Source organism: Fistularia commersonii, chromosome 20 (genome assembly GCF_037954325.1).
Source record: "Fistularia commersonii isolate RoL2024-O1a breed Wild chromosome 20, RoL_Fcom_v1.0, whole genome shotgun sequence".
Lineage (NCBI taxonomy): Eukaryota > Metazoa > Chordata > Actinopteri > Syngnathiformes > Fistulariidae > Fistularia > Fistularia commersonii.
The window spans coordinates 3554363-3625394 of record NC_141303.1 but is presented as its reverse complement, the minus strand read 5'-3'; the positions used below and the strand labels follow the sequence as shown (position 1 = coordinate 3625394).

The following is a 71032-nucleotide window of genomic DNA, read 5'->3' as shown; positions in this document are numbered from 1 at the left end:
GAGGATGGATTTGTGCGTTGATATTCCAACGGGGGGCCTTTCTGTGTTTGCCCAAATGGTTTTTTCTCCAAAAACTTGCAGAAGGTTAACTAAAAACTAACTTTTGATGTAAATGAAAGGACGGCCGGTTCAATGTCACTATATGTGGCCCTGCATCTGACTGACAGTTGATCAAGGCCGTGCATCTCGGACAGAATCAGCTAGTATTGGCTCCAGCCTCCCTGCGGCCCAGTGTTCAGAATATGAATGAACAAATTATATGAGCTTGCAAAAGCACCCAAAGGCGTATTTGTAATATCACCATATATGAATAAAACAGTCATTTCATGTCCTCTGGCATCGTGATTACAATGGGTACGGTCATGCTGCATTCCTTTATTTGAATCAGCTCATTCACAACTCCTGAAAGATTTCTGGTTTTAGTGGCGTGTTTTTTAAGTTCACAAGCGTGATCGCTACAAGGTTTATTGTCCCCGATTGTGACCTTGATGCCTCTTGTTTTTTTGTTTTTTTTTTTTTTTTTTTGGTTTTGTCTTGTTTTAACATTGCATTTGTGTCTGCTAAGCTGCTGGACCATTAGTGACAATTCAAAGAATTTTTGATGTCAAAATCTTGCCGTTTTGGGAGATTATTTATGTCTTGGCTAATATGATAGCACATGATATGATAGATCTCTTAACTTCCTCTTTTTAACATACTGTATGATCGCGTGACAATTCTAAAAGAAGCATTTGTTCAACGTAGACGTTAAAACCAAGTGCGCTATCCAGAAGTGAGAAAAAATGATGCTCCTTATCAAAAGATTATTTAATTGTGCTATTCTTATATTTCTTTTACATGCTCTAAATTTAGCTTTTTATGCTTGTTTTGTCGGACTGGAGGGATGAGAAAAAAAAAAACAGCCAAATTTATTTTACTACATATTGGCTACAAATTATTCTATTTACAGACTTCCAGTATTAGCTTCACAGACGCTAAATCGGTGTTATTTGTTCAAACAAAAATATTAGTAAACCGAAACAGTAAATGGGTTTATTTGTCTTGCCATCTTTGGTCTTGGAAGCTTTTGTAATTGTTCCATAATTTTTTTACATCAACAGGTGTAACTTGAATTTACTTCCACAAGAGGGCACTAAAAGTATCTTCACATGGGAACAAGCCAGTTAGGCAGAAAGAAGTATGAAGGAAAGAAGGCCCAAAATTCAATAACCTCATATTTGTTATAGATATATTTACCAGTCATAAAAAACAGATATAAAACCAGTCATGCTGGTTCATGAAGGTTTGAAAGGTTGATTTTTGTTTTCATGAATTTGGCCATTTGCAGTTTTCTTGATACCCCAGTTAAATCATCCACCAGTTCCCATGTAGCAATGGTCTTGGTGACTATAATTAACCAGTAAAACTGTAAAAAATATAAATACATGGTCAGCATCCCCAAAGGTTTTTTGTATTGAATGATTTTCTTAAACATTTATTACAAATAAAACAGTGCAACAGTAAATATAAGCGTAAATAAATATTATTTTTTTATAATAATCAGTGGTAGTGGTAGTGTAGTGATAATCCAGCTACATCCTCCGTCATGGATTCCATATATGCGATCAATAACCCAATAAGTGGGGGTCATCAGATAACTAGTCTGGTTTCGAAGGTTTGCATTTTACTAATGTGATCAAGGCAAGAAAAAAACATTTTAATGGAATAGCCTGGAATCATTAACATTCATCCCTGAGTACAAAGCAAAATGAGAAATTGCAAAAAAAAAAAAAAAATCAAATATATCAGATGGAACTGAGTTTGCACATTTAATAATGGAATACAAGGCAAACAATGTGGGTTTCTCTTATTTAACATAATGGGATAATACCGAAGTCGATGAAGGAAACCAGGCTGCGAATTTAAGGTAATCTCTTAAATTAGCTATTATCACCATGAATATGACAATGAGTTCATTAATGTGCATGTAAGCGCTCTTATTGTTATGAAACCATGACTACAGTCACACACATCTGTATAATTGTTGAAAAACCACCGGGTTATTTTCGGGCAATGTTCTGTATTTGTATATAACTGATGTTACCGAGTGTTTCAAAGAAGTGTCATCGCTATTTGACGTTTCTTTACTCGCCATTGAAATTCCCCTTGTGTTTATTGTCCTCTGTCTTTTCATAAAGCTACGGTGAGCATGGATGCGCTATCAGCACCACGTCTGTCCGTATTAGCTTCTATTACAACCATTGCAAATTGTCAAAGGGTTGCAAGAGGACTTGATGAAACAAGGATTGTTTAATATTAGCATTGGCATGATGTAAAATTGAAGATAACTGATTTAATCGATACTTGTTTCATCTGCTTCCTACCCGGCAGAGTCCATCATCGCAGCGATATCGCTACGATCGAGGTTCGGGGGGGAAAAGCCCATTTCTGCAACCACTGATCCAAGTCACTTTTCTCCCTTTTCTTGGTGAATTATTGCAAATAGTGAAGTATAGGGACGAGTTCTACCTCTAAGACAGAGACACCGTAGTGCCAGTTTAAACTCTATGTCACTGTATCTCTATATGTTGTCTATATTATTAGTAGTTCTACCTATTTACCTATCTACCAAAAGCAACCAGCTGCTGATCAACATCTCCAAATCCAGTCGACGCTCTGGATGAGTGCATTTAACAGATTAGTTACTGGGGGCTCAACAATTTCCATCAATTTAAAATGTTTTTTTTAGCAAGAACAGTAAGGTGAGGTTTCTATTAGAGTGAGAACAGATATTTTTTAACCCTCATATTACGTTAAGGGTCAATTTGACCCATTTCACCCATTGACCCAATGGGTCAAATTGACCCTTAACGTAATATGAGGGTTAAAGTGATGCTTTGAGCAATGTGGTTCTTTTGGAATCTAAGAATATAAATAAAGAATAGAAAAAAAAAAAAAATCGATCACTAAAAAGAAATTTCTTGTGTTAAGCGGACAGTGTACCAACATCTGTCTTAAAGTATGTAATGTTTGTCAATGTCTGAGGGGACTTCAGGACAAATACATCAAGAAAAGTTTGAAAACGGTCACTTCAGCTTTGATGAGGTACGAAAAAGAAGAATAAAACATATTGTGTGTGTTTATTTATTATTGATGGATCACCTTGAAAATGAACATGTTGTTCAGGTGTCATTCGGCTATTGTTCGCTGTAGTAGTTTCTTTCCTTTTGTAGCGTCATTGGAAAAAGTTTCCACCGCTCAAACTTCCAAAGCCCAATTTAACATCTGAAAATCCAGGGCAATCTGTACCCGAGTGATTAGTGATTAGGGCGCCGACCACACGAGCCAAGTGCTTTGAGCCGTGTTTTCACAGTCCGACCGCAGCCAGACCTTTCCTGCTGGACGTTCCCTCCAAAATTCTTGTTTCTCTGCCACTGTATTCCCCCCCCCCCCTTCTTTAATTTAATGACGCAATTATTCCCTTGGATAATTGAGTGTGAACACTTGAAAATTTCCATCACAGGACTGTCTCAGAAAATAAGAATATTGTGATAAAGTTCTTTATCTTCTGTAATGCAATTACAAAAACAACATCTTAAGAAAACTCAAAAATCCATCTCAAAATATTAGAATATCATGAAAAAGTCATTTTTGTTTTTTTAATTGCATTACAGAAGATAAAGAACTTTATCACAATATTCAAATTTTCTGAGACAGTCCTGTATATATATTTATGATTGCACAGATTCGCACAATAAAAATTGGATTGTGATCGATATTATATCCAGACAAAAACCCAATGTGCTTTCCAGTCAACACCTATCTTAATAATCTTAATAATTTTTTCAAACGCAAAAATCTCGCAAACAATACATAATTTTCAATATTCTAATTTTCTGAGACAGTCCTGTTTATCATCAAAAAAAAAAAAAAAAAAAAAACGTTGATTCATGTGGAAATTTTTCTGTCAAAAACCACAGAGATGCATGGGAAGCATTTTTGGAAGCGACGTCATGACGGTACGAGGATTTTTCAGGAGGTAGAAATTTCTATTTTATTTTATTTCTCCTTTATTTAACCAGGAAAGTCCCATTGAGATTAAAAAATTAAAATGCCATACAAATAATAAAATGTCACCAAAATGTGTAAATTATTGACTAGAAAACTCCATTAAGTCTCCTGAAAATTAAACTGACCTTTATGATGTCAAGTTGAAATGGCAATTGAACAGCAGCGGAGCGGATCCCCCGTGAATGAGTGGGTTATTGTGTCGTCCGAGTCGGCACAACACATGTGCAGACGGGAAGCACATGATCAAACTGCACGCGAGGAAACAATCCAAAGGACTGTTACCGAGTATCGACACACGACTGGGATTTCTTCCGAGAAATCAAAAAAAGCGTCTTTACAAGAGGGCGATGAACTGAGAATCGCTGCATCGGCCTGCCCTCGTTTGACTCCCGTAGAAGTTTTCAGTCAGATCCGGCGGAGGAGGCCGCCGCTGACTTTCCGACGGCGCGTCGATGTAATTTATTTTTGAAAAATATCGCATGTGACTGGGCGGCGTGACTTGAATGCTCTGAACTGTATCTACGGAGAATCCCATTAACAGCACAACCATATGTGTTCCTATTTATAGTGTGTATGTCCACAAGAATTTACGATAAACTAATTTGTTGTCTTTCCTGAAATCATTGGAATGACATGCTTGAGAGGAGCAAGCAGGTAAAACCACCAATCAAAATGATCAAAATAAATATTAGCCTAGGGATTAAGATAAGATAAGATAAGATAAGATAAGATAAGATAAGATAAGAACAACTTTATTAATCCCGAAGGAAATTGTTGTGCCAGAGTTACAGAAAATATAACAGTAATAAATAATAAAAAGAAAAAGGCAGAATTAGAAATAAAAATAAACTATAAACTATAAAGTGTCTCAGTGAAACTATAAAGTGTCTTAGTAAACAAGTGATAAAACTATAAGTGTCTTAGTAACAAGTGAGGTAAGGAGTGCACAATAGTATGATAAAAGGAAAAATTGTAGTGTAGCTGTTATGAAATGAAATATTGCACAGTTCTGAATATTGCACAGTTTTTTTTTTGTTTTGTTTTTTTTTAAAAGGTTGTGACTTAATTTTATACAAAAGAAAGATTGACCCTTGCAGGTTTCTACTGTTGACAAGGCTGTTCTCAAAAGAAATCTGTACCACCAGGATAAACAATGTAAATCTTCTTTTACGAAGGAGATGTTTACGGTTTTAACTTTACCAATTTGGAACTGTTGTCCTGTTAAAAGCGAGGTCTCCACGAACTAGATAACCCGTTCGAAAATCGAACTTTAAGGTGCAAAGGTGCGAGAGGAGAGCGTGCAAATCAAACAAATGGTCCATCCATCCATCCATCCATCCATCCATCATCTGCTGCTTGAGGAGACGGACAACCTGCTGCATGTTTTTGGATCGTGGGAGAGGAAACCCACGGAGGAGAACACGCAAACTCAGAAAGGAGTCCTTCGTGATGTGAAGCCGAAGCGCGAACCACTGCAGCACCCGGACCAACGCTCAAAAAAAGCCTGTTCGGACACCATTTTGGAAAACAAATAATGGACTCTGCATTACTCACCTTTACAGCTTGATGAGGGTAAAGGCGTTCTTCCATATTTTCCCCTCGGAAATTGTCGAATTCCTCGCGGGTTTGTAGGACTGCGGTTTTCTGGTGTTTATCCCGGCGAGGTCGGCGGTTTTCTCTGCAGAAATGGTTCAGGACAGGTATCCTCCGTTCCTACTCCAAGATTTTCCTGCTCAGGCGGCTGTTGTCGCATCCACTAAGTGAGATGAGAAGAAGCTGGATTTATAAGTCTGGTGGCGTTAAGCAGAGAGAGACAAGCACAGCAGGCCTTGACAAGGTCAATAGCGGTTTTATTTCGTAAAGTAAGTCCACAGACTTGTTGTCATGCATGGATGTGACCTCTGGCAAGCTTGTTAAATTGAAGCATGGCTAGTTTTCTCACTTTTCGGTGATTCTAGTGTTGTAATCGCCGGTTACAAAAACAAACAAGCAACACAAAAGCTAATACCATTAGTTTCTGATTGTTTCTGAATGCCCCAAACTTCAGAACAACCTTTCAAGATTTCCATTTTTTGAAAACGTTAGATAAATGAGAATGAATAATGCAGCACGTGAGACTGAAAATCTAGATCTTTTTACACAAAGTCACAATGCTGTCGGTGAAAATAGTTTCCCTTAAATTAGTCATTCAAGCAATTAAAAGCAAGTTATAAGTCAATAAATCCCAAAATTAGCTGGGAGGCTTCAAATGCTAAAAGGTCAAATCGAGGTGATGCTAAATGTTCAAATCATATATATATATCCTACTTTTTAAAACAGTTCACCTTCTCTTTCTGACTCAAATTAAATTGATAATTGCATACATTTAGGGGGAAGTACAACAAATAAGCAAATTTTTTATGTAGATTTCTTTCTTCGTATCAAGTCGCACTGCTTCAAATACCAAACTTGCACATTTCCCTCCGGCAAAATATCTCTCAGCTCAGGGTTTTATTCAGAAATATATCAGGAAGGTCATTCCCTTAAGTGTTTCGTGAAAACGAAAAACATTTTGCGAAGGAAACCAAAATGGTTCCTGTAAAGTTTAGCGATGACGCCGTAAAGTAAGCGTTGATGAAATGATAAAATATGACAAACGCATGAGAATGACGGCCCGTAAGAATCTCGCCAAACATCAAAAGTTGCACTCGTAAGCAACAGAATAACTTTAACAGAAAGACAAAGTTTTTGGAGGACACAATACAATGTTCCTATTTGTTGTACAGTTTATGTTGTTCTTTTTATCTAATAAGTAAATTACATTAAATACGAAAATTATGGCTATGTTCCGGCAAAGATGCGAGTGAAAGAAGACATTTGTTCTACAAAATAAAAAAAAAAACTTCTTAGACTTAGATGTTGAGCCCTTGAGCGTTGATGCAACCCAAGGTCAAATCTCAGAGTTTATAGAGAATATAATTTGGACAAAATTTAATGGGTTTCCAAATGAGTTTTTTTTTTTTTGTTTTTTGCATTATTGTGTTAAAATATGAACAAACAGTTAAAAAAAAAAACATCACATTCTCAGCAGACGTGAAATATGTATGAACCAATTATTGATCTCAGTCCTCTGATAAAATTGGGCTCTTTTGGCTCTAAATGGGGCCGAAGGGCAAATTGTAATTTCAACCCAAACAGGGTACTTATTGTATCGAGACAAAAAAAAAACGCGACTTTTTGCAAATAAACAAATGCACATCAACGCTAAAGAAACCATCTGCCCATTCTGTGAAGAATCTCATCCGAACATCCCTCCTGTGGAAGGTTCCCTCCGTTCTGTGCACATTTATCTCACGCAGCAAAGAAAAAGGAAGGGGTGTGAAGCAACTCCATCTTCTTCGTCTCATTTACAGATTTTTGCCGTCTCTCTGGCTCTCGCTGTTTTTCCTGCATTTGATGTACCTCCAGTGTGTTCTGAGAGCGACGCGGCTCCAGACAGTCAGGCAAGGATGCCATGTCTAAAGCTTTCTGCTTCGTCTGCCCCACATTTATTGCAATTTCCTGCGCGTTCCTTGATGCTTCTGTGTCTGCTTGGCTTTAACAGACAATGACTTTGTCCCCAGGTGGTCCACATACTGTGAGACAATGTGTGTGTTTTGGTGTGTGTGTGTGTGTTTCAAGACAGTCAGAGTGCACTGGCACAGCTCTGTTACACCTCAGACTGACAGTCAGAAGGATTATTGCTGAAGGAGAATGTTTTCAAATACTCAAACGTAATTTCGGGGTGTCAAACCAAATCCAACAGATGATTTTTGAATGCATTACCAACACACACCTACAGCTCTTGGACCATTTGACCATTTTGCGCAATGCAAAATGGTCAAATTGATCTTTGAAGGCAGTCCCATGGTCTCTCTCCTGCTCAGGACATTGGACTGTGACAGCTTTGTGTTTAACTTTTGATCATGAAATCGGATAAGAAAATATGGAAATCCCAAAATAAAAATGAGCCTCACATTACAAAGATCGATATCTTTTTTTTTTTTTTCCCTGACATGCCATATTTTATCCAATGAACATTCCCACAGAGGTTATTATTACAGAAATAACTGAATATTATGAATATCAAAATTCCAGCCATTTTGGTAAAATAAAGTTTGGATTAACCAATTCTCTTTGACATGTGAGCCATCATCATGTTTAATGGTTTCTGAAGATGTATCACTTAATCATAGCAATTGCTGATAACAGATGAACTGATTAAACATCTAATTCACATGTACTTATTTTATTGATTGACAAAGTATTTTGAATTTTGGATGTAGATCAATATTTTCTCAAACTTCCCAAGAGGTCTGCATCTGGCAATCATCGAGTCCTTGATTAAGTATATAAATTGTAGAATAATTCATGTGCACGCTTACCGTTCATATACTTACTCAAAGACAAACGTGGGAAATCTGGCAAAATATCCAGTACAATGATAAAATATAAAAATATATCATAGCATGAATAACGTTTGTAGAGATTTCAGTTTCACAAATATTCAAAATTATCCATTCATTGACAGTTAATTTTTCATTAATTGTTAAAAATTAACTTGACCAGTTAACTTGAATTGGTGCTGTATCCATTCAGTCAGACTATTCAAGTAAAGTAAGACGGTCACTATAATTTAATTTTTTTATTTTTATTTTTTTTTACTTTCTATGGATTGACACGGTTCTTCCTTCACCCTGATGCCCACTGAGGTTGACAGTATCTCCTCAAAGACGGACATATAGAGGAACTTGATTTGCACCAAGATCACCCAAATGGAAAAGATAGATCGGTTCCTTTGACAGTTTCCGTCAACTGCTTGACGCCTCAAACTAAAGGCCATGTCAGGTTTTTTTTTTTTTAAATACTCTTCTATATTTTCACCAGACCAAAGCAGAAACATTGTGATAGGGTGACAAAGCCTCCCCAAAGTGTGAGCAACAACATATAATATTTGACATAACAAAAACCAATCCCTGCAATTGTTGTGATTGTTGTCCCCTTTCAGCTTTCTGTATTGAATATTTGAATATTTTATCTTGAATATTTTAATAAGTATCATCAATCAATATTGAATTTAGAAACTCCTCATTTTTTCCCCTTTTGTTTAATTTTGTATGGATGATTACATACAAAATAATGTCAATACATTTATAGGATCATTAATGATTTTAAAGTTGAAATAAAATGATAAAAAGTGTAAATATTTAAATTGTAATTTTCATTTTATTCAATTTACATGATATCTAGTTGGCCCGCGCATAAAAATTAAATAAGAAATGTGACCCGCCAGCCAAATTAATTTGCCCATGCCTGTGCTTTACAATTGTTTACGAAACTGGTGGAAAATTCAATCACCTCAAAACCTAACGATAAAGAGATTCAGTTAGCCATCCCTGCAAAACTCCAAGTGACAGACTCCTTTAAAATATAGATTATACCCCTTGGTGTCATGTAAAGCTCCTTTTTAATATCTCCTATTGGTTGCCTGTTGTCCTAAACTCTTTCTATGACATTGTTTGCGCCTCCACCCCATTCAAACCCTATTTCGCACAAGCGGTTTCTTTCTATATCCCCCTAAAGCAAACAGATTTCTGCAAAGCACACCTACCACGCAAGTGCAGACGTGCCTCCTTAAACTTTGTTTAGGTCGGTATGCAGGTCTGTGCTTCACGTGCCTCGAGATTTTTAGGGGCTACATTTATGATCGATCTCATCCACGTGCAACCACGTGCTCACGTCTACAAGCCAAAAGAGAATTAAGGGTGTCAGGCGCCGCACCAGACCACAGAGGGAAGTATTTCAAGTCCAAACCACACCAGAGATCCACGGAGCCGCTGTGAGATTTGGAAACGCTGACACCTGAGAGTGAGGATCGCCTGGTCGACACACCTGGGCAACCTCTCGGCACAATTAAACAATTCTACGCAAAAACTCTTTCCCGATAATAGACTTTCCTTGACACGATCAGCTGAACAAAATTTTTCAAAGTTATCTAACTGCACTCTAATGATCTAAACGGCCGAAAATACATTTATTTAATGACTTACATCTCATAGGCGTGTTGTTTTATCAAGGGCTGCTGGTTGGGATTGAGTTGCTGGGAGAGGAGTTTCACACATAAACTTCCAGCAACTTTAGCTTGGATTCAACACATTTTAAGTGAATGATTCATATATAAATCAGTGTTGGATGTTGCAGACGTCAGGCAACACAAGGTGTTGTTAATATGCTTTACTATTAACAGCAGCAGCCTGTTGCGGGTGGTGCCTGCTGGGCGCGGCTGTCAGACTCAGGGCCGGGGTTACGTACATGGATTTGCAGATGACGTAGCTTCGGGTGCAGAATGTGATTTGAATCTGTGTGTTCTCAGTTCCCTGCTTGCGCCTCTTTTTGAGTTTGCAACACATGAGACTGAATTTGAAAAAGTCTTTTTTTATATTTATTCAGGGGGTAACAAATTAGTGTCTTCTTCATGTTCTTTCGGTATCCATGTTTGTCACAGAGAAATTAATTGTTTGTGTGATTTTGCGTTCGAAAAAAATGATCAAGATAAGTGTTGATTGGAAAGCACATTGGGTTTTTGTCTGGGTATAATATCAATCACAATCCAATTTTTACTGTGTGAATCTGTGCAATTATAAATATATATACAGGACTGTCTCAGAACATTGGAATATTGTGATAAAGTTCTTTATCTTCTGTAATGCAATTACAAAAACAAAATGTCATACATTCTGGATTCATTACAAATCAACTGAAATATTGCAAGCCTTTTATCATTTTAATATTGCTGATTATGGCTTACATCTTAAGAAAACTCAAAAATCCTATCTCAAAATATTAGAATATCATGAAAAAGTAATTTTTTTTAATTGCATTACAGAAGATAAAGAACTTTATCACAATATTTTAATTTTCTGAGACAGTCCTGTAATGTTGATTATATTAGAAAGGTGTGGAAATAGTAAACATAGTAGCAAATATATATATATATATATATGTAACAGAGATAATATAAAATGTTTTTATCTATAATTTTGTAAGTTAGTCAGGAATCAAGGGAAATGATTGGAATTCCCGTTTTTATTTGTTTTTTGTTTGCAGTTTTACTCTGGAATTTTACACATCCTTTCCTTCCCGTTAGCTTCATGCAAAAAAATAGCCACAGTAAGAAATTTCAAGGATTACAATATATGTGAAATTGTGGAAACAAGACTAGAAGCTATCCATGTAGTTTACAGAGGATTGTAACATTTACTCTGGTTAACAAACCTCACGCTGTCTAATTGTTTCGTTCGAGTTCCAGAAAATACCTAGAAAAATACTCGATTGCATGGTGAGTGCCTAATAATAAGAATTCCTGCACAGCTGGAGGGAGTTTTAAGGGGGAACTTTACCTTTTATCATTTATCTTCTACCTTATAATAAGGAAGGCATTGATGAGGAAAAGACGCAACCTCCTCCATCAGCCGCCTGTCAATCCTTTTCAGTGGTTGGACTCCTCCGCCGGCGAGTGTTACGTCTGAGCGAGAAGCTTTCAGGTCTCCACCTTGTGTTCTGTTCTTATTTGTGCATGACTCATCTGCATGGTTTTTGTAGCAAAGCGTTTGGAAAGCATGGTATTTGCTATTTCCATCACTTTCTATAACTCCGCTTCACATTTTGCTTCTTTTTTTTTTTTTTTTTTTTGAAGACATTATATTTCATTTGCATTTGTATCGCATTGCTCCCATCTATACCTCCATTATTCCGTCTGATTATTTCCACCGCATTTTTTTGTATAATTAAAAAAGGCACGCAAAGTGTTTTATACATCAAAACCAATAAAAGTAATCATTTTACGCTCTTTTGCCATCCCATCCCACAAGCACACAGATTCAAAGAGGTAACTCGATAATTAAAGCATGAAATTAGGAAATGCTATCATTAGTGCGCCAAAAAACAGAGGCGGGATTAATTGCTGTTAAAACTTAAAATGAATAAATTAGACTCAAACATATCTAAATAGTAGATGGAAGAAAATAAAACATGAGGATGATGCCAGAGAACGGTAAAAGACAAGAAGAGAGGATATGAACGAATACAAGCCAAAATAGAAATACAAAGTATGCGCTTTGATTGAGATGTGATTTATATTTGAGGAAGGGACGAACGGGCACAGTTGTTATTGTTGGGTCATGTGGAATTTAGTGATGGTTTTTGGGCAAAAGCTGTTTGAATGTTGGGGTACCTTCTTCCAGAAGAGAGGAAGGAGACCATGTGATGGGTCGGACCTGTTCCTGTAGTTTTTTCCGTAGTTCTTCAGTTTCCGATCCTGTTTGGAAGACGATCCAAACCAGGTGATGACAGAGGTGGTTTAATATCCTGAACCGATGCTGAAAGAACATCCTTTCCTGATCACTCCGTCCATTTCAGATGATCATTTCAGATGATGGATCCTAGTAGCCATCAAGTTTCCGCAGTAGCCACAGTGCTGTTGGGTCTGGTGATGGGGGGGCATCTTAAGTCCACTGCCATCTCTGAGTGGGTTGAGCTCCAGGTTGTTCCGGTGGTCGCCTTCTCCGACCACCATGTCCCTCCAAGTGCCAGTCATCGGCGTAGAGAGGGAACAACGCTGGGCGCCAACGCTGATGGTCCATGTGTTGGATGTGAAGAACAACCTCACCTCACCTGCTGCCTTCCTTCTGTCTGTGAGGATGTTAGTGATGGACTGATGGGTGGAGGCTTGGACCGTGAGCAGAGACGGAGGACTTCTGGGATGATGGCGTTCCTTTTGGTTCCCCGGTGAGTCAACGTGTTGGAGGATGTGGTGCAGATCCATGTCGGCTCCATCCTCCGCCGGTGACCCCTGCAGGATCACCCTCTGGTGATGTCCCGTGGCGATGCGATCTCTCGCTGAGCTCCCCGCAGGGACGCGGGGGCGTCGGATGACGACCCGTTTTTCAGTTTTCGGCACGGCGCGTACTTGCTTCTTTGAACTCTGACGGTTTAATCAGTTGATTTCTTTCAACATCTGCCATGGACTGATATTGCACATTCTTGCAACATTGTCATTAAAATATTAAACATGGATATGTGCGCATCAATAAACAACGGTAAACATCGTCTTTTTTTTTTCCCCGCCGTTTGTTCCATTCCTCTGTTATCAAGTGAGTCTGAAAATCATGCTTTAATAACACAAAGTAGATCAATTTGCTGTGCGTTCACTCCCACGCTGAGTAGCTCGGTCTCTTAAGTAATTGGTTTTAATAGAACTTCCAAACTCCCAAAAGGACACACACTGCGAACCTCTCGCTGTCAAACTTTTACAGATTAATTCACACTTATCAACAACAATGATATTTTATTGTAATGTTTGCAGGCAAATTAAAGAAAATAACAATAACAAAACAACCGGGACACAAATCCCGTGTCCTGGTTCAACCGACTGAAACTAAAACGCCAACTATTAATTTTTGCAGGTTATCACAGTAAGAAATTTAAACCCGAACAGCCCCAGTTTTATATTTTATAAAAGTAAAGATTACATTATCCAATCATTTGGTCATATACCAGTGATGTAATACCTTCAGCTTCCCCCCTGACAACCCCCTGGCCACACACTGGTTACAATTGAACGTAGGATCTGTGCCGTCTCATTGGTTGCTGTGGCAACTGCATGAGAGAAAGGACAAAGAAAAGGAATATTTCTCATTACCTTGCCCGTAAAAATGATTGGTGCTAGAGCTCAGAAAAAAAAAAAAACTAATGAAGAAGATTCAAAGATTCAAGATTCACAGTGTTTATTGTCTTATGCACGGTCTATAAACGTGTTTCCCTGAACAATGAAATTAGTGCTTTGCTGTCTGCAGTGCAGCCGGATAAGCTTGAAGAAGAAAGAGCACACTTGTGTTCATTTACAGTCTGTTTTGTCCAATTTTAATCCGCATCCTCTGGTATTCTTAGAGCTGCAGTTTCCCCGAAATATTATTTAACTTTGTCTACATCTGTAAGGAAGTCCAAGTCACCCCCCCCCCCCCCCAGAGGGAGTCTCTATCTCCTTTCTCGTGGAGGAAAGATATTGACTAGTTTTTTTGGCCTGGTTTTGATGCTGACCAACAGAGCCAGGGATTATAGAAGCATGACTGAGCTGCACCCAGATGGCCGAAGCACAAGGCAAGTCCCGCATGAGTCTCACTTTACTCAAGGAAACCCAACGGAAAGAACGGGAAATAGATATGGGATCACGAAGTTGGATCGCTGCAGCTCTGCATCTCAGACCCCCGGGAAAGAGTGATGAGTCATATTCTAGTTCCCCCCCCCAACCTTTTCGCACTACATAGATACCATCACACACACACACACACACACACACACACACACACACACACACACAGACGTGCACGATCATATCCACAAAGATGTGCCCACTCCACACTTCACAGCAGAGTGATGCAACAGAAAAGTGTTTCCTAAAATCTGATTGGACGCAGTCAGAATGGGGTTCAATGCTCAAAACTTTTGAGCACTGTTTCCATGGCAATAGGTTCTGACATCTGATTTTGTGACATTTTTTATTTATTTATTTGGCTGGTTTGTTTTTTGTTTTTTGTATTTTTTAGGGGGGCTTGCAAGGACTGGAGAGAGAGAGAGGGCTAGAGGATTCTCATCAAAACTGAAATAAAGCAATTTGCTATATTTCAAGTATTTCAAGTAAAACATTAACCCAAGTGAGCTAATGCTTGAGCACAGAGATAAACAATTCAAAATCATGAAAAAAAGCAGTGACGTATTTTGATGTCGGATGATGCATCCAGCCTAGAGGACGAGTCCCTCTTGGGATAATTGTGGTATGATGTTTTTTTTTTTTGTTTGTATTTTTGTGGACCACTCAGATCCTCATTCAGGTGTTGACCAAAAGACGCAGGTCATTGTTTTACATTGAAATTCACAGAGAAAGAGAATGTATGATCCGTGAACTCTGCATGGAGTAAATGCAAAAATATAAAAAAACATAATCTGTAATCATATATTTGATACATATACTATAATATACATAATATATATCTATAATATACTTTCTGGTGTGTCATCATCAAAATGAGAAGAGTCCAGCATATGCATGTGTGAGATGTACAAATGTCCGTTAAGGTTTGCTCTCTAAATTTCAAAGGTTCATTTGAGTTCAGCACAGCTCCCAGCAGGGGTGCGATACACAAAAGGGTGGGCGGATCCCCAGCCTCACTGTTGCCTTCAAATTAACAGGGGAACACAAAACGCCAAATATATAGCAGTCTGTCAGACAGCTGATAATGATTGGTGAATGCAGCAAGTCTATTCTTGAAGAGGAGAAAAAAAAAACACCCCTTGAAAGGAAGATAACTTGCAACTACCACAATCTAAGACCTGAAAAAACATATACCGGTCATTGTGTGAATTTTTTAATTAGGAATGTGTCACTATTTCATCCACGACAAAAAGAAAAAGTAAATGGCTCGGTGCGCTGCCGCCTTGGTTTGAGTTCGATGGCTTCATTATATCCTGAGATGGTATAATATAGCAAAAATAGGATAAGCACTTTAAGTGGTCTAATGCAGTCATTAAACATAATAGTGCAGCTGAATATTGCATGGATGAAGTTTTAAATGCCTTTTTAAATGATGTTATTCAAGTACGCTTCAAACCGTGAGCATGGATCTGATCCCTGCAGCAGGTGGCAGCAAATGACTGTGTTTCAATTTAGTTTAATCAAAGAATTTTTATTCTGATTTGGTTCCCGTCAAATGCCTATGTTTATTTAGTTGCTTATATATAAGAGCTTGAAAGTCCTATCTCTGAATTAGCAACATAATTTAGAATGACATTCTGATTTTATAACATGGTGCTGGATTTGTGGTTTGAGTAAGACAAGAGTAAATATCAAACCCAAGCCGCTAACATACATTAAACATTCTCAAACTTATAAACATATAAAACATCTGTCGCATGTGACGGTGATGCTTTGAACAAATGATCTCTGAAATGTGAAGTTTGGAAGTTTTTGGTATTTAAAAATAAATGAAATAAACATTCTAGATTGTCAGCCAATTGTACTGTTCCCCTTTTCACAGCATTAGTCCATTTTCACTTTTCTCATCAGTGATTTATATTTTAAGTCTTCTATATGGGATTCAAGAAATGTCATAAATTCAAAGTGGTAAGTGACTTGCATACAGACAATTATCAACAACTTCTTGAAAGAAATAAACCTTATTGGAACGTTTTTGGGGACGTGATGTGAGCCGATCGTGTTAGCAAAGCAATGACGACAGAGTTGGTTGCTTTTGTTTTTTTAGGATGAAAATATAAAACTCAAGTGTTTTCTTTATTTGCTGTATATAGATAGATGTACATCACTGGAGAGTCTCATAAAAGCACACAAAAAAAGCTCATGTATGTAGGATTTCAACACGTCTTGAGATGGAAACAAATGATGTTTGATTACAAACCGATTAAAAAACGATTCAAATTCTCAACTGCTTCTAAATATGAATGGTCACGTGTTGAAGTCTGTGCCACATACCAATTGTCTTCAGTTGCCAATAACCTCTGTAATCTGTACACGGGGCATTTTTGTACAAAATTGAAATCTACTATTTAATAATAGTCATAACATACAAGTACAGTATATGTACAACATTTCATCAGCCATTTAGTATGGGAGGAATACTAAAGGACACTTGAAATACTCATCCTTTTCAAAGAAAAACAAAGCTTATGTAAAATGAAGAGAGCTCCAAAGAAGCCAATATTAAAGCCATTTCAAGGTGAACAGTCACTGATCAGACTCTCTGCTCTAACTAACAAGATTCAAATTTCGATTCACTCTTTCACGGTGTCGTTCTTCAAGACAAACATGGAGAACAGATCAATGTGACTGCTGTTTTATTTACAATTTGCACATTCAGTTGAATCACTGATACGAGGTTCGGCAGGCAAAGGGGGGGGGGGGGGGCAAAAAACGAATAACTTAAAAATAATAACCATTGTGCATGTCAGGGTAGAGGGAGCTCAAACAATGATGGAAGTCAAAAGTTGAATAGGACAGCGGGACATGATATGGAAAGTAACATTGGGCTAGTTCTTATCGACAGGCACCTGGGAAAGGTGACCTCGCACACCAAGACAGACAGCATTGTGGATCTCAATTCTTAACTAGTTTGTTTGGTTTTTTTTTTTTTCAGTTGTGTTTCTATTTTCTTTCAAGTTTTATCAGGAAGTGCTTCACTGCTAAAGTGGCTATGGCAACCACTCTGCTTTTCCTTGTCAGCGTTCAACTACAAACCGACACTGTAGCTTCAGAAAGGCATGCGCTGGAGTTTACAATATATTTTTTTTTTCTCCTTTTAATGTGATATCACAATTCTAAATAGTCTGACATTGCAAATGTTGCTACTACTCGATTCTCATTGGAGCAAATATCCCCTTAGACTATAAAAGGCACTGTGAAAACAAAGGCTCATGTTTGACCTCTTGAAATCAAACACACCTTCATGAAGCTGTCTTATCTCTAACAAGTGTTTTATAAATAAAAGGGTCTTGCTTGAGAAGAGTAGGGGGGGGAAATAATAACAATCAGCACAGTTCTTGTTTTCTAAACATGCAGAAAAGCTGAGTTAATCCAAGAAACTCATCACTGACCTCATGGAAACCTCACGAGTGAAAAATGACTTGTACCGAATGCTATTGTTCAGCAATCTTCGACAACGGCTGGATGTGCACAGGCAACGGAAAACAGATATTGCATTCCCCCGACGATGAAACAATGCGGTATGAAGCAAGTCTCGTCCGAAAGAGCAAATAGCCACCGCCTGTGCTGTTTCCTACTAAATTAAAATCAAGTTATTGAGAATCGGAGAAATTGGCACCGACTAAGCTTCCAAAGAACAGCAGAACTATTAAATGAAGAATGGGGAGGGGTTGGGGGGGCAACTAAAACCTGCGTTTAATGCAGTTAGGACTGTGATTAATACTGTGCTCTAATATTTTTGATCCCAATCCATCCCAGCTGACCCTGCCTTGATTTCATTTAAAAAAAAAAAAAGTTACTTCAAAATGAACTGAAAAGAACAGCAAGCTCCAAGTAGAACAAATATACAGATAGAAGTCGTTATTTTACTCAAGAGGAGCTCATTATACACTATGTAGGGAACAAAAATATAAACAGCTGTCTTGTTTAAATGTTATCAGAAAAATAGTTAATATTAAATACATAGAATCAATGGCATCTCACACGAGGACAGCTGACAGAACAGAACACCTGAGAGAAAATACCAGGAGGGGGCAGCACAGCACCCCAAAACAAAACTTTTAACAGTTGGGAAAAGAGAGGGTAGAAACATATAACGCAACAGTTTCTTAGGTGCAGCTCAGGACTGTCACCTCTGACATCTATCTCTGCTGGAAAATGGCTAGTTGACGAAGGGAACTGGGGGGGGTCCAATAAGCACCCACCACCACATGTCCAGACAGAATGAAAGCCACGCCAGGTTATAGATGTGAGGCTTTTGACATTTTCCGTGTCAGGTGGAGGTTAGACTCTTTAGCTCTGTTTTGTGCTGGATCGAGACACCGAGGCTCTCTTCATGTGCTGGCAAGCTTGGGCCTTGTGTGGTTCCTCTGTGGATGCTGCTGATGCTGGTTTGAGGTGGCTCTGGAAGTTGTCTCTTAGTGGCCGTCGTGCGTTGTCAGCATTTCCTCGGCTCGGCGGTGCAACTCCAAGGCTGTGACAGTAGAGATGTCCTTGGGCAGCTCAGATTTCCTCCTCATCAGTGGACGCTCTTTTCGCGCATCTTTTGGGAGCTAAGGAGAACAGATAATATTCAGCAATGTAGACGTTCCAAAACTCGATTACACTTTTTTTTTTAAAATACGTTTGCATTTAAATGTAATGGATCTGATCTTGGCCCAAACTGCTGTAATCTATCAAAATAGTTAATTATCGGTCGTTTTTTTGTTTGTTGTTTTGTTAAACAAGACCAACAGATCCGCAAGAAATCGTGAAGATTATTTTAGGAAAAGGACTATGGAGTGACATAACGATGGGATCACTTATACACACACCTATATAACACACACAAATTGGTGTACTTGTTATACTACTTGACTACATTTGCACATTGTATCGTGTACGTCGTCCTATTGTCAAGTCATTGCTGTCCTTCACCTCAGTGCAAAGTGTGACCAAAAATCTGAGCCAACTCCTTGTATGTGCAAACATGCTTGGCCGATGAAGCAAATTCTAATAGAAATAGGTATCAATCTAGATGGATATATATCTACCGAGTAGATCATTTGTTTGTTCTTATTGAGACTGAGGTTAGCAAATTGTCAACCCTTTTTTTTTTGTTGTTTTTTTTTTATTGGAGAATTCGTCACTCGCTACAACAGCAAGGCAGGCATTTGTTACAGTGTGCTTGCTGCCTGGGTGTTTCGTTGTGTTTTCTATCCTGCTCACCATTTTACAAATTAGAAATCTTGGCCACTATTGACTATCACTTCCACTGGGCAGTGACAGCTTCTGACAACACTATTATGTCATCAGTCTAATGGACTCAGCACTGTAGGGTTCGGTGAGAGTTTGGACTTTTCTCCTTTATTGAGCCTATTTTACCTTTTAACTGAGGCAATATTTGTCAAAAAAGAGAAAATGCACAAATGGTGACCTTTATCTGGAGGCTTTGGATTATCAGTTTTTGCCTCCGATAATTAAATCTAATCAATATACAACAAGGTATACATAAATGGTTCATAAACCTTGACTATCCAATGCCCACCTGTGTGGCTTCTTCTTCTACCGTTTTCTTGAGTAAGTTGAGATCTCCGGGCAGCGGCCCATCTGTCTCCATATCCATCGGACTGCAAGAACCCACTGAGTCAGCGTAAATCAGAAACTGAAATAAAAGAGGAGACGAGAACATGTTTCTATCTTCACATAATCATTGAAACATTTCTGCTGGCTGAATATTCTGAAAAAAAAAAAAAAATCCTTCCATGGTGAGACTATTTAAGAATTCAGGGGGGAAAAGTAAACGGCTTACCTCTGGGTTTGACTTTGCTAGATTCTCAATCTTGAGCCATGCTTCTTCTCTTTCTTTACATTTGGCTTTCTCTCTGAAAACAACAAACAGGAAAAATAATTACAACCTAGCTGTTGTCAACCTCCAGCAAACAGCCATATTCAGGCATGTCTCTGTAGAAAAGATTTTAAATGAATTCTGCAGAAGGTTGTTTTTCTGTGAGTTGGAATACAGTTATAATTAATTAGAATTGATTCAGATGGATACGATCAAGCACAATATAACATCACCGTTGACCTTGTATTATTTGGGTATATATCATCATCACTTCATAATTTGACATACACATTAGTGTGGAATTTGGTTAATTTAAGTCTGAATAAGTCATTCATTCGGAAGTTCTTCTCTAAGGTTTGCGCAGCCATTAACTTTGACAACCCAACGCTCATCACATTGTCCTTGGATCGAAGTGAACATCTGCACCAAATTTGAAGAAATTCCCTCAAGGTCTTACGACAGCACAGCATTAATGAGAAAGGAATGGGCATGCATGAAAATCAGATGCAAGGAGAAGAAGTGAAAAATGACTTAAAGATAAAATGACATCATAAACCTGTTACACACAAGCCACTTTCAATGTTTATGCATGTGTTTACTTTGTTTGCATAAACAATTTTTACATAGAATATTTTGTGATGCAGCTTTGTCCTTGACTTGTCATTGGGATCAGTGTATTGCCATATTTGAGAAGAAGAAACACATTTGCTCCAAGCGAACATAAAGAAATAAAAAAAGGGATACGAAACAAATGCTGACATGCCAATACGTAGCAACAGTTGTCTTACTTGCTTTTCTCCACTTTGAACTGTAGAGTGCAATCGTCAAACAGCTTCTGATTCATCTCCATGAAGAGCTTCAGAGCATTGTATATCAACCCCTGGATCGTCCTGGAGAGACGCAGTGATTATTTCGAGCAATTTGATTTCCGAACACAAAGGAGACCAATGAGCCAGTGAGGTGACTCACTTGTTCCAGTGGGTCTTTGAGTTGCGGTATAGGGCAGGGAACATGATGGGCAGGATCTTGGCAGCATTGTCACTGATCAGGCTCATTATGTACTCATTATTCCAATAATACAGAGCTCGCTCAGCCACCTAGTATGACAGTTACACATTGGAATCACCTTCAAAAAAGTCATTTCAGAAAAGTGTCTGAGTGGCTTAATGTCCGACCTGGAAGTGTGGGCTGGACACACATTTGGCCAGCTGCCTGAAAAGGGGCTCCATAACTTTGACAAACTCCGAGGGCTCACTGACATCCAGAATCTCCTCCAGTTCATTCAGGAACATCACCTCCTTTGGACTGTGAGTCTTTGGCCAGTACTTTAACAAAGCCATCACTGTCTGTACACACAGGGGAAAAGGCTGATTAAAGAAGAGGAAGGATGGGACTGCCAAACTGTCCAACTAGAAAGCCCATTAATTAAAAAGACCAAACTTTTAAAAAGGCTTCAATAGAATAAAGACAAGGCAAACAAAAGGACAAAATGCTCATGTCAATTGTCCACTTTTTGAGCAATTCTGCATGATATGATCCTTTATCACGCTTTACATTTTATCTCAGAATCATTTCGATTCCCTCTGGCTTTAATTAAGATCGCAAGACAAAAGGGAAAGGTCATCATCAGGACGAAGCACACTGTGTGTGGCGCACAGGAAGCTGAGGCGTCACATTATAACTAAGCATACGAGTACAATGTCAATGTGAAGCATCAGCAAACTGATCTAGGCCAGATAGGACATTGCAGAGTAATTAATATTGTTGACACATCAATAAGAAAACAAAAACTTACAGGTTCTGTGAGTGTGCTGTCCTTCTCTAAGAACTGTACCACACAGTAGGCCAGCTATTTGGGACAAAGATGATAACATTTTACGTTACATCTTTTGCAGCAATATGAAAACAGATGTGATAGAATGATTCGTGGAGAGAATGTTTCAAACCAGACATGCAGATTACCTGTGGGTGATAAACACTTAGTGATTTAACTTTGTGCAGGGGCAGTAGAACTTTCAGCAGGAAAATCTTGTGCTCCTCTTTTAAAGGCAATGCAAACCCATTGATTATGCTGTAATGAGATATAGGAAATTAGGGACAGCATTTCTCCAGTCTTATTAAGAAACTTGACAAAACAGGTCCTAACAGAGAAAGAAATAAAGGCAAGTATCATGCCCATAAACATTAAGAAAAGTGCCAATATAATCTTTCTTCAAGTCCAAAAAGTATCATAAATCAAAATTAGAACTGCCTTTTGAAGGAGGAGGCTGATCATGTCTCTTACCTGCCTAATATTTCCAGTAATTCTGCTATTCCATTATGATGTTCAGTTTCATAAATGAATCTAAAACACAGGAACCAGAAAAGGTGGGACATCAAACTGAGGAAAACAATATCAAAAACAAACTTCAAAATGTACTCATAGAGATCATAACTATACACTTACCTATAAAAAATGTTATTAATCTGTTTCCTAATGTATGCTCTTAGGCCTAGGAATTTGCCATAGATGCGGTGCAGAGTAGTCTTTAAAAAGTCTCTTTCCCTGGGGTCTTCACTGTCAAACAGTTCTAAAAGCTGTAAATATGAAAAGATACTGAGAAATTTACAGGACATTAAACTCAACAGCAAACAGAGAGTAGGGCTTGGTAGTATTGGAGAAATTAATATCATGGTATTCAGGAGTCACTTTTCTAAACATAATACACTTTCAGAAAAATCATAGGAACAAATGGAACTGAACAAAAAGAAATTGAGTTAGTATCCTGCATTCTGAGATGCAGTTTAATACTTTTCTACTAATATTCAAGTTGAATATTAGCTTGAAATAGCTTAGTGTCAATGTATTGTTTTGTTTACCCGTTTCTAGGAATTTTTTTTTCTGCTTGATGATTTTTAGACAATCTCATTTAATCTTTCTTCTTTTTAGCAAACTGGCTGATTGTCAGGTATTTTTGATGATTACTTTACATGAATCCTTTTGTGTTTTTAAGGTGACTTGTTGCAAATTTATTCATGTGCCTTCTCAATGTTTGAAAATTATTTCAATTAAATAACTGAGGAAAGGTTATCTGGGCCCTGAGAGTAATATTTATCGTATAAAAACAAGGGGAAAAAAATGAGAATATCACAGATAATATCAAAGTCTTAATTCATCCAGGGATATTTGGGAGGAAATAAGATATGTATTTAGATGGAGAAAGTTGACTCGCTGTGGCGACCCCTAACGGGAAAAGCCAAAAGAAGAAGAAGAAGAAGAAGATTTGAGATATGTACAACATAACACAAACTTTAAGTCTTGAGTGCTTACCTGCATTACAAACTTCTGGTCAATATACTTTTTAGCTACGTTAGGTTGAAAGTCAGTTGACTCTAGGAACCGAAGGAAGAATTCATAAACAAGCTGTAAAAGGACAAACAGCATCTTAAGAATCACAGCTGAATCATTCTCATTAGGCAGTAAATAAAAAAAAATAAAAGTTTTTGGGGGAATGTGTTGTGAGTTTCAGTGTTCTGGGCACCTGTAAATGTGGCCATGCAGCCTCAAGGGTTGGCTCATCTTCCTCTGGGTCAAACTCAGCACCAGTGGGATTGGATGAAGGTGGTAATGTTCTAAACATATTAACAGCAAACTGGGAACAGACAAAGAGAAACATTTCACTGTTAAATGTCCGCTTAGAGCATATAAAACCCAAATGCTTTATATAATATTTGACTATTGAATCTTAATTGTAGAACATTGAAAAACCACTTCGGACCAGTCCAGTAACCACTGCTTGAACCCATTTCGGTCTATAGGTTTTGTCGATTAGTGCCTGAGCATCCCAAATGTACATTTTGGTTAAACTTATCGCACGATGAATAGAGCTGCCCGCACATTGTTATGTTGTACTTTGCATAGAAACAGTTACTGCAGTAAACAGTAAACTTTAGCTACCGGCCATCTTCATTCGACATTAATAGTTTTTCAAAACTATCAACAAGAGTTGTTGACAAGCAGGCATGGTTGTTTGCTATCAGTCATATTACCCCTTATCGATATATTTTTGGGGCAACTGGACTTGACTTTCTTTCCTTGATGACATTTCACCTCTCATCCAAGAGGCTTCTTCAGTTCAAATGGAATGTGGGTATCTCAGAGACTTAGACTTTATTGCCATTCTGTACGCAGAACATGTGGACAGAATTAAATTTCATTTGCAATTCATTTGCATGGGCGTCATTTTACAGTATCTGGATATATAAAACAGTAACTTGGAAGTAGGTAAGGTGCAAATTGTAGATGTAATGTACATATTCACAACAGCGAATAGCAGCAGTTATAAGGCGGTGCAGCAGTTACTGTATGTGGCAGATCATTCAAAAGGTAGCATTGGTCGCGGGTACGGTAGAAAAATGTCACAGCAATGAAATATGCATTTTAAGGTATATAAATAATCAGATAACCAATTAGGCAACTGTGCAAAAAGTGCAGCTGATCAGTGAGTTAGGATGTAGTTTGGTTTGGAGGTCGTGCAGTTATATGGCAGTTTAGTTTAACAGCAACAGTGGGTTGTGACTACAAAGTGGAAAAGACAAATGTCACAGCAGTGAAATATGCATTTACGAATAAATAAATATATGGCTATCTGAATTTACAAATATGCATAAAAACATATGTGGCTAAATAGTGAGTATGTTGGACAATAAGGGCAGTGAATATTTACAGCAGGTATTTTGTGTTTTTTTTTTTTGGTTTGTTTTCTTGACTGCAGTATTGCTTTTTGTGTCCCGATGCAGTGAGTACTACCTGTAATACAATCCTTCTGGTAGCAACCAGCTTCATCAGGCATCAGGTTTTCTGTATAGTGATACTGTATACAGTATACTGTACAACTGCCAGGGTTGGGGGCTGATCTTAGTTGCGATGGCTTTTCATGTTAATGAGAGAGTTGTTGGGCAGAAACCAGGCTGAATGGGGTTGCTGTGTTAACAGGGGTGTCGTCATGGGGAACAAAGGTTCAACTTCTGGGGACTTACCAGGGTTAAAATTTGAATCGGTGCAGCTAAAATTCAGATCAGATCATGTGAGGTGAAATAATGCAGCCTCAGGGCGGCACTGGCCCGAGGTGAAATGTCTTCGAGGGAAGAAATTCAAGTTCAGCTGCCACCAAAAGATTTACACAACTATTAACCATGACCTAGATGACTGACAACCTCCACAGACATACTTATTCAATATAATTTTGGCCTACGGAAACTCAATTATTAAAGTAGCCTATTTTTGCTCCTGGGGACGTCACTAGAAATATTTTTACTCCAATCAAGGGATACATCGTCAAATTAATTTAAGAAAGGGACGGATTACAAAGTTGGACCTTGTTTCGTTGCGACAGCCTAGTTTCCTTAACAACTGCTCTTACTTGAAAGAGTCTATTCAAAGGCCTCCAATGTTGTTGACCAGAGATCAAAACACATTCAGCACCATGCGTAGATTATTAGTCGACACCTCCTCTCACCAACCCCACCTCCAAATGGATTGACTGAGTGACTGCGGATGTGTCATCTGAAGGTTGCCAAAATATTGTCGTAAAGCTTCAATACTGAGGTATGCCTCATGCATCAAACATTAGCAGGAAAAGCGAGTGCTTATAAGAGACAATACCACATTGGGCCTTAACATAAGAATACACTCTTGATGGCTATAAAAGGAGTTTGTCATGTCAATCTCCACACTTTGAAGATAAAAGCTTTCGGTGGACTTCAAAGACTCCTTGTTTTAAGAGGGCAGAGGAAAGAAGCTGGCGGGAAGAGGAGTATATTTACATGGTGATTTGGTAGCTGTATTACATTCTCTACTGCACTGATCAAATAAAGGATCAGTGGATGCGGATAAATTTGCACCTTGATCATCTGCAGTTTACCTTTTGATTTTCATCAAAGCCTGTTTCATTTAGCCCGGAAAAGCAAACCTGGCAACACGAGCAACTCCAGGCCACAGACTCACGGACAGCCGTGATAGATGTAGGCACTCAATGGGAACCAGACTGGCGAAAACCCCGACTGTATTAAAGGCATTTTGATATCCAGAGGAAGACGCAACAATTTTCTAGATTTAAATAGCTTCTGACCAATACCACATATTGACAAATTATGGAAGCACACATTGTGACCAACTTCAAACCAATGTGGTTTTTCCTGAACGTCAGGACACCAGTTTCCTAATACTCAATTTCCTTTGGGTTGAATAAAGTGGTTCTGATTCCGACTGTGATTGTATGGTGGTAATGATATTTCTTTTTTTTTTTTTAAACATTTTTATAGACTTCCATTTTGGTGACTTTAGCAAGTCCAGTCTACACTTGTACATCTGTGCTGCAACCAAGCTATAAAGTACACACATTGTGTTTATATGGTGCTCGGTGAAGTGTACCACTCTGCTGACGTAATAACTCCAGAGATTAGTGTATATTAATCGTATATATATTCATATGTTGGACTTAGAACTTTAAGAGAACTTCAGTGGCTCCCAAAATTGTAACTCCTGCTTATTTTTCCTCCTAAACTAACATAGCAAAGAATCCTGAGGCAATACTCCAAAGTACAACAAAACCCTGGTGTCTTTAGTCTGCCCTCAGGCCGAAGTACCTGCATATTACAGACACAGTATTACTATAACTGCAGTACGGCAGGTGTTTTTTTTTTTTCACTGACCATGTGAACCACCTCTGGGTAGATGGGTTCTGTGATGACATTCCTGTTGTGGGTGATGAACTCCACCATCTCGCTCAGGGCGGCTCGTTTCACCTCTTTCCATTTCAGGTCACTCAGTGGGTCCGAGACAAAATCAAAAAGGACACAGCACTGCCTCAGCTTCTGGATGAACAGCTTCTCCTGCTCAGCTGGGGGAACATCTGTGTGACAGAATGAGAAGGAATATGATAGTGAGATCAGCCACGGGAAAAAAAATTTTATGTCTCATTCAGACAAAATAAAATAAAGAACATTTCTAAAGATCCTTCCAAACATTCAAATAAGAAGCAGTATTGCTCATGATTTCATGACAGACTTTTAACAAAGCATGCACTTTTGCCATTGTGATATTTGCAGGTTGCAAACCTGCAGCTAAAAAAAGAATCCCTCCCATTGAACATTTTCCACTCATCAACACTACTTCTACAAAAACGGAAAAAGAGAATCTCGACAGTCAAGGGTTTTTCACGTTATCCAAGCACTGTTTAATGTGTTAGTAATAATCATACTACCAGTAGTAATAACAAGCCAACTGTCTTACAAAAGAAGTGTTTGTATTTATGTGCAGATTTGAAAAATTGCAAAATTTATATTGTTGAAACCAATCCAATGGTTTTACAAAATTGTGTAATAACATTGATTTGCCAGCAGAGTGAGCTCTAACTTGATGGTTTATACTGATTACTGCCTGCAGCGAGGGGAGAGAGGCGGGAGAGATGTGCAACACGGCACATCAGACTTCTTTTAATGGCTTTTTTGTTAATACTGAGAGGGTTTTCAAGATACTAACCCATCATTTTCTTTTAATCAAATCAAGTTAAAATATAACACTGTGACATAAAATCTTTAGATTCATTTAGTCATTAAAGGAAACACTTGAAAGAGCGAGGCGAGGAAATTCCCGTGTAACAGCAGCAAGATAAATAACAAAAAAACAAAAAAAATATATAAATTATAAACATTGAATGTAAATATGTAAGAAATCATCCCTGTAAATGGGAGTGAAATGGCAAATCAAATAGAAATTGAGATGAAATGTCATTTAGCCAATCTATTTACATCAAAGCATACTTTAGCTTTTCAACAGCTAATGTTAGATATTCTTTATTGACTACATATGTTTAAGAAAAAAGTACACAAAGTACTTCTGCATCATCACATGCTTGCAGAATTTGCCTAGCTATTACTATGAGTCTACATTCAAAAAGGTGGTGCTAGATCGGCAACCAAAGTATTTTTTTCCCCATCTCTGAAAGCTTTATTGGCCTCAGTGTCTGGTTCCCATACTGAGAAACCTATGTATAGGGCAACAAAAAATTTGTGCCACACAGTGAATGATTTATGAGTCAAACTTGACGCCACATTAACAATTGACATCTGCCCATCACCATGGCGACCAAAGGCAGAGACAGGACCTTGGACCAAGGTGTTAAAGCTGCTGATTCGAGAAGCATGGAACTGCTTTTGTTGTGTATGTTGCTTGATCAAAAGATGTGTGAGATAAACCTTACATCACAAAGAAACTGACTTCTGAGTCCAGATAAGTTTGCGAACACCAGAACGTTTAAGGTAGAGCGTTGTTACAAAGATCTGTAACACATGGTTTGCTTTAGTTTTCTATGTATCTGTATAATTCATACAGGCTATGCTGCTTTACATGCTTAAAAATGGTTAAACATATTAACACTGTGCATTACACAACCTAAGGAATACAAAATACATAAATAAATAAGTAAAACAAATGTATACAAAACCCATACCATACTGGAATGTCCCTCTGGGCCAATTTTCAGTTACACAACAGGAAACTGATGTATAAACACACACATGCACATACAACACATTCCACTCATGACAGCACAAAATAATATCATGGAATTTACCAACCACGTTGCAAAACATTCACATGTACATAAAACAATTTTCGTGGTTACTGGTATGTAAGACACCAACTTGCAAACATTTTACACATGACTTTAAAATAAATATATTCCCTGATGCAGTCATAAAAATGAAGCCACCGAAATGAGGATTCTTTTTTTTTTTTTCATACAAAGCCAAACAATACTCACATTCTGCAGAGCCATGACAAAATTAGCAGTTGGCGTAAGGTGTTAGGCTGACACAGACATATTCCACTCTCTGACTACCACTGCTCTAGACTCAGTGGCAGAACAACCCCCCACCCCACCCTTCTTCATGCACTTTCCCAGCTCAACACAGGTACCAGGACACACCAGCACAACAGCATTCCCAACTTGAACATGCAGTGTGTTTATTCATCATAGTAAAGGCAACAGGAGCAATTAGGAGTTTAGTTTCTTGCTCCAAGACACTTGATACAACCTCTTGAGGTGTCAGGTATGAAAACAGGACCATTCTGATAATCAGACAACCCATCAAACCTACACTACATGACAGGTCACATCCTGTAAGGCAAACTAGTACAATTTGTAATTGCCAGGTAGCACAAAAGCATTATGGAAAAAACCAACACGCATTGTACGTAATATCAGTTGCAGTACGGCAGTAAAGACCCAGCAAGAACTGTCATTAGCAATTTAAGGCTTTTTGACAATGGTCTTCAGCGTATAGTTATACAGTCTGACTTGACACCGGTGAAAGATTCTTGGCAAAGAAACAAAGTAAATTCTTAGAAATCCCAAACTCCTTTTTGCAAGAGCTAGAAGACAGATGGCGTTCAGTCAGAGAATATAGGACTGAAGATTACATGCTTCAGTACAGTAAATACCAAATTTTCCTTTTTCCTGCATTTTTATTCATTTAATCAACCACTTGAAACTGCTTCCACTAACGACATAGACAGGAGGATTTGCACCTTCAAGACCAATCATACAACTATGTCTCTTCAGCAGCATTGAAGGCATTAGTAACTTGGAATGAAGAGGAGTCAGGTCAAACCCTTACACAACACGACTCCTTTCAGTCACAACGGGTGTGTAATTTTAAAAGCTTTCAAAAGTCGGTTGCTTCAGTAAAATCAGTTTTTGTTTGTTTCCCTTCACTTACACATGCCCTATGTAACGCAGCATTAAGAAGTGTCCTAAGTAAACTGGTCACTGGTGAATTGTTAAAGTGCATTAGACCACACTTGAAATTTGTGTCAAGAAGATATTATTCCCTTGCCCTGTTTAAAAAAAAAAAACATACTTTTCTACTTGGATATGCATTGCTGTAAGTGATGAGCAAATTAGAACGTCTATCTTACAGAGAAGACCTCGGTTGACTCGGCAGCCCTTAAGTGTGGCCAGGGTCAAACATTCGCCTTCACACTACTAAAAGAATGTGGTCGAGTGATTAGATGTCAGTGCATTCATCCCTGTAAAGCTGTCTCCCTGTAATCATATCAACCAGGAAACATTTTATGTGCCAGGTCTGAAGAGATTAAAAAGTATAAAAATAGCATGTTAATCAAAGAATTATTCAACATTGTGGCAAATTATCCAAATACTCTTCTATGATGAATTACTCAGATTTGCACTCTTTTGCGGAACCCATTCCAACCACTATGCTTCTCCACAGATTATGTAAGGCCAAAGAACTACATTTATCAATTCTGACTTCCTTTATCACAAGTTGCAGGCTTAAAGACTGGGGCAGTCTTTCCAAATCAAACATGCATTTGTTTAAAAACCTGCTAAAACCATCTCTGTTGATTACAATCTATTTCATTGAGTTGAAATTTGGGCTCCACCTATTAGCAACTCATCTTATCAACCTAAGTGTTTGGCTTTCCTCTGCCTCCCATTACACAATGACAATGGGGTTTCTGAACAAGCCTAAAATATTAAGAGACATGCTGTGCAACGACAGAATTCACACACAGGCCTCTCTGCATGGATGGGCAAATAACCTTTTCCCATGAGTCTAAAGGCTTAAGCTTTTTAAAAGGAAATCAGTCATACCGTGTACTAAATAACTAGTAGTGCTGGCAAATAATAATGTTTAAATATTACAAATTAGGTCTGCTATTTCAGTCAATATTTAGCCTGCTGTGCTAAAAATCACACACGTCAGACTCTCAGACTCGCAATAGTGTTGTGTGAGAAATGCAAATTTCCTAGTACAAACAGCATGTTGTTTACATAAACACTGCCAAATGTGTTTCCAGAAGACGTTTCATCACAGCATAAATCAAAACAAACAAGTGACCATTAGTTAATAATTTGTTACACTAAAGACACAAAGAGAGTCCATTATCAAGTGATTTTTTTTGCACAGTCCTTTCAGTAGAGTTGAAGCTAGGTAGACCCCACTTCCACTGTACAAGCGTACAGTGGTATGCCCTAAATACAATAACAGACATATACACAGGCAACAAGGTTTTACCTCACTTCCTATGACATCAGCAGTCTTGATGGGGGATGGGAGACTCAAAAATTGAGCACACCACCACTATCCTCCTCCTCAGTTTCTACTGAGACTAAGCTATGCAGTCCCTTGTCAAAACCTCTGTTGACATACAAACTAGAGAAACTTGCAGCAACTTTTGGAGATCATCTGACAAAATATATTTACATCCAAATTTCACAGCAGCATGTACTTGAAAAAGCATTCTTATCTACAACCCCTTAAAATAAACATATATAAAGCAGCAGAGGTGGCAATTTTTCGACTCACCTCTAAAATGCATGAGGGCCATGGGTTGGAAAGGCCCATTGGAGCTGGATGCATCCAGAACCATGCCGCTGGCAATTCTAGTACATGCCAACATCAGTGAGCTAAAGCAGCAGGCTGGGGAGAAGAGGGCAGCCCAGGCTACAGCGAGGAGCCAGCCTCCATTTTAACACTAACTCTCGGAGCAGAAAATGAAGCTCCCCTGCTGCTGGAGGGAACCAGCTAGTTTGTGATGTCATCAACAGAAGTAGCTACCCAGTTGGCTGGCTGCAGTCACATGGGCTGGCTGTCAGAATAAATAAACATGTGGGGCGGGATTGGCTGTGGTGCCAAAGGGGAAGGGGTGGGACTGTTGCTGTGATTGGTGTGAGGGCGGCTCCATGGCTCAAAAGATCAAAACACAAACTACTAATGTGGCATCAACTCAGCCGCTCTTCAAAAGTTGTACTTACAAGAGTAAAACTAGGATATACCATTTAAGTGCATAACAACAAGCATCAAGCCCCTAATATCATAACTGACAGAACAATTTAACTGTCCTGCATGTGACTTTTTATATCTTAAAAGTATAACCCAAACAAAAAATGGGTGTCGAAGACAAGTCAAGAACATTTGTAAGTTAACAGCATCACAATCTCAGGTTTGTCTAAACTGCAAAGCATAAGAGAAAGAGAGACAGAGGAAAACAGAGAGTGAGAGAGATTGAAAGAGCGAGACAGATGGCTCTCCAGAAGCACAGTCTGAGCCCAGGTGTATGTGACTGAAATAGGAAGGGCAGGAAGTCTCAATGTGAGCAACACAGGATGTGTCTTTGCAGTTCGCAGCAGTCTCTCAACAGCACCAAGGGGCAAAACCTTGTCCTTCAGAGCTATGCAGGAAAGGGGTACATGTACAGTCATGCAAATATCTGAATGCCATACTCAGTTACCAATAACTATCTGTAATTAAACCAGTTCATCAAGTACAGCGAAAATACAGTACCGGATAATAAATATTAGAGAAGTTTTCTACCCAATCACAAACACATTTGAAAAGCCTGTAGCTATTACATCCTTTGTGGTTGAGACCAAGGCTTTGCAGTAAGCCATTACGCATTGTATACCAAATCTGCTGATGGAGGATAATGAGAATATATATACACAAATAAAACTGCATAGTATCTTGAAATACAAAACCTTCTGAATCACTAACAAAGGACAAAAAAAGCAAACAACTTCTACGCAAACCTTTTAGAATTACTGACACCATACATTTTTGAAGGTTTGAAAGAGAATAAACTACACATACCTGTTTTTAAAATGTACATAAGCAATACCGGGTCACCATAAAGGAGTATGACAGAAAAAAATATCTTTGCAATTCTATGGAAGTTGTAATAGTCATGATGATCAATGTCAAACAATTGTGTATGTTGTGGACTAAGAAAATGTATTTTTTTTAATTGAAAAAAAAAAGGAGGAGAAAAGCTGACTGGCCTTTGAGTTGGGAGGTACAGTTGGAGTATACAAGCATCTGTTTCTTGCATTTAAATTTGCAAGTCATGGGAAACTTCAAACTTGTTCTAAAAGGGACATAGTGAGCACAAAAATAAACACTAAGAGCAACACCCCAAATGCTCCTTTAGCATCATGATTCATGAGGCTTTAACTCCGTCTATCATGGCAGACACAGTAAGGTAACCCGTGAGATGTCATGATCTGACAGGATCAACTAATAGTAGAGAACTGTCTGAATTAAATGATGACACCGGCCAAAAACACACTGCTGAGGGCTTTTAAAAAAAATCTGAAGATTTTAAGCCTTGAATCCATTTGATGAAACAAGACCTTTCAACATAGGTCACAGGAGATGCTCTTTTACATTAGCTAAATGTAATCTTCTTCTTCAGCAATTTGAATAATAGAAAGGTGGCACAAATTGCATCTTAGCTGAATATGTTCTTAACTGTGAAATTTATTTGGTATATATGTCCGCTGTTCATATTTTTTACGATAAGTGAATTTACTTATTGGGCAAATAGGCCAGATAATGACATGAAGACAAAGTTGTGTTGTTTGGCATAAATTGCAGAGAAATTAATGCAATATGATTTTGCCCTAATTTTTGAGTTTAGGCTCCAATGTGACCATCAGTAACCCCTGTAACCAGTAACAGCCAGAAGCAACGGTGCATTCAGCCATGACACATCTTTTGGAATGAGGAATACATTTGGCTGTAGCCATTGGTAAACAGTGCGATTTTCCCTCCTCCATTGATTTATTTTGCAGCAGCTGCCAAACATTTCCATTATTTCATTCTTATAGAACTGTGCCTGATTACAGTGATTCACTCAACCCTGCTGGCTCCCTTTCTATTTCTCACAAATTATCCTGTCTAACGATGCATCATGACACATGACAGAAGAATTCTCATCCTCATAATGGATGGTTTTTGCTTTCAATGCACAAATGCATGTGTGATTTTTGAAGGGCTGTCATCCATGACGCGTGATGATTTGACTATTTCAAACTAAAAATGAGGCAAATGGAAAGCCGGTTAGATCCATAATGCGCTGTGGATTTGGCCACCTTCATTATTCAACAGCTATATCTGCTATCTGGAGGGCAACTTTAACGAGACTTTAGATTTGATTTTGAGTTGCAATAAGCTCTTGTTGGTTTTCAATAAAGGGTACAAGTAATGAAAAAAATGTTAATACAATTGCATGACTCAAGAGATACTTTGTTGAGAAATCTGATGTGTTGCTGTCCTTAAAGACATAGCCTTATTTGTCTTCTTCTTCTTCTCCTCCTCCTTTCGGCTTTTCCCTTCAGGGGTCGCCACAGCAAAATCAACCTTCTCCATCTAACCCTCTTTTTTGTATCCTCCTCTCGTACACAAACTACCTTCATATCCTCTCTCACTACGTCCATAAATGTTCTAAAGACATAGCCTTATTATAATCAGTACATTCAGTTTGGCTCTGCCAAAAGTAACTACAAATGCTCTCATGAATTTGCGCAGGTCTAGAAAATGCACTTTATATTCTGGTCTTGTAGCTCATAGTTACAATCCAGCCGGAAAAATGTTTAACAAGAAAATCTAATATATTGCAAAAAACATGTCACAATACTAATGACCAGTAGATGGCGACAAATTCTGCAAGAGATGCCTCGTTAAATACTTTTTTTTTTTAAAGGGCACACACAGAAGCAACAACAGTTGTTGTTTTGGCCCTGAGGCAAGTTGACTTAAAATTAGATTGTAATCTTACAAATAAGCAGGTGTCATAGATCTTCCATTCAATCTATGTTTACAGGCTGTTGACCTTAAGCAAAACTCTAAATTCTCAACTTTCTCATTAACTGTTAGGGGAACATGAAATATTTCAAAAGGATATTAACACCTACAAAAACTACAACCACCCCATCTTCAACATTAATCAATGGATGTATTATGTGAGCTAATTCAATAGCTGACACTGGATAATAAAATTAAGTGTGGGCTACAGAACAAACAAGAATATTCAGCGTTAGGCTTCATTTGTGGGAAAAACCTGCCAACAGTCAGTCTCGCATAAACCTTGTGGCTCTGTAGGACAGGCCCATGGACATGTGTTTCCATCAGGAGGTGGTGAACATGCCTGGAATGAAAACAGGTCAAGCGAGGAGCCTGTTTGAGCACAGCTAAGTAATAACATCTACCAAGCCACTGTGGGATAATGTTTTGCAGAATGTTATCAAAGCTTTCAACAGAGGAAGGAATTGAGCAGATTTCACCACATATGACGCTATAGTTTGGTGTTTAGACACAGTTTGAGTGTTGGCCAACAGAGATGCAATTTTAGCAGTTTAGAGGTACACAAATTGCAGTCTTAAAGCAGACTTAATTGTGTTTCCACTTTGTCGTCAACATTTAGGAAAGCATTAATCATTTTCTTTTAGCACCTAATAATACACCAGGCCTTATAAATGGTTGGTACTTGAAGATCTGAAGTGCATGTTATCGTTCTGTGCTGCAATCAAGGTTGTGTGCATGAGCAAACTATCAACTTGTGAAACCATGAGATAACATTTAGTAGAACGCTAGTCCATAGAGCTCAACTCTTTTCATTGCCCTGGCTATACTTATTTACAGTGCAATGAAATCTGCATTACAAAGACTGTTTCTTCCACTGGAGCGGCCATGCAACACCTTCGGTCAAAGATGTAGGAAGCATTTTCCTTATTATAATGAATGACTTTCAAGTTATTTTTCAAACACTTTCTTGAATTTTTTCAACACTGTTCCTATTTTTAAGTTTGCAAACAAAGAGTTAATAAAATTTAAAAGTTACACTCAACATGCTTTTACTTTCCACTATCAACAGGTCAGTTTTCGAAATGTTAATTTCCACATTAACTAAATAACCTTCAATGCACTGCACTGAAGTGAATTTTGTCAATACAACATCAACACAGCTAATTACTTTTGAAGTGTGTGGAAAAGGCAGGGGACAGAGTGTATTCATGCATGTAGTCACAGAAACATGCAGAGACAGTATGTCAAGAGGCCACACAGCAGTGTTCACTCCTTGCTTGCTCTGTGCAGGCAAAGAGCTTCAATATTAAAGTCAACATTTAATGTACCTGCAGGAATTTGCAAAGAAAAAATGCTATGAGCAGAAAAGGAATGAAGGAAGAGTGATATAGCTGCCAAACACTGCTTATCTGTTCACTGGCAACATCCTGAAGCACAAGGACTATGGAATTAAAGCTTTATCTCTGGATTACCACTAAATATAGACGCTTGGAATAAATCCAGTGCAAAGTCGATGCCATGTACGTCCTCTATTTGTTTCCACGTATTGAAGAATGTCAGCCCGATCGGCTCAATAATAAAATGAGAGGGAGGCACCAGCGGATGTTCATAGGAACAGAGTGAGCGAATAATAGTATCAGTCTCTATGAAGCTTTTTTACATCCTCATTTTTCTTAAATGAGAGACTGAAAGATACAGACACTAATATATACGGACAGAACTGTAATAAGGACAAACTATTTGTTAAAAATACCTTTGAAAGCAGGCAGTTTCTGTAGCTCTCGGTTATTGCTTAAGCTAAAGCGTGAAGAGCTTTGTCTCTTGTCCTTTTTGACAGGTGTCTGGGAACCTGGCTGCTTTCCCTTTAGCAGCTGAGTGGTAGGGGGAACGCTGTTGCCAGCCTTCCTGTTAGAGCCCTGCTGAAAAAGGAGAGAAATCATCTGTAAGTTACAGTGATGCAGTCTAAGCACATGTTATACCAGGGAACAGTGGTGCAAAGTTTGAAATATAGACCTTTTGGGAATAACATGCATGTGTGTGTGTGTGTGTGTGTGTGTGTGTGTGTGTGTGCGTGCGTGCGTGCGTGCGTGCGTGTAGAGTAATTGAAAAACATGTGAACAAGATGTGATTTTTCAGTCAGAGTAATCATGTAATGTCATAACTGGAGCGTGGATGATTTAGCATTAACATCTCACGACAACATTAAGAAAATATTTGTTTACTTACTCAGTAATTAAGCAAACTAGCTGTTTCTTTTTTTTTTTTAAAGCCATATCTATGCGATGTGGCAATTTTCTCACAGCTGGCCCACCTGCCTGTTGGAACCCACTCTTTAACACACACACTTCTTACTAGACCAGATGGAGCTGTGAAACTTTGTCAGTCTGAGTCACAGGAGACTTATCAAACTCATTTAAGAACCAGCCCAAGTTGGCCACATTCTGCAGCGTTACAAGACAGGGGCTTAGAAAATGGGGCTCGAGCAAGCTGTCTTACGAAGTATCAAATCAAACAAAGCTTTCTCGTAAATACTTTAGAAACAACTGTATTATTTGATCTTACCGATCTGCACAGAGAATGTTGTGATTCTTTTATTCTTTTGCAAGGTAGATAAGGATATGGGGGAAGGTGCAGATATGGGTTTTGCATTGTTCTGTGAGGTTTCCTTGGCAGCTTGCATCCAAGTACTTGCATTCTGCAACCTTAAAATGCAGTGTGTGTTTGTGTGTGTGTGGGGGGGGGGTTATGTGTACTGTGAATGCACACTGTGTGTGAAAGAACAAGGTGTAATATTATATAGGAAGAGCGGATGACTTTTTGATGACAGCTAATTTTCAATCAGCCTTATTTCAACTCTTACCTAAATCACTTATAAACCAAATGACAAACTTTGTTCAAACAGCTGATCTTTTGTCATAAAATAAGGATGAATGGTTTATCATTGAATAGCTACTCATTGATTACTCTTGACTTCTAGAATAAAAATAGACCTATCCAATAAATTAATTGAATACATTATTTCATGGAATCATACTGTACTTGAACAGATTTGATGACAATCTTTTGTTTCTCTCACACAAACTAAATCTATTTTTCAATTTAATTTCTCTCCTGATTCTGACACTTCACTTAAACCGCATTAAAAGGGAGTACAAATTTCTCTCTCTCCCAACTTTCCATTTTTAAGGTTTTATGATTATACCTATTTTGGATCCAATGCTCTGTGCATATATGATGCACATAATCCCTGATCGATAAAATGTCTGTTCTTTTCAAACATGCTTGAAAATCATAAATTGAAAAGAAATTATGGGTAAGTTTAAGAACTTGTTTAACGTAATTTAGCAACCAGTTAGCAACAAAAAGCACCATGAGTCATGTGAGAAACAACTATGTTCCAGATGCAACCCCAGTCCAGTCGATGAAAACCTCTATTCACCAACAAGAACTAACCATCGTAAAAGCACTCTACAGCGCATTGGATTAACCAAATCAAATGACTAAACCTAAAGCTTCTCCCTTATCTCGCAACACTAAACTGCATCTTCCCTAACGTCGTTACCGACAGGGATATTTGGGTATACAAAAAGGGCAGTCATTAAATTAGTGATACTACTTACACTGCCATCCAAAACACTTGCTTTTCATAAAACACACCAAACTAGGCACGACAACAAACTGCAGAGGGGTTTTCACTGATATGGAATTACGTGCTCATCTTAATGGGGTTGTTAATTGCAAAGAAAGCTATCAACCGTGTTGAACATATAAAACTTGAAAATAAAAAGAATATGTTTTTCCATATTCAAGTGCATAAATGTGTCCCATCTGAGCACCGTCAAGAGTAGGCTTTAGACCGAATCGCTGCAAACCTGAATCACTGCAAAGCATTTCAAATTGATAATGGAAGTGGTATCTTAACCTGCAGTCAAAGTCCTCTGTCTACCAGGAAGGGGGACTGAGTTATCCTACCTCATGCTCTGAATTCTCCTGTCCTCCACTCTTGCTCACTTTACCAGACTTCGGGAAATCCTGCAACAAGATACCCATTTGAATAATCAGTATCTTGTGCGCTAACAACATAGCCGGTCTCCAAGAACAACTCTTGTGCGAACAAATTCGCAACACTGCTACTAGCTGACATTATCGTTACTTCAGTCAACACGACTCTCAGAAACCTCATCTTCCACATTTTCAACTAGACAATTCCCTCAAATACAGCTTGAAGCGCATCCACGTCACCCACATTAAACCTCGAGAATTCGAAATACACAACCAGACCTTTATATAACGGTGTTCGATTCAAACAATGCTGCATAGTATACGAACTGCTAACGTAAAACGAGGACAGCGGTTGACTTGTAATGATTTCGGTTAGCTAACATTCAAGTGATGGGACAACACACTGCAAAGCTTTATGCTGTATTGTGAAGTCGTTGTAATAGGTGGTAAAACTATGCGCACAACATGGAAACTAATTAAAAGCTATTAAAAACTCGGAGTAAAATAACAACTCACCTTATCTTTTTTCGCTTTATTCGGCATTGTACAGACGTAGCCGCCCTTACTCCCCTCTAGTACACTCAAACACCAGAACCTTAGCAACTGTCGGGGCACCACACTGTAAGGCGGTTCAACTCGTCCTAAGCATGTCATTGGCTAAGGCGTGTCATGTGACCTCTACGCCCGCCGGGGTTTTACACTCTGCGCCCTCCTCAGGTGACTCGTCCTATTACAACACAAGTGTGTAAAAATCGAGATTTGTTTCCCCCCTGGGTCAACAATGAACCGTGAATGTGTGATTACAAGTTGAAAGAATCAGCATCAACTTACGTCACCGGTAAAAATATATCTTCTCAGAATCAGAATCAGAACAATTTTATTTCTGCCTAAGAGCAATTGGGGGAGGAGGAGCATCAAAGTTGTGAACAACAAGAGTAAAAAAATATATATATTTTTTAAATGAATAAAATAAAAATGCAATGAGTAAATAAAATTGAGAGAAAATTAGAGAAAAAAATAGGATAATACAAAAATGTTTATATAAATGAATTACTTCACAAAATTGTGCAATATTGTGCAAATTGTTGGTACCAAATCACTCTGCATTTATTTGATAAATATAACATGAGCGGATTTAATTACACTCAGTGAGGTGGGGGGAAGCTGGCTTGGCGATGAGGGGTTTGCAGGGTTGCTGGGCATTGAAGAGTTGGACTGGAGTTGTTCTCACCTCCCCATCATCTGAGAAATTCAGCTATTTTTATTCTCTTATACTTAACTGTAATTTCTTTAGGTATTGATCTCAAAGAATAAAAAGTGAGACAATACAATGAAAAATCCGGTTGGAAAAACTATGATGCATTGTGTTTATCTAAATACCCTGCTTCTGACTGAGCATTTCTAATGCTATTGCTATTTTTTATGTAATGAGTTGGCTATTTTAAGTGATTGGTTGATCAAAAAATGGCTAAAAGGTATACCAGATGAAGCATTATGGAAGAAAACATTAGTCTTCCCCCAAAATCAAAACACACATATGTGGGCTAACTTTGATAACAATAGGCTGATAATACTTCACCTCAGGTTAGGGAAAATGTGTTAAATTGTTTGAAAACTAGCCGTTTTCTGTAACATCAGAAAACTGACTACTATACTTCATGGTGTGTCATTCTCCATACGTAATTAAATGTATTTATGTTGCATGTAGGCCACTTCATATGTGAAGCTATTGTCGTAGTAAAACTGAACTGAATTTCAAATGATGGGATGTATGGGGAGCTTTGTTTCAAGATTACACTCTTACAATACAGTACCCAACATTATCACCAAAGTGAACATCTATAGTCCCATAACCCAGAGGTCTGTTCTGAAACAGTTGAAAATAGCACAAGGACGTCCTTCAAACTGTGTCGAACACGCATGGTGAGGGACTTTAAGAGAGGGTTGGAGGGACGGTTTAAACAATATGTGGATCCAGACAGAGGTCAGACACCTAAAGTGTATGTGAGTGTCAAAACCCAGAAGGAGACAGGTGTGGGCTTCATGAGGCACCTTTTCATGTTCCCAAAGTCCTGGCAGCAAAAACTGCCCCTGGCATCAGTGTCTCTTGTGGAAGTTGGTAGGAGTGGCAAACGTGGCGGAAAAATAGCAATGCAGACGCCACCTTAATTCCAAAGGAGAAAGACTCCCACAGTATCAGCAACACTGTCATTCAGAGGCACTACCCATTTCAATGGAGAGACACTCCTTGCAGGGAAAACTTTTGACACCAGCTGCCACAAGCCAGAAGTTCAAGGATTTTCACAGGCTGCAATCTGGGAACAAACCCAGGGAGGCAAGTGAATCAAATCGATTATCCATGGAGTCTGGTTAGACATTTTATAAATTCCTTAAGATCTCTTTAGCATGTAGTCATTTTTTGGTGCTCAACTTGAGGGCTTAAGATGCTGTTCTCATGGACTCAGACCCAACCCAAAGGATTGGGCTTTTCTGTCACTAAGATACAAGTGGAACATGGTGGCTAACCCTGACCACTTGACCTCTAGCTCAGCAGAAAGGAAAGTGTGTGGAAACCATGGATCTGAGGGCTGACAGGGAATGGTCTCTGCCACCAATCTACCTTTCTGGTTAATGGAGATGCTACCTGTCCAGGCTCCATGTAGAAAAGCCAAGCTGTTTACATAAAGATAGTGATCGCATCTTGATTCAATGTTGATTTAGAATTATAAAAATTAACCAGTTTTCCTGCAATGAAAATTGCCTGTTTTCCACTTGTGTCCAGCATTAGTTATAAATTGGAAATCTGGAAAAAAAGTGCACTTAACCATTTAGTTCCTACCAAGTCTATATTAATAGTTCATTTGTCACTTGTCCTGACAATTTATTCTTAACTGCAAGTAGATAAGTAAGATAAACAGTATACAATGGATGGATGGATGGATGGATGTATCAATCAACAAAACGATAGAAAAGGTCGCAGTTGTCATGGTAACATTTATTATTTGGTCAACCATGTTAAAATAACAGTATTACTTATGTTGTATTTACAGTTGAAACACACACGCACACGCACACGCACACACACACACACACACACACACACACACACACACACACACCATGGAGTATCAACAAATACAAAAATAACACAACAAAAAAAAAGTTTCAACTCGTAATTTTAATCCTAGTCTAAGTCTGAACTGAATCTGCTCAGCGCAAAGGTAAATTGGTCCAAAAAAAGTAAGGGTTGGGGTCATTCCAGGATTATTTACCACATGAAACTTCAACTGACAACACTACTTTTGAATGCCCACAGGCTGCAGAAATAAACTTAGTCCACCTCCTCCATACGGGATGTGTCATCATCGTCCCCTTCAAGGGGAGGCATGTCCTCAGTGGGAGCTGTAGTGGTATCATCTGATGTCAAATCATCTTCATCGATGCCTGAATGAAAGATAGGGTTCGGGGTTCATGAGTTTTGTACTATGCAGGACAGTAATCATTCAGAGAACAGTGTAGATTGTGTACGTACACATATATATATGTGGACAAACAAAAAAGATGTGCGCGCGCACAGACAGACAGACAGACAGACAGAACAAAAACTATGACTGCTTTGGTAAATATGTTACCAACTATACTCACCAAGCCCCAGCTTGATCATTCTATAGATGCGATTGGAGTGGGTCTGAGGGTCATCCAAAGTGAATCCTGAGGATAGCAGTGCAGTTTCGAAGAGCAGGATAACCAGATCCTTTACAGATTTGTCATTCTTGTCAGCCTCTGCTTTCAGCCTCAGGGTCTCTACAATGGGGTGGTCAGGATTGATTTCAAGGTGCTTTTTAGCAGCCATGTAGCCCATGGTAGAGTTATCCCTCAGTGCCTGTGCCTTCATGATCCTCTCCATGTTTGCTGTCCAGCCATATGTGCTGGTAACAATGCAGCAGGGGGAGGAGACAAGGCGATTGGAAACCGTCACCTGTGGAAATTAATGTATTAATATTGCATCCTGCCATGAAGGGTGATGGAAACTTATTCATTATTTTAAAAAATAAAACACATCTCTGGCAGTTTTTGCACTCACCTTCTCAACCTTTTTCTCTAGTATATCCTTCATGATCTTGCACAGGTTTTCAAATTGAGACTTCTTTTCCTCCTGTTTCTTCTTCTCGTCTTCATCCTCAGGCAGTTCAAGACCTTCCTTGGTGACTGATACCAGGTTCTTGCCCTCAAACTCTTTTAGCTGTTGCACACAGTATTCATCAATTGGTTCTATCATATAAATAACCTCAAGGCCCGCTTTGCGGAGGCGCTCCACAAATGCTGAGTTGGCCACCTGGTCTTTGGTTTCACCTGAAATTCAGTCATAGCATTGGTATTAGAACATTGTCATATCTGGTAGCATATTTTAATTTTCAAAGGTCTGAATAAAATTAGAGGTTTAGAAATTAAGTGCATTCTTACCAGTGATGTAATAGATGTGTTTCTGATTGTCTTTCATACGAGTTACGTAATCCTTTAGAGACACCATCTCATCACCTGAGGCTGAGGTGTAGTATCTCAGCAGCTCAGAAAGCTTTTTCCGGTTCTGAGAGTCCTCATGGATGCCAAGCTGAAAGAAAATATTTAACTCACTGTCACGAGAATGAAGGTCCAAACAAAGTGATATCAGCAGATATCAATTCCGCATATTTCAAATGACTAGCTGTACAAGTGACTGAATGGCAGCAAATAGGTCTTATAACAGCTTTATTTATATCGAGGCTATGTGGCCGGTGGGTCAATGGCTAGTTAAAAAGGTCCAAGTAACATATTAAAGGCATTTTTAACCTTTGTGCGTTTTACTGTGTTGTAGAGCTCCATCGAGTAAATACATATATGTTGGCTTGATTTGTATATATATTAAGAGTAGAATGAAAAGGGCCAGAAAACACACAATAATAAACAAGTTTAATAAAAGAAGAAGAAAGCTTTTTTTTTCCAGAAAAGGAAATCAGTTCATCAAAAACACCTACCTTAATATTTTTTGAGAACTGCTCATAGTATTTCTTGTAGTTGTCTTTGTCTTCGGCCAGCTCACCGAAAAGCTCCAGGCACTTCTTGACCAGGTTTTTGCGGATGACCTTCAGGATCTTGCTCTGCTGCAGCATCTCTCTTGAAATGTTCAATGGCAGATCCTCAGAGTCCACAACACCCTTGATGAAATCTGACACACAAAATGGTCAATGATACATTTTAATCCACACACTAACTCATGACAGCATTAAGTGAGTTGCATTAATTTTTTATAAACATCAATAATATTTTGGTTTTCCAAGGGTACTGTACTCACTGAGGTATTCAGGAATAAGCTCATCACAGTTGTCCATAATGAAGACCCTGCGCACATAGAGCTTGATGTTGTTCTTTTTTTTCTTGTTCTCAAAGAGGTCAAAAGGAGCACGCCGAGGCACAAAGAGTAGGGCACGGAATTCAAGCTGGCCTTCAACTGAGAAGTGCTGTCGAAAATGGGTTGCATTTGTTCATTATTAGTCACTCTTTTGGAATTTGTTGATTATTACAGTCATTCTTTAGGAATACATTAAATCCTGATAAAAGAAAACTGAAGGACAAACCTTGACAGCAAGATGATCCTCCCAGTCATTAGTCAGACTCTTGTAGAACTCTCCATACTCCTCATTAGTGATGTCATCTGGGTTTCGGGTCCACAGTGGTTTGGTCTTGTTCAGCTCCTCCTGGTCAATGTACTTCTCCTTAATCTTCTTCTTCTTCTTCTTCTTGTCAGAAGACTTATCATGGTCATGTTCTTCATCCGAGCCGACATCCTCAATCTCTGGCTTGTCCTCGTCCTTCTCCTCTTCCTCATCCTTGTCCTTCTCTTTTTCCTCTTCTTCTGCCTCGTCATCACTTACCTCCTTGTCTCGTTCTTTCTCCACCTGACGGGAAAAAAAATCAGCCACTGGTCAAGGCAACTTATTGCGTAAGGATCCAGGCTTTAGCCACTCACAGCAATTACAGATATGTTATTGATCAACAGTTATTTTGAATGTCTAACAACTCTCTGTACTCAGGTGACACTTTAGACTTCAACTTTAAAATATGCTGTGTAATTGATTGTTATCAAAACACAAAACTTACAAAGAGAGTAATGGGGTAGCCAATGAATTGTGAGTGTTTCTTCACAATTTCTTTGATCCTTCGTTCTTCCAGATATTCTATTTGGTCCTCCTTTAGGTGCAGAATGACCTTTGTTCCACGCCCCATTGGCTCAGCTAAATAAGATAACGAGGAGTCAGTAATGCTACACTAGATATGTTTTTGAATGCTACCAATTTTGTCATGATGATTACTTACAGTTATCAACTTTAACTGTAAATGAGCCTCCGGCAGAGGATTCCCAGGCGTACTGCTCATCATCATTGTGCTTTGTGACAACTGTCACCTTCTCTGCCACCAAGTAGGCAGAATAGAAACCGACGCCAAACTGACCAATCATTGAGATGTCAGCACCGGCCTGCAGGGCCTCCATAAAGGCCTTGGTACCAGACTTGGCAATGGTTCCCAGGTTGTTGATGAGGTCAGCTTTTGTCATGCCAATACCCGTGTCAATCAGGGTCAAGGTGTGTTCCTCCTTGTTGGGAATGACTTCAATTTTAAGGTCCTTCCCAGAGTCAAGCTTTGAAGGGTCAGTGAGACTCTCATAGCGGATTTTGTCCAGGGCCTTGAAATAAGAGAAGACATTAAAAAATACTTTGTTAGATCAAGTATTTGTGAAGTTATGTTTCCTTATGACTGATGGAAACTAACGATATGTAATATCAATGATAATTAATGTAGAAAAAATTGCTAAATCAGATTACACTCAAGATTATAATACATCCTTACATCTGAGGAGTTAGAGATTAGCTCCCTGAGGAAGATTTCTTTGTTAGAATAGAAAGTGTTGATGATCAGAGACATTAGCTGAGCAATCTCAGCCTGGAATGCGAAAGTCTCTGCCTCCTCCTCCATTGGTTGGTCATGTGACTCGGGCATCTAAACGGCCAAAGCAAAATTATTAGCAAACATATTTGAATCACAAAAGACATGTCCTCAAATTGTAGGGCAATAATACCTGAAGCACATTAAAGGGCAAACTGGATTATCAGACTAATTTTAGTAGCTAAGCGCCTAGGAGTAGCAGTAATTAATAATTGACTGAGAACCGATGTCTTAATGAATCATTCATTCCCTAAAATTTGAGAGGATGGTAATATTATTCGACATATTGCCAATCAAGAAAAAAAAGAAATTTACTGCAATTTCACATCTGCAGTTCATTTAATACAATGTTAAATGGGGTCGCTGGAGTAAAAAAATAGATAAAGGGACTGATTTATAATATTGACTAGGTAATTGTATTCGATAAAGACTATGTTTGTGGGGGTTAAACACATATATATTCGTTCATCTGTCTGATCACTAGAGTAAACATGAACTTCGCATGACTACTTTAGAAGTAATAGATGACATACTGTACTAATACAATTTTACATTCTTATATACCTTCATCATAATCCTACCCAAATATTTTGACTTTTGATCACGAACAGGAACTTTTGAAAATCAACTTTAATGTGCTCTCTAAAATGTAAAAGAAATGGAAGACATGTGGTGCTTTTATCTTCGTACATCATGGTTAAGTCGCTGACGGAACAGAAAACGGCATATGGTTAGAATAGAAAGGTAGCATTAACATCCCCACCTGGCGGTTTCCCCTACGAAATGCAAGTTTCTAGAAGGTACTGACGTTAACGTCTCTAGCGGGTTCCATTGGAATTGAGAGCTCCGTTTCTGACCCTAGTGACCAATTATGTCAAGGTTCCCATGAACCCCGTTTAAATATTATTCTCTTTGCTGTAAATGCTGTTGGTAGGAAAATCCCGAACGGACACCACGCTTCGAGAAATCCGATTACACGTTAAGAAGTGCGCCTCCCGCACTGAGCTAATTCGTGTCTGAAAAGTGCAGTTGACGGCCTCGGTGTATTTCATGTGCATAGTGTCGTTAGGCTTTTACCAGTTAATGCTACTGTGTTACCCTCATTGTATCCCTATTAAATTTTGAAAAGTTGCCAGGTTGACATTTAAACCCCGAGAGCTTAGGCATTTAAATATGTCATTCTTATCATTTTATCAAACATCTATGTCACAGAATAGCAATGAGGGCATCGTTTGGTAGATGTGTCAAAATTGGGTTAACTGAAGCTAATATTTACGGTGCTTATCAAAGAAGGGGGAATTATAACGATGTAAAATGTCGTTAGAATTACGACGCTCCGAGATATTTCATTTTTTTCATTGACTTACCTTGATGTTCGGTGTGTGGGGACGATATTCCGGGGCGAGACCTGACGCTACGCTCCGCAGGCGGACAGGAAGAACGCTAAGTCGGGCAGTTACCGGCTTCTATACCCCGTTCGAGCTTTCGAGAAAATCTCGCCCGAGCTTCCAGAACCATCTGGAATCTTCCTTTCCCCGCATCTCGTTGGTGGATTCTGAGAGGTCCATCGAGCTGTCAATCACAAAGGCGGGCCTATCCCAGAGGAAGCGCTCTGACGGGAAATGATCCACGCTGTTTCGTGAACATTCCTCAACATCATGACTAGTTTGCAGATGGAATAGCAAAATGAATAACAACAACAAAAAAAAGTAGATGTATAAAAATGAAAAAAAAAAAAAAAAAATGAAGAAAAGAATGAAATGTTACTTTGTGTGTGTGTGAGAAAATGTTTAGTTGTAGAAAACACTAAATCTTACTTCTCAATTATTATCAAATTGTATGTTTGGAGGCTTGCATGTGTGTGTTTGTGTGGTTGTTGAGGAATATCGTGATGTCACAAAGGAGAAGTAAACATTCTTCGGTCATAGAGCATAAAAAAGGAACAAAGTCCCTGCATGTGAAAAGAGAAAACTGTGCAAACCAGTGGTACACCTGTGCAAGAATTTCAGACTTGAGACAGATTGAAGGTCTTCTTATTCTTTTTTTATTACAAAATTTGAATGCTTTTCTTAGAAAATGTAACAAAAAGACATATGTCAAATTTCCATTGACTTTATATTACTCTTTGATTTCCAGTGGTCTCACATAAGCAGCTGATACAGGCTAATGTAGGCTTCACACTGTGGGCTACATTCATCGTTATCAAAAACTTACTGTTTAAAGACAAATCATTTTGGAATTCTGTGATAATTTCAAGCAATGTAGCAATGAGCAATTTAACTGCTGAAATGAAAAATGAAAGTATTTTAGTCAACCTCCTCCATTCTTGACGTGTCATCGTCTCCTTCCAAGACAGGCATATCTTCTTCAGCAGGCTGAATAATGTCCTCAACTGCAGAGTCATCATCATCGATACCTGAAAATGGAAAAGCACCGCTTTTAGCTTCTTAGTCTTAGGAAATAAAAAAGGAGATATTTCCCACATCTGTGTGCATTCTACTCCCAACCTTTCCACTTGTGCAGCACTGTGATGGAAAATGCTCTATAAATGTCTATTTATTGTGATTGTATTATAATTTACAGAACACTATTTGCAACAAACTTACCAAGACCAAGCTTAATCATTCTGTAGATGCGGTTTGCATGTGTCTGTGGGTCCTCCAGTGTGAATCCTGAAGACAGCAGGGACGTTTCAAACAGAAGGATGACCAGATCCTTCACAGCCTTATCGTTCTTGTCTGCCTCGGCCTTCTCCCTCAAGGTCTCAATAATTGGATGCATTGGGTTGATTTCAAGGTGCTTCTTAGCCGTCATGTAGCCCATAGTGGAATTATCTCTTAAAGCCTGGGACTTCATGATCCTCTCCATGTTGGCCGTCCAGCCGTATGTACTGGTGACAATACAGCAGGGGGAGGCCACCAAGCGGTTGGAGACAGTGACCTGTCGAAAAATAGATTTTTTTATAGCCATGATCAACAACAGGGTCAATAAAAGAAGTGTATGAAAACCGCATAATATGACAATTGTTATTGCTCTTGTCAAAAAATATATTACTTTTTCAATCTTTTTGTCGAGGATATCTTTCATGATCTTGGAAAGGTTCTCAAATTTATTTTTGAGTTCCTCCTGCTTCTTTTTCTCGTCATCATCTTCAGGCAGCTCAAGACCTTCCTTGGTGACTGAAACCAGGTTCTTTCCATCATATTCCTTCAGCTGCTGGACACAATACTCATCGATGGGCTCAATCATGTAAATGACCTCAAGGCCTGCTTTGCGAAGGCGCTCCACAAAAGCAGAGTTGGCCACCTGGTCTTTGGTCTCACCTGTTGAGATTGAAAGTTCAGTGAGTATGGATGTGGATAACCAAGGCTAGACTGGCACAATTTTGAAACAGATAAAAATGGAAATTGAATAACTAACCTGTGATGTAATATATATGTTTCTGGTTATCCTTCATGCGCGAAACATAGTCTTTCATGGAGACCATCTCATCTCCAGAGGCCGAGGTGTAGTATCGCAGGAGATCAGACAGCTTCTTCCTGTTCTGCGAATCTTCATGGATGCCAAGCTAAAAAAATCAAGTTATACATTACGATCATTGAAATCTGCAATTCTACTGTTTCATTTAACTGTTGAGTTTTTAGCCCACCTTAATGTTCTTTGAGAATTGCTCATACAATTTCTTGTAGTTGTCCTTGTCTTCAGCCAGCTCCCCAAAAAGCTCCAGGCACTTCTTGACCAGGTTTTTGCGGATGACTTTCAGGATCTTGCTCTGCTGTAGCATCTCTCTAGAGATGTTCAGTGGGAGATCCTCAGAGTCCACAACGCCCTTGATGAAATCTACGGCGAGGGGGAGAGGGAGAACATCTAGAGTTTCAAGTACATGTGCCAGAGATGACCACCAAACAGGCCAGGGGGGGTCTTATTTTCTTATTTCATAAGCAGCTGGTACTCACTGAGGTACTCTGGTATCAACTCCTCACAGTTGTCCATGATGAAGACCCTGCGCACGTACAGCTTGATGTTGTTCCTCTTTTTCTTGTTTTCAAAAAGGTCGAAGGCAGCCCGTCTAGGTACAAAGAGCAGTGCACGGAACTCCAATTGACCCTCCACGGAGAAATGCTGCAAGCAAAGGTGGGAATTCCAAATATAACCTTAATTCAATATAAATCTTGCATAAAGAAATATCAAGCACTGGTATATTTATCACAAGAACCCTACCTTGACAGCCAGATGGTCCTCCCAGTCATTGGTAAGACTCTTGTAGAACTCGCCATACTCTTCATTGGAGATGTCGTCAGGATTACGGGTCCAGATAGGCTTGGTCTTGTTCAGCTCTTGAGCGTCAATGTACTTTTCCTTTACCTTCTTCTTCCTCTTGTTCTTGTTATCCTTTGTGTCCTCATCTTCGTCTGAGCCCACATCTTCAATCTTGGGTTTGTCCTGGTTCTCTGCAGTCTCTTTGTCAGCTTCCTCCACCTTCTCTCCTTCATCAAGGTCCACCTCTTTCTCTCTTGTCTTCTCGATCTTGGGTAAATTAAAAGGGGAGAAACGTAGAACAACAAATGAACATGTGTCTTAATCACCTTTTCTTAAAAGGTTTCGATCTTGCAAAGTTTTATTGGTAAAGAGAATGAATAAGAACTCACATAAAGTGTAATTGGGTATCCAATGAACTGTGAGTGTTTCTTCACAACTTCTTTTACGCGCTTCTCTTCACAATATTCTGTCTGATCTTCCTTGAGATGGAGGATTACTTTTGTGCCTCTGCCAATTGATTCGCCTGAAAGCAGCATTAAATTAATCAATTAGAAGTATCTGGCAGGTAAACCGTATTATTTCTCCCATTAACTGATAGTGATACATTGAATACAATAAAACATACCCGAGTCAGGCCTGACTGTGAATGACCCTCCAGCTGCAGACTCCCAGATGTACTGCTCATCATCATTATGCTTGGTGATGACTGTCACCTTCTCAGCCACCAAATAGGCAGAATAGAAACCAACTCCAAATTGACCGATCATTGAGATGTCAGCACCGGCCTGCAGAGCCTCCATGAAAGCCTTGGTACCAGACTTGGCAATGGTTCCCAGGTTGTTGATGAGGTCAGCTTTGGTCATGCCAATACCCGTGTCGATCAGGGTCAAGGTGCGAGCGTGTAGGTCGGGCCTGATTTCAATCTTCAGTTCTTTGCAGGACTCGAGCTTTGAGGGGTCTGTCAAGCTTTCATACCTGATTTTGTCCAAGGCCTATCAGAGACAACAAAGGTATCAAACAATCAAGACATTTTGTCCCATATTCATTAAATCTTTTATTACCAAGAGTGAATTAATCTTAATGTTACTTACATCTGAGGAGTTGGAGATAAGCTCACGAAGGAATATTTCTTTGTTTGAGTAGAAAGTGTTGATTATAAGAGACATCAGCTGAGCAATCTCAGCCTGGAAGGCAAATGTCTCCATTTCTTCCTCCATAGCGTGTCCAGCAGGCATCTAAAGGAAGGAACACATTGTGCAATGTTCCATCATTTAAGTAAAGGGTTTTTAAACTTCTCAGTGCCAACACATGGCTGAGATGAAACTGTAAACCTAACTGTCTGTTTGCTATGTGTGTGTGTGTGTGTGTATTAAGTGTGCTACAGCTACATGCTTTCTTTTACCCTCACATAAAGTACTAACTTGCATCCAAACAAAGAGATAGTTGGATGTGGGCACAAGTAGTATAAGAAGCATCATAGATAAACGGTACATTGATAACAAAATATTTTGGAGCTACATTTTAATTGGGATTTTTACATGAATGAATAAGTAAATATGCGTGAAAAAACAATTTTATGACAGTTTAACCTCATTTAACCAGAAAAAGAAGTGTATTTCCAGTTGTTACATTTCACTTTCAGTCTAAAGCAGTGGTCCCCAACCTCTGGTACCAGTCTGCAAAGAAAATCTTTCTCGGTACAAATCAGTTTTTTCATTAGGCATTCTGGATCTTAGTTTGAACAACTGTTTCCGCCTTCGCCTTACTGGCGCGCTTAAAATTGTTATTGCCTAAATACAGTGTAATCTTATTCAGATTAAATACTGTGAACTGACAAAAGTTTTTATTATTTGAACCCTTGCGCATCTAAACATTTTCATGCATATAACTGGTCTCTGGCACAAAAAAGGTTGGCGACTGCTTGTCTAAAGGGTAGAGGGCAGCAAATGGTCGCGCAGCACATGTTCTTTCTGTTCTGTCTGTCAATCAGAGACTTGGGAAAAAATGGGAGGAGCTGCGATCTGTTCTCCACCCCTAATGGCATCAAAGTGTCATTTAACACCTTCATGTGCATTCAACACTTTAATTCCTTAAAAACAAATCACAGACAAACAAAGAAAACATTTGATCATGAAGTGGTGATCGCTGTGTATTTTTTCAAATGAGTATGTATATTCTTCTCAGCAATTCCCAGTGGATTAGGCCAGACATTTGGATTAGTTTTATTCAGTCGCATGAGAAAATCGCCCATCTTTTTATGCATTAGTGATCGTTAGGTGGCTTTATTATTATTTTTCTTTAACACTAAGTATTCAATATTAAAACGTAAATCTCTTTTGGCCCATTACACTATTCGGTTTCCACCTCGGCTGCCATTGCACTAAGTCAGGGTCACCCTTTGTGCCATGTGCTTCTTGCAAGGATGTCAGTGTCATAAAGACACAACTGACAAATACTGGACTAGTACTAGTAGCACTACTAGTCCTACAATTGATTTAAAAAAAAACTAACTTGGGCATAACTAAATTTATTAGTATACATTGGTATCACAAAATCATATTGTGATGTATAACAAATTCTACGCTTCATTCGAAAACTGTTAATTGAGACGTACCAACTTCAGGTGCTCCGCACTTACCTTGAAAATAAGGACTGTTTTGTGTCACTTCAAGAAGATGGTCACCAAATGGATTGCTGAGTTTGTCCTCTTGCACAATCTTGGTGTACTGCTGACGCCTCTATTGGCAGTACGTCTGTCTTGGTTGGTTCAAGTGACTCTGGGCAAACTCCACAGAATGTCGGAGTCTTTTTATACTTCGGGGGAGGCTTCTGGAAGTGTCCATTCAGAAGCTTCCAGAAGATACGATAACTACAGCAAGGGGGGTGTTAAGAAAGCCCAGTGAGGGGGTGGGGTGTGAACCACCAGTGCCCAAAAGTTTATGTGCCCTTATAGGGCTGCAAGGAGTGCCTGTCGCTCAAAGCCTGTCTGCTTATTACACCCCCCCAAATCCCAGTAAGTGTCACAGCTGTGCATTGCCTTTGCTATCAGCTGCTGTCATGGTTCCACTTTGAACACACACAGACCAAAGTTCCTATGGAGAGCACACTTGGGTCTTTTTTTGGCAAGAAAGATTGGGGGGAACCCATGCATTTCACATTTTGTGGCTTACGGGGAGACCAACGGTGTTCAGGTCCTGCAGTGTCAGGGAAGCTGTCCTAAAAAAATCCCATAATCCAAAAAAAAAAGCCAATTTTTTTCTATGTAATACCGATGTTTCTTGTCTCAAATCCATGCTAATTAATCAGCTATTTATCCATTATAATTTATCAATAAGTATTCTTACAACAGGTCAATTTCTTTTCTTACACTAAAGGTCTAAACTTTGGAAATTTAGCCCTTGTTTGTGGGCTAGGTCATATGTTGCCCAGTGTGATCTTTAAACAATAACATTTTGAAGGAAAAAGTGTAGCTTGGTGAATTAATTCACTGACAGGTAGAGTGGTACCTTCACTATGTGTACACTCTCAAACATTCCACTGGATTACCTCAAACACACTAAAATACACACACACACAAATAATTAACCACACCCTTCATATGAAAAAACAAAAAAACTGAACAAAATGAACCCAAAACAAGATTACAGCTGACTGAAATGCTCTCAAAAGGGTATTATTGCCTTTAGTTGACCTCAAGATGATAGTGTTAGACACTTTCTAGAAAACTATGACTCATGTTTCCAGGCAACAGGAGAAACTACTACAAGCTGTCTGTTGCAATCACTGTTACATGATATTTTCTAAAGCTGAGGGCCATATACTTTAAATATGCTAACTAGGAAGTGCTGCAAGTTTGTATTCTACTTTAGTCCAGACCTGGGCGTTGTACGGGCCACATCCAGCCTGATTTGCGTTTTTATCTGGCCCACCGAACTATTTTCTTTGAATATTTTAATAGGTATTTTCAATCAGAAACTCCTTTTTTTTTAATTTTGTTTGATTTTGTATGGATAATTACATACAAAATAATGTCGCTACATTTCTATGACCATTAATGATTTTAAGGTTGAAATAAAATGCAAAAAAATTTAAATATTTAAATTGCAATTTTCCTTTTGTTCAATTTACATGCTACCTAGTTGGCCCGCGCGTAAAATTTAAATAAGAAATGTGGCACGCCAGACAAAATAATTCCCCACCCCGTGCTTAAATCAGGCCTAAACAGACAGGCCTAAAGGTCTATGACATGACAAATCCTTTTATAATTTCATATATACGCAATCTATTACAAGTATATTATAAAAGAATATACACTGACTTCCCATACAAAAGAATGTAGCAATTCCTATTTGGTGTTGTTCTTTTTCCTCTGGAGAAAAAAATCCCCAACACAGTCCCAGCTTACAAGGATAAATGAACTGTATTGCTCATGATGTTTGTCCATTTTCTCTCCGCACTGTCACTTTGATAGCGATATTATGTTATTGTTCCTAAGTATCACTGAGAACCTGGAACCACTTGGCCAATTTTCTATACCGGTAATGCTGAAAACTAGAAAAAGATACAATGAAAATATTTGTAATATTCTCCCTTTTATCACCAGAACTCCCCCAAACAGATAATGTTAGTTATTATGTCCATGTGGTCATGTTAGTTTATGGAAATGAACATTTCAATTATCTCAATAAAAAAGTTGATTTTTCTGAAAAGCAAGTCAAAATCGGTCATTTTAAAAAATTGATCTTATTTTGTCATTTGTGTATTTTATTTTATTAAAGCAAAACATTTTTTGTTATCTCTATTGCTCTATTAATGATTACAAATCCTGGGTTGTTGGCGGGAATGTAGTGGAAATGTCTGGCAAAAACAATTGTGGCGATCCACCATATGTGTTCATTTATGATGAATATATTATGACAGATAAAATAAAATAATTTCAATTAATCAGATACTTTCATGGTCATGTTTGTTTTTGTCATGCATTCACAAATTACAATAGCAACTAATGAATGTGGCAAAAGAATCCCCAATGGGGATTGATAAAGTTTATCTTATCTCATGTACAAAAGAACTGAAAATGTCTAAAATTAGCTACATGATTAAATAGCACTAACGTGTGAGGTCGGACGTCTAAAATAGAAGATGATTTACGAAATTTATGCTGCAATTGAAAAAGTAACAGTTTTTATGCGACTCAATTTTTCTGCGCATGTCTATTTGACCTCCGCGGATCGAAACCTGCGCAGTCAGTAACATCCGGGATTCGGATAAGGATGAACGCCAATTTCCAAGATGGCGGCGGAGGGAGGAGGGAAGGAGGCGAATGAAATTAAAACTCAATTCACCACTCGAGAGGGCATCTACAAACTCCTTACGCACTCCGAATACAGCCGCCCGAACAGGGTACCTTTCAACTCGCAGGGCTCCAATCCCGTCAAGGTCTCCTTCGTCAATGTAAACGACCAGTCCGGCAACGGCGACAGGATCTGTTTCAATGTGGGCCGGGAGCTGTACTTTTATATCTACAAAGGTGTGAGAAAGGTAAACAACATAGACGGCCGCTACCAAGCCCTTGCTGTCTAGGAGCAACCTGCGGGTTCGGCATCTCCAAAAGCGCCGAATTCAACCTGTCAAGTCCTGAAGCTTCTGTCATTGAAGTGCGTAGATTGTCTAGACAAGGCCATGTAGCAGACCTAGCTAAGTTTGGAGCTAATTAGCGTCATTGGCTAACATCGCCACAGTTGTTTTGTCTCAGTGGAACCGGTGCACTCCTTAAAGAACTCGAATATCACGGTCGTCTTGAATTGGCAGGTATAATATCCCCCCTAGCACCTTGTTTATCGCTGAAAGTCTCTTGTCACGTATCTTAATGTTTGTTTATGTTTTTGACATGATAACAAACGCGAGCTAAGTATACCTAGCCAAGTAGCCGACTGTGCTTTCAAATAGAGAGGATTGATACAGAAAAAGCTCTGCGTTGTGGTTTGTGTTTGTGATGTAATTGTTCGTGCACTCCACTGTCATGGTTTGGATGTGATGCAATGTGACCTGCTGTTCAGTTGCTCTGTGCTGATGTCATTGCAGCAAGCAACGTTTGGTCGTGTTAGATAGGATGGTGACTGACAGGGGTGATCATGCTGTTGATGGAGTTCCTGATGAAGCTGCGGGAAATGCAGTCACCAGAAAACTGTGGAGAATTAAGTGACCACCATCAGAGTTTGACTTCTCTTGCAGAAACTTCATATATGAGACAGAGCTCTTAGAAATGTCTTATTACAGTACTCATGAAGAGAACAGATTTGGAAATTGCTGTTTTTAAATAAATGAGTCACTTTTTTTGGTTTTTCTGGAGGTAGGAGTCACTAGATATTGAATTATTTGCCCAAGATACTAAGTTTTGTCGGTGCTTTGTTTTCTCATACTGTAGATTGTCTTTCTTATTGCTCACAAATAAATCATGGAAACCTTTTAATAATAATGCAGAAATAGTGGTGTTGAGCATTTCATGCTGAGTTATTACTCTTTTTCTCAGGCTGTATTGTTATTGACATTATTATTAGTATTATCATTATCATTATTGTTCTAAACACATTTTTTTATTGCTATGCCCTCTCCGTTAAAGTATTAAAATAAAGTTTGCAGGTGATTTAAAATACTACTTTGGGTCTGACCTGGTCACGAGTGATCTGGTTGTTATTCCTAAACTAACTTGCCACAGCATTACAATATGCATATTTAAAATACATCAGAGTTCCGTTCAAATCATGCAATGCATCTAAATCAACCCTTTGCGCCTGCAATATCCTTGTGTCTCGCAAGATTTACACCCTGGCCTGTACGAGTGTCTTGACCGATGGTTATTAGGAATGGGCGCGTTTCTGTTTTTTGGAAAGAAGAAATTCTGTCAGCATTGCTCAGTCTCCACATTTCTGTCACCTGTTAAAAGAAGTGTTCACTGTGGTTCATCTTTTTTTCAAAGCTCATGATTTCACACTTGAAGGCTGTAGGTTTGTTGGATTACTGGAGATCAGAGCCCTTTGGTAAAGAATAGTTATGGTCCTGCTTTTCGCTGTGTTTTACTCCTTTGTGTATTTTGTCTTATTTCAGGCCGCTGATCTGAGTAAGCCCATAGACAAGAGGATATACAAAGGAACGCAACCCACATGTCATGACTTCAACCCTCTCACGGCCACAGCAGAGAGTGTCTCCTTGCTGGTCGGCTTCTCCGCGGGCCAGGTGCAGCTCATAGATCCCATAAAAAAGGAGACGAGCAAGCTCTTCAATGAAGAGGTGGGTTCTTGTCACTTTCTAATTTCAATGTTATGTAATCCCACTAAAATATACTGAAGACAACTTCCCTTTTTTTCTCCCTCCTGTTTCTTTTTTTTTCTCCTGCTTCTCATCAGAGACTCATAGACAAGTCACGAGTAACATGTGTACGATGGGTTCCTGGTTCAGAGAGCTTGTTTCTGGTGGCTCATTCCAGTGGCAGCCTGTACTTGTATAATGTGGAAAACACCTGTGGCACCACAGCACCAAACTATCAGCTTCTAAAGCAGGGGGAAAACTATGCTGTGCATACTTGCAAGAGCAAGTCGGCCCGCAACCCATTGTTGCGGTGGACTGTGGGTGAAGGAGCACTGAATGAGTTTGCCTTCTCCCCGGATGGCAAGTTTCTGGCCTGTGCGAGCCAGGATGGCTTCTTGCGGGTGTTTGGGTTTGATGCCGCAGAACTCCATGGAACAATGAAAAGCTACTTTGGCGGCTTACTGTGTGTGTGTTGGAGCCCTGATGGACGATATATAGTGGCAGGAGGAGAGGATGATCTGGTGACGGTGTGGTCATTTTCGGACTGCAGAGTAATTGCACGGGGGCATGGTCACAAATCGTGGGTGAGCGTGGTGGCGTTTGACCACTGCACCACCAGTGTGGAGGACGGTGACCCCCCTGCTGAGTTCAGTGGTAGTGACGAGGACTTCTATGAGCAAATTCACTTTGGCACTGGCAGAGACCGAGCTAACAGCGCTCATTCTCGACTTTCCAAGAGAAACTCTACGGACAGCAGACCTGTAAGTGTGACCTACAGATTTGGATCTGTGGGCCAGGACACCCAGCTGTGTCTCTGGGACCTGACTGAGGATATACTCTTTCCTCATCTCCCCCTATCGCGCACTAGGACTCACACTAATGTTATGTGTGCTACAAGCCCTCCAGCCCCCGGACAAACTACGACCGCTACATCCACTACCACCACTAACACAAGTGGCACCAATTGCAAAGACAGTGTTAGCAATAGTAGTGCCAGTGGCAACCCAGCAAACTCCCTTCCCGGCACCTTGCCTCGGTCCAATAGCTTGCCTCACTCCTCGAATCCGGCAGAGAGCAGTCACACAAGCAGCAGCAGCACCAACACCACAACCACCACCACCACCACCATCACCACCACCACCACCACCACCACCACTACTACCACCACCACCAAGGGTAACAGCATCATTGACAATGCTTTTATTGCAACTGGCGTCAGTAAGTTTGCGACTCTGTCATTACATGACTCGCGCAAGGAGCGCCATGAAAAGGACCATAAGCGAAACCACAGCATGGGCCACATCAGCAGCAAGAGCAGTGACAAGCTCAACCAGCTCAGTTCACTGCGAACATCAAAAGCTGAAATGGCAAAGACTCTGGGAACAACGTTATGCCCCCGGATGGAAGAAGTGCCCCTGCTGGAGCCGCTGGTGTGCAAGAAGATTGCTCACGAGAGACTCACTGTGTTAATCTTCCTTGAAGACTGTCTGGTAACAGCTTGTCAGGAGGGTTTCGTTTGCACATGGGCTAGGCCCGGGAAAGTGGTGAGTGACAGGCCTGCAGAGGACACTGAGATGTGACTCCTCTAAACTAACACTGTTTCAAGTACAGGCCTTTCCACACTGTGTTCAGATGCCCCTAACATCACTGTGTGCAGCCAGATGTTTTTGTTATTTGAAGCTTCTTACTAAACCTCTTCCCAACGTTTTCTTAAATATTAGCATATCTGACCATTTAACACTTTCTCCTGCCTCTATGATTATATTCATGATGCAATGTTGTTTGTTATCAATGTGTGTTGTCTGTCTCTTCACAGGGATTGCTATCATCTCAAAACAACCCAGCTAACTCCCCAAGTGGAACAGTAGTATAGCATCTCTGCAGGTGCTGCTAATGACAGCTCCATGCAACAAAGATGGGGGATGACCAAGGCCAAGGCCCTGCAGCGCTTCTTCATACATTGTCATATGACCGCCAGTGTCACCTTCATTTTCATCACTACAACCAAACAGATGCTCTTAGTGTTTCTACTCATGTTTAGGTATCAGTTTGCCAAGCCAGGTTTAAAACTTACCCCCTTTTTTTTTTTTTTTTTTTTTTTTTTTGTTCACAAGGGTGCTCGTGAAAGTAAGAGGGCTAACTTTAAAATCACCCTGGAGGCGAATGAGAAAGACTTGACTGTCCGACATTCATCGAGTCCCGTCTCGTCTGAAAATTGTCAACTCCAGTACACAATCAATTTGTGCCTGTTGGTCTTGAAGGACTAGAGGTTTAAGCCCCAACCTAACCACCTGTCGTATTATAATTCTGATAATTTCCGATATTTTGTTGTCCCGTCCCCCCCCCCCCCCGATATATTTGCCTAATAATGATATACAATAAGGGATTGGATCGTATTGAAGCAGCAGCATGTTCCCTGGCCAAGTTTCTTTAGTGATTTTCTTTCCGAACCTCCTGGGCCGGGGGATCCCTCGTGCAGCCATGGTCTCCAAACCTTTTCAGACAAGACTGATTTATATAGATTTAATCGGAGGATCACACTAAAGTGTGTTTGCACAGATTTGTTGCTGTTTGATACTTATCTTTATCCCCTTTTTAAATTCATGGAAACATTTTGAAGACCGCTTCGGAAGCACTTGGGGGAATTGCTTGTTGTTGCCCTGTCTCAACGCTGGATGCTGCAATCATAGTTTTTTATTTGGAAAAAATGTTTGCACTTAATAGTTTATTAGAATGGATCTAAATTTTTGGAGCATGTAAGGACTCCTTGACAAGGTTGTAATATAAATAGAATTTAAAAAACCTTTGTATCTATTGAACATTTATTTTAATATTGTTTCAGATTAAATGCGCTGTGTATTATATGTAAATATTGTATTTCATTGATTTATGGAAGACATGTTCATCACATTAGTACAAAGAGTATCATTTCAGAATATAGAGCTATTTCTAATACAGGAAATCTATACCTAATATTAAAATGAATCTTGAATATGCAGATGTTTTTTTTTTTCCCTGTTGTACATAGAGAGAATTCAGGTGTATTTTTATTAATGAAATGTTGGGTATTGAAATGTTTATGAAATTCTCTTCTCTAACAGGTAGTGCTGAATGCTGGCTAACCTGCCACTGCAGATTTCTTTACAGCATAGGCAGGACACAGTAGTTAATTTCAGCCATCACTCCAAGCTCAGGTATATCACAGGAAGACTAATGCTGGCATAGTCCCCCCGACCCCACCTGTAAGCACTTGTGTGTGTGTGTGTGTGTGTGCGTGTGTTACTGTTTGTCTGTCTGTTTGCTGCCAGAGAGAGAAAAATGTGAATTAACTTCAAGAGGACTTACAAGCAACCCTATTTTGAGAGTACCTGACATGTATGACTCATATTTGAGTTATAACTAATGCTTGTGAACAGATACTATACACTGTTAATTAGCAATCAATAATGTCAGCACTTGACGGTGCCTGAGATAAAGGTGTTTTTCCAGCACCTACTTTGGAAGAGTGACAATTTTGACAGTGGGAGCCATGTCACGCCATTAAACAGCTTTGCCGGACTTAAATATTGCTTCCGTGTCACCTTTCTTTAAGTGTATACATTTTTAAATTTACATGACTTTTTGAATCATCTGTTGATTAATTCAAATTGGAGTTTGTAGATGGACAGCAAATAAAGTAAAAACCTAGCTTCATTTGTTTCCTGACTCAGACACTAATCCTAAAGTCTAAAACCGCCGCCGTCCTGATCATTCAGATGGTGGTAGTAATAGTAATAGCTTGTTTCAGCAATAATTATTTAGTTTCAGAAAATGATTTTATTAGGTAACTTTGATTTGTTTGGCAAATCATTTTACCCCAAATACAGATGACATTTGCTCATGATGTGCTGAAAATGGCAATGAATGAGATGGAAAGAAATGTAAGAAAAAAAAAGCAATGAACGATTGGATTTGCAGCAGCTTAGAAATAAAAAAAGATGAAAAAAAGCTTCACCTTTGTCTTATCAAAAATGATGTAATACATGTGAGATTATTCAGGTCAAAAATTTGATAATGACATTGATTGTGTTATGATAACTTCTAAAAATGAGACATTTTGTTCTGAAGAAGGAAGAATCAGTGGAGCACAGCCAGGTCAGCAAATTGATATCGTGACTTGAAGTATTTTAATTTTTTTCAATTATGTCAGCTATGAACTCCACATAAAAGTTTTTTGTTTTTTTTGAGATGTGTCAAACTATCTGAATTGCTTAACTAAATTGAAAGAAATAAAATAATTTGGCTTGCTGGTAAGGGAAAACACAATAAAACCCACTGTACTTGAATTTCTGTTGTTGGTCCCTGTAGTGTCTGCTTTTCTCCATTTGAAATTGGGAGAGAGAATTGTAACATGATAAGAAATTATGAAAGGACAATTTAATGCCTAATTTAACAACTTTCACACTTGAGTCACAAGGTCTAAGAGACTGGATGCGATTTCGAAAGCGTTAAAAAACTATTGTGCCATAAAAAGTTGTTTTGTCAGTTGGCTGAAGCCAAATACTTCAAAATGTGATATTTGCCATTGAGTTATTACCCTGTACAGTTTTATGAGCATATGGGAACCTGTTTAAGACCCCCACGCTTTCAGGTTGGACTTGCTTGATACTGGGCTGGATTATCAGTATTAACCATTTGATCAAAGCATGAACTTAAAAATATTTTTTTTATGGTTAGAGAGCACGCCTCCCAAATTAATTAATACTTGAGTTTGGAGACTTCTGACTGAGAGAATTTTCAAAACAATAACATTGACCCAAGCTTGGTGGTTGCATATGATTGGCAACACTGATGATTTGTCTAAAGCAGGGGAAGGCAATTATTTTGGCAGGCGGCCCACATTTCTTATTTAATTTTTATGTGTGGGCCAACTAGGTATCAAGTAAATTGAAAATGAGAATTGCAATTTAAATATTTTGGCATTTTATTTATGTTCATGATCATATAAATCTGCCAACATTATTTTGAATGTAATCATCCGCACAAAATTAAACAGAAGGAAAAAATAAGGAGTTCCTAATTTCAATATTGATTGAAAATACTTCTTAAATCATTTAGCGGGCCGGATGTGGCCCGTGGGCCGTAAAATGCCCAGATCTGGTCTGCAGGGTCTACAAATCACAGTCTGTAATGTGTGTGTGTTTATGACTTTCCTTTGAATTTCAGAATTTCAATCATAACATTTTTTTTGTATTTCATACCACATTATACTCAACCTTCGAGTCCAATCACCTGAATGCTTGTGCTGCTTTACATCACTAGAGGTCAGTATTGCTTGAACTAATGAGCACAGGAGTTCCTTGAAGATATTAAAGGTGACAATAACTTAGCTTGATGGGAATATTGAAAAATTGTGGCCATATGCATATCCACATATCATCCCTGCCTATATGTGGTTAATAATACACATATATTTTATATTCTTAGAGAGGAACTGAAACCATTGCTTCATATCTTCCCATTGAAATTGGACCAACCGACGCCATTAAACCAGCAGCCCGGGACAGAAAATAGCTGTGGCAAACTGGAGGGGATGTAACCACGCTGTCAGCAACTGAATGATAACCCGCTGCTGCTCTCATCAGTGCAAAACAGCTATCACTCAGATATGATGCTCTTTGAAAGCCCCCATAAAACATTACACTGACTTTAACACTTATTTTATTATGTTCCAGAGTCTGGTTGCATCCCTTTTACTCAGTCAGTTGAATAGCAATCAAACCACAGTACCGCAGATTAAGCTTGGGAAACAGTTACATTCATCTTGCGCGCTTCAGAGAAAATAGGCCCCACCTGATAGGAATTCAATAAATGCAGAGACTCCCATTGCTCCTGTAAGGCCCTGCTTTAATCATCATCTCAGTGATGCAATTCCCTTGTCTGCGTGCCTCCATATATTGACCCAGAGTTTTGTTTACCTAGCAATGTGTGCACCGCTATGAATGATTTATACAGTCCCTTGATGCTTTTTGGCCACAGAATAAACAGCGCTAGCCTTGTTGCAAAAACCTGACATTTAAAGTTAATGGACAGAGAAAATTAGTGCATAGGAATGAGTTTGCAAATAGCGATTGAGTTTAAGACTGGTACAGGCTTGTCCGTGGCAGATTTGCTTCAGACAAACATGTTAATCCACGGTGATCTATTGGGTTACGGATCAGAACAACGTGTTGAAAACAACAACATTCAAGAGCACATATGTACACGAGTTCATAATTAATCTGTGATTGAATATTTTATGATTTATGGGCGGGTAATGACTTGCCCCTGATTATGTAATTGAACCACTTTGGTTCTTATTATGATCTCATATATTCGTACCTATAACCACAAACTAACTATCAAGGTCAAGGTTTTGTTCCCCCGGGGAAAAATGTATCCTCACAGCATTTTACAATCTTTCTTCATTATTACTTTAGATTTCACCTGATGCACAGAGGGAGAAAAGTAATTTTGTCATCTTGCAATGATTAATTCAACAACGAACATGCCTGTGGCTCTCGGCGCACATCTCCGCTTCATTGCATTTAAATCACACCTAACGGTCCTATCATACTCTTGAACGATTGTAACGAAGTCCTCACATTTATTTCTATCTTATTCCGAGCATTCAATTCATCTGTGTGATTTCAATACACCATGAAATATGTTCTGCCTCAAGTCTTTGTTTGATTGTTTTCTTTCAGTTTTGACAGAATGTGTTTGAGGAAACGGCAAACTAATGTTACAAAAGGATTCTGTGTCAGCTAATCATTTGTGACAAAGGATCAAGGGCACTGTAGCATTTCCTCCAATTCTCAAATTTATTCTGGGCTATCTATCCCCTTGAGGTACAGGCCCAATTATTAGCCCACCACAATGACTTGCTTCACAGCCTGCTAGTCACGACCTCCGTACTGCAACCTAGTCACACGTCTTTACCGTGTGTTCGAAATTTAAGTCGACATCTAGAGGTACAGTGGAATTTTTCATCTTGCGGGGAACATTTATCACAGAAAAAAAAAAGCTTTGTTAGGCCTCATCAGCATAACAACTATGTTGACAATATTTGCCCCGAGCATCTCATTTATAAGCAATAAGTTGAGGTGTATTTGTTCAAGGCCTCCATGGAATTTATTCATCATGAAGCATCGTAATTATTCCGGGTTTTTAACAGTGTGCAGAACTCATTGTAAATTTTGCTGTGGAGGGGGATCAGTAATCAATGTTGTCTCAGTGAGGCCACCGAGCTCTGTCCTCAGCGAGGACCATCGATACTGAGCTGCGTTCCAAGCACTTCCAATGCAAATGCATCTTTACTAGCACCAACAGGAACTACAACCTGTTATTAGTGTCTTGGGATTTCTCCAGCTACCATGCACGCATTAATCTTAGAAAGAAAACTTAGTGTGGTGAAAGATTTTTTTGAATCTCCATATTCAACAGTATGTTAGGCTGGGCGGCGACGCGCTACAGCACTGTGCAGGAATCTCATTAACTTCCAAGATATTTTTGGAAAAATTGAGGTGCAATAAGAACGACGAGTAGGTTCCTCTATTCCCAATCATGTGACTATACATTTCCCTTCAACTGTCTGATATCAGGTCATTTTCAGTCTTATTCTTTTTTTGGCGGCAATTTGATGCTGTCGGGTCCTTTGAAATATCAGAAATATTTGCTATCCAATGTAATGCGATTTTAAATGAGTTTCCTGAAATATCTTGCTTATTTCCAAGACTAAGGCCAATTCTTGGTCATTTTTGGATTTCTTTTTTCCCAACAAATAGGGTGGGTTATCTGGATAAAATGTAATAGTACTTTTCCCTTACCAACCAGTAAACAAAATTTAAGTCAACATTGTGAATGGATTTTTCAACTGGACAAGTCATTTTTAATCATATTTATTCAAAAGTGACATAGTAAACCCATAGTTTGGGGAGGCCTGAAAGAAAGGAGCTTGAAATAGTTTTCCAGAACTTTTGCATACTTGTTTTGAAATATTGGAAAAAGAATCAGTTGTCTATGTACCTGGAATGTGTATGATTTCTTTTGTCAAAAAAAAAAACAAAACAGGTTTGCGCTGTTGTACAAATGCTCCATGCCTGAAGTGACATGTTTTCTGCAGCAGTAGGAGTAACTTGAACGTCTCCGCATATTCTAGAAACCTGTGGAAGGTAAGTGGCAGATTATTAAAATGGGACAAGGTGTCTCTAAGGATATCCTTTGATCTCAGCAAATTTATGTGATATAAATACCTTCAAATTCATTATGCATGCACACTGGGAATGCCAAGTCCACAGACTGACTAAATTTGACTGCCCCAAAGGCACTTTCCCTGCTTTTTGCAATTTCCCAGTTATTACAGGTGTTCTACATTTATGCTAATTCAAAGATATATTTTAATCTGGACCATTAAGGGAAAAAAAAAAACAACAACATAATGATGAGCATACAATTCTTAGTTTAAATTCAACGAAACAAACAGACTTGCCAGGCATTACTAAAATAATTCAGTGTGAAGACATTTGTGTTAAAGAGGCAAAAAAATCCAACATTCATCTTTATTTGGAACAGTCCAATAAAACAGGCAATATGAAGAATAGTCCATAAAGTTTTAATTTTAAAAGACTCTTTTCTTTATAGTGGATGCAAAAGAGACAGTAATATATAATAGTAGCAATTAAGGTCACTGTAATCGAACGTAACTCTTGCAGAGTTCATGGTCCCTGATATCTCCCCAGCCCCCGTTTTTAACATGTGGGGCCACCCCTCCGGCTCCATTGGAGGGCAGTCTCTTTGCTATCAGGAGGTTCTTTGGGAACAGCTGGTTCCCACTGCTCTGTAGAATATTTTCTATCTTGGTTTTCTGGGAGGTAGGCATGCAAGCAGCCTTCTTGTGATGCATGCCACAGTCCCCGGCGTGGAAGATCCGTGGCGCTTCACTGACCATTACCTTCCAGAAAGAAGGCAGACAGGACACAGTCAAGTGTTGTAAGGACCAGTCCCAATTGTAGTCATCGTAAGTGCAGAACGTGTCGGTGCACTGGATGAGCTTCTCGTACGTTTCTCGACTTAGAGCCATCCCCATGTTGTGCTCTGTGGACTTCCAGGCCTTTACCTCTACCTTGCTTGCTTTGCTCGAGTAGCCAATATGGCTGTAGCTTCCCAGCGAAAGGATGTCACAATCAGCGCACTGCTCCCTTTTGAGAGCCGACATGAGCTTCAAGAGATGGATGAAGTCCGGAGAGAGGAAGTGATCCTCCTCGATCAGCAGGACAAGACCCCTGTGGTCCTTCAGAACCCGGACTCTGTCCCACACAAAGTGCAACTTCCACCACCAGTGGTGCTTGGTTTGGGAGAACTTGGCCTCGCGGTAGTGGCCGAACGAGTCGGGGTACTCTGCATTGATGCAACCCAGCTTTAAGGCATCATTTTTGGCAACGTCTCTTGGACAATCCCTGGGGTCATGTCCGGGGAACTCCTGCGGGTATAGCTGGATGCTGAAAGGGAAGAAAATCTGAAGTACCTGACAGAAGTCAACTGAGGCCACTACCTTGTTAATCTCAGGAGACCAGTAGTCATGGCTGAATATCAGCAGTATGCTATCTACACCTCTGGCTTTCCGCAAGCTGTCCACTAATAATTTAAGGTAATCTGGTCGGTTATGGACCTGTACTACTACAACCAGGTCATCTTTTTGTCGCGCATCTTTAAACTTCTCCTCATTTCTTATTGTTTGATCAAAGTTAAGCTGGAAGACAATGCCACGGTAGACCAGCGTTGTATTGTCTACGTTTGGCTTTTGTACTTTGTCTTTACCCTTTGCTTTTTCTGTATGAGTCTCATTTGCTTGTATAATAATAGGGGGTGGCACAGGTGCCCGGCTCACAGCTGGGGTACCCTGCTCTTGGATGAAGTTGTTGAGGCTACCACTGATGCTGCTGCTAATGCTGTTGCTTTTCCTCACTGCCTCCACTTCCTTGGGGAAAGACCCACTATCGTTTTTCTTCTGCCTCCCACTGCTCCAGAAAGCTAGGCCACATATAACAACCACCAAAGTCAGTATCACCACCTTCCTCTTGTAGATTCGGAATCTCATGATAGGAGTTCACAGTCTCGCAAAGGTAGAGAAGTTGATTGTAGAAAAATGCTGATTCACAGCCTTCTAATTGGAACAGGAAACCAGCCTTATCACTAAGTTCTCCTGAAGTCAGTTGTTGGCAAAATGAACTGTTGTTGCAAACATGGATCCCACTGGAATGTCACTGGCGGTGGATGAATGTTCCATAAGGCATGGCAGTTGCCGAGACACAGAAGGATAGCAGTATACATGAATTGCCTGAATGAAAACAGATCGATACAAAATATTAGAGGCATTAGTAAATGGTTGCTATTCAGTGTGGTTGCAGTGATAAGGAGAAAACCACTGGAGAAATATTCAACCAATATTTTTTGTCTCAAGTACTTAAATTGATGGGTGATTTACTTACACTGCACTGGTTCTAAAGGTCTCCTAAATTCTATTTATTTAAGATACTATGTGACATTGACCTCTTTTACATGTAAAAATTGATAATTTACAATCCCCAGCCCTCCATTCTACTGCCCCACATATCCTGGTAAAGCTGTGGAAATAAATTCAGTAAAAGCATGAACGTTCTTCATGTCCCAAAGACAAGCAGTTTATAACCTTATCTGGGAGCCACTGTAATGTATTAGCTTTTAATGCTGTATTATACTTTATATAGGTCACACAACGACAACTGCAGAAGCAACTCCGTGACAACAGAATACCCTGAAATCCCTGATTGAAAAATGCACTTGAAAGCTACAAACAGTTAAAAGCAAAAGCGGGACATTGTATGAAATGTAGCTCCTGATAAAAAGGGGAAAAAAAGTGCATTTCCTGTGTGATGCAATTTAGAGATTTTAATGTCATAGTCATGAGGCTTGATCAGATATTGGACAATACAAAACAAGCCATTACAGTCCCTAATGCGATTACCCCAAGAGCTGCTGCTAGAAAAATAGGAAGAACTCACAAACATAACTCAATATAGACTTCCCTCTGTACTACCGCTGATTATTATTTCACTTTTCCTTGCCAGATCCGATTAAAAGCACCTCCGTGAATTCATGGATGTTGCCGATGAGGCTGTCCTACCTGGCCGACCACTGGTCTCCTCCCTGCCGGCTGGAGGCTCATCGGGTCACCGCTGGAGACGGGCAGTCAAGGCTCCACATGTGACGCTTGTCAAAACATATGTAACAATAACCAAGCAGCCGCTCCTTCAAAAAAAAAAAAAATTGGTGGTGTTAACTCTAATTTTGACTCATAAACAGTCTATATTTGACGGCAAACCCTCCATTTGAACATATCAGTGCCTTTTCGTTGTTCAATTCTCATTTTTTTACCGAATCCAGCGGTAGCTCATGTTTCCCCTGCTCGCGTAACATTTTTTACTCCAAACCCGTCAGTCCAGTTTTTGTAGTTACCGCGTCGTAAAGTAGCAAAATTAAACCACACGGCGACGTTTAATCAGTTCTAACGCAAGGTTGGGGTTGTTTGTTTTTTCGCCCCCATTTAATTTCTCCGGCCTTTTATGAAACACTCCCGTAAAAAGGCAGCTGTAGTTGAGGGTCTTGTGAGACGACGAGCATCGGCGAGATGCTAGCGGCGAGTTAGCTATAGCCCGGCTAGCTAGCAACTTCCAGGCGGCACGTCCAGACAGAACCCGGCCCGGAGAATAAGCACACAACCCGGACCCGAACTGGAACCGTTACCGTAAGGCGGTTACCTATACCGTGTAGTAGACGGGCAGTCCTTTCAGTCCGAAACGTCAGTTCGGCGCCGTCCCATTTTTCTCCGTAACGTCAGCTCCGGGAACTCAGCTAAAAAAGCTAGCACGTAAAAAAAAAACAACAAAACACGGAACCACAGCGTGAAGTGGTCCAGCGGGGGGCACTCGAACCCCCCCGGAATAGCAGCACCGATCTCGGCTGATGACGGGGCTCCGCCGGCTCCTCCCGCCACTAAGGTGTGTTCGCCCCGCCGAGCTCAGCCTCCAGTGCATCGGCGTCACACATGGGCAAGTTGAAAGCGCCACTTAACAGAGAGGTCGTTGGAGTTGACGATGTTGCAATAAAGTTAAAAAAAAATAGAATCACGAAAAGATGATGTCAGAGGAAATAAATCTGATAATACATTATCAAGTCCTCTTGTCCATTAGTTTATCCATCCATCTTCTATGGCTTATCCCCGCGGGGGAAGCTTAACAAATGTGGAAAAATACAACCTAGTGCAGGGCTGGGCAATTATTTTTGCTTTTCTTTTTCAATTTTAATGCAACTAGGCCAAACTAGGTAGCATGTAAATTACACAAATAAAAAAATTGAAATGTTAAAATATTTGCCATTTTATTTCAACATTAAAATCATTCATCTCCATCTAACCGTATTCTCTGTATCCTCCTCTCTCACACCAACTACCTTCATATCCTCTCTCACTACATCCATAAATCTTCTCTTTGGTCTTCCTCTAGATCTCCAATTCCAGCATCCTACCAATATATTCACTATCCCTCCATTCCATCTCAGTCCAGCTTCTCTGACCTTCTGTCGTGCTGTTCCTCTGATAGACTCATTCCTGATCCTATCCAACCTGGTCACTCCCAAAGAGAACCTCAACATCTTCATCTCTGCAACCTCTAGTTCTGCCTGCTGCTTTTTGGTCATTGTAACAGTTTCTTGGCCATACAGCATCACTGGTCTCACCACTGTCTTGTACACCTTTCCTTTCATTCTGGCCGGTAGTCTTCTATCTCTGAGTACCCCTGACACTTTTCTCCATCCATTCCAACCTGCTTGAGCCGTTGCTCTGGAGTGTTGTACCTGAAATCCTCCAGCTTCTTGATCTCCACTCCCTGTAGCATCACCGTTCCACCCGAGTTCCTCTCATTCACACACATATATTCTGTCTTGCTACGACTAACTTTCATTCCTCTCCTCTCCAGAGCATACCACCACCTCTACAGATTTTCCTCTAACTGTTTTCTGCTCTCACTACAGATCACAATGTTAACTGCAAACATCATGGTCCATGGGGATTCCTGTCTAACCTCATCTGTCAGCCTGTCCATCACCACTGCAAACAAGATGAACTGATCATACTTAGATTGCTAATTCCAATGGCTTTTTTTTTTCTGATGCCAATTTTTTTATGCTTTTGCTTGCAATATACAATATATATATTGTCATGTTATGTATGGGTTGTTTAGAAAGGTTTTCTTTTAGAAAATCATTAAGTACATGACTCATTTCCATTTTTTTGCATTACTATGCACCACCATCACAGTCCTTGATGAAGTATAACCACAGAACTGACATGACTGAGAAGTTGTTGAATATAAGTGTATGAAAAATAACCAGTCAATATTGTGCATAATGTATTGGTTTATATTGCTTCATAAATGAATATGAACTTTTAATATCTAGTTAAATATATTTATGGACATGAAAAATGTTGACTTACCAGTAAGATGAAAAAGATAGTATGAGTATAGTTTGCTATACAGGGATGTGAAAATTAATGCAAGATTCAAAGAGTTTATTGTCATAGCTACAGTCTGGAAACGGGTTTCCCTCTACAA

General features: G+C 39.3%; 5 protein-coding genes across 10 annotated transcripts; 1 reads left to right on the top strand and 4 right to left on the bottom strand.

The window, feature by feature from the left end:
- Positions 1-16371: 16371 nt before the first annotated feature.
- Positions 16372-39397, bottom strand: ppp2r5cb (protein phosphatase 2, regulatory subunit B', gamma b). 5 transcript variants are annotated; one of them, XM_086166749.1, is made up of 16 exons: positions 39333-39393; positions 38787-38846; positions 36568-36733; positions 26859-27058; positions 23687-23797; positions 23476-23568; positions 22612-22742; positions 22450-22509; positions 22128-22236; positions 21961-22014; positions 21341-21511; positions 21135-21262; positions 20954-21055; positions 20130-20202; positions 19866-19982; positions 16372-18891 (listed from the first exon to the last, which is right to left on the bottom strand). In XM_086166749.1, the coding sequence occupies exons 1-16, from the start codon at positions 39357-39359 to the stop codon at positions 18757-18759; spliced, it is 1737 nt and encodes a 578-aa protein (XP_086022875.1). In that variant the 5' UTR covers positions 39360-39393; the 3' UTR covers positions 16372-18756. The 5 variants fall into 5 exon arrangements, with proteins under 5 accessions (XP_086022875.1, XP_086022876.1, XP_086022877.1 ...); XM_086166750.1 differs by having other exon boundaries at positions 36568-36730; positions 39333-39371; XM_086166751.1 differs by lacking the exon at positions 38787-38846 and having other exon boundaries at positions 39333-39397.
- A 2393-nt stretch (positions 39398-41790) lies between these two features.
- On the bottom strand, positions 41791-47342 carry LOC147222606 (heat shock protein HSP 90-alpha). Its single transcript, XM_086166747.1, has 11 exons — positions 47165-47342; positions 45702-45851; positions 45171-45537; positions 44955-45088; positions 44432-44752; positions 44149-44314; positions 43832-44022; positions 43281-43428; positions 42901-43169; positions 42462-42795; positions 41791-42260 (listed from the first exon to the last, which is right to left on the bottom strand). Exons 2-11 carry the CDS (start codon positions 45849-45851, stop codon positions 42148-42150), a joined length of 2193 nt encoding a protein of 730 aa, XP_086022873.1. The 5' UTR covers positions 47165-47342; the 3' UTR covers positions 41791-42147.
- A 476-nt stretch (positions 47343-47818) lies between these two features.
- hsp90aa1.1 (heat shock protein 90, alpha (cytosolic), class A member 1, tandem duplicate 1) lies at positions 47819-52921 on the bottom strand. The gene is made up of 11 exons (XM_086166748.1): positions 52696-52921; positions 51149-51292; positions 50683-51049; positions 50447-50580; positions 50019-50324; positions 49754-49919; positions 49447-49637; positions 49218-49365; positions 48852-49120; positions 48404-48737; positions 47819-48213 (listed from the first exon to the last, which is right to left on the bottom strand). Exons 2-11 carry the CDS (start codon positions 51290-51292, stop codon positions 48104-48106), a joined length of 2169 nt encoding a protein of 722 aa, XP_086022874.1. The 5' UTR covers positions 52696-52921; the 3' UTR covers positions 47819-48103.
- A 2400-nt stretch (positions 52922-55321) lies between these two features.
- On the top strand, positions 55322-60924 carry wdr20b (WD repeat domain 20b). Its single transcript, XM_086167101.1, has 4 exons — positions 55322-55598; positions 57165-57347; positions 57464-58909; positions 59182-60924. The coding sequence occupies exons 1-4, from the start codon at positions 55350-55352 to the stop codon at positions 59236-59238; spliced, it is 1935 nt and encodes a 644-aa protein (XP_086023227.1). The 5' UTR covers positions 55322-55349; the 3' UTR covers positions 59239-60924.
- Positions 60925-65268: 4344 nt separating this feature from the next.
- Positions 65269-69416, bottom strand: mgat2 (alpha-1,6-mannosyl-glycoprotein 2-beta-N-acetylglucosaminyltransferase). 2 transcript variants are annotated; one of them, XM_086167141.1, is made up of 3 exons: positions 69188-69416; positions 68548-68672; positions 65269-67722 (listed from the first exon to the last, which is right to left on the bottom strand). In XM_086167141.1, exon 3 carries the CDS (start codon positions 67480-67482, stop codon positions 66070-66072), a length of 1413 nt encoding a protein of 470 aa, XP_086023267.1. In that variant the 5' UTR covers positions 67483-67722; positions 68548-68672; positions 69188-69416; the 3' UTR covers positions 65269-66069. The 2 variants fall into 2 exon arrangements, with proteins under 2 accessions (XP_086023267.1, XP_086023268.1); XM_086167142.1 differs by lacking the exon at positions 69188-69416 and having other exon boundaries at positions 68548-68683.
- Positions 69417-71032: the final 1616 nt, after the last annotated feature.

Excerpts from the sequence above, each read along its gene's own strand:
- mgat2 (XM_086167141.1), bottom strand. The coding sequence starts at position 67,482 with ATGAGATTCCGAATCTACAAGAGGAAGGTGGTGATACTGACTTTGGTG.
- ppp2r5cb (XM_086166749.1), bottom strand. The coding sequence starts at position 39,359 with ATGCCGAATAAAGCGAAAAAAGATAAG. Across the intron at positions 21,263-21,340 it reads TGTCCAGCCCACACTTCCAG|GTGGCTGAGCGAGCTCTGTA; the intron begins GTCGGACATTAA and ends CTGTCATACTAG. Across the intron at positions 20,203-20,953 it reads TTCAAAGTGGAGAAAAGCAA|AGAGAAAGCCAAATGTAAAG; the intron begins GTAAGACAACTG and ends TGTTGTTTTCAG.
- LOC147222606 (XM_086166747.1), bottom strand. The coding sequence starts at position 45,851 with ATGCCCGAGTCACATGACCAACCAATGGAGGAGGAGGCAGAGACTTTC. Across the intron at positions 44,023-44,148 it reads GCTTATTCCTGAATACCTCA|ATTTCATCAAGGGTGTTGTG; the intron begins GTGAGTACAGTA and ends TTTGTGTGTCAG. Across the intron at positions 43,429-43,831 it reads AGTTCTCAAAAAATATTAAG|CTTGGCATCCATGAGGACTC; the intron begins GTAGGTGTTTTT and ends ATTTTCTTTCAG.
- wdr20b (XM_086167101.1), top strand. The coding sequence starts at position 55,350 with ATGGCGGCGGAGGGAGGAGGGAAGGAGGCGAATGAAATTAAAACTCAA. Across the intron at positions 55,599-57,164 it reads TCTACAAAGGTGTGAGAAAG|GCCGCTGATCTGAGTAAGCC; the intron begins GTAAACAACATA and ends GTCTTATTTCAG. Across the intron at positions 57,348-57,463 it reads GCAAGCTCTTCAATGAAGAG|AGACTCATAGACAAGTCACG; the intron begins GTGGGTTCTTGT and ends GCTTCTCATCAG.
- hsp90aa1.1 (XM_086166748.1), bottom strand. The coding sequence starts at position 51,292 with ATGCCTGCTGGACACGCTATGGAGGAAGAAATGGAGACATTTGCCTTC. Across the intron at positions 51,050-51,148 it reads TTATCTCCAACTCCTCAGAT|GCCTTGGACAAAATCAGGTA; the intron begins GTAAGTAACATT and ends TGTCTCTGATAG. Across the intron at positions 48,738-48,851 it reads TCGACAAAAAGATTGAAAAA|GTCACTGTCTCCAACCGCTT; the intron begins GTAATATATTTT and ends ATTTTTCGACAG.